Source organism: Epinephelus lanceolatus, chromosome 1 (genome assembly GCF_041903045.1).
Source record: "Epinephelus lanceolatus isolate andai-2023 chromosome 1, ASM4190304v1, whole genome shotgun sequence".
Classification (NCBI taxonomy): domain Eukaryota; kingdom Metazoa; phylum Chordata; class Actinopteri; order Perciformes; family Serranidae; genus Epinephelus; species Epinephelus lanceolatus.
In genome coordinates, this window is record NC_135734.1 from 50,303,389 (window position 1) to 50,375,083 (window position 71,695).

At 42.5% G+C, this 71,695-nt stretch overlaps 1 protein-coding gene across 3 annotated transcripts; it reads right to left on the bottom strand.

Moving 5' to 3' along the window:
* Positions 1–7,876: 7,876 nt before the first annotated feature.
* Positions 7,877–40,113, bottom strand: fam83c (family with sequence similarity 83 member C). Of its 3 annotated transcripts, XM_033627143.2 has the most exons (6): positions 39,836–40,111; positions 39,034–39,612; positions 30,252–30,419; positions 26,517–26,641; positions 15,510–15,746; positions 7,877–14,087 (listed from the first exon to the last, which is right to left on the bottom strand). In XM_033627143.2, exons 2-6 carry the CDS (start codon positions 39,541–39,543, stop codon positions 13,256–13,258), a joined length of 1,872 nt encoding a protein of 623 aa, XP_033483034.1. In that variant the 5' UTR covers positions 39,544–39,612; positions 39,836–40,111; the 3' UTR covers positions 7,877–13,255. The 3 variants fall into 3 exon arrangements, with proteins under 3 accessions (XP_033483034.1, XP_078028028.1, XP_033483033.1); XM_078171902.1 differs by having other exon boundaries at positions 7,877–14,084; positions 39,034–40,113; XM_033627142.2 differs by having other exon boundaries at positions 39,034–40,111.
* Positions 40,114–71,695: the final 31,582 nt, after the last annotated feature.

Here is a 71,695-nt window from a genome sequence, read left to right on the forward strand (position 1 = left end):
TTCATATATGCATCCACACACCTACACACATATACATATATACATACATACATACATACATATATATATATACTCATGAACATTCTTAGCTACATACATATTAATGTTAGGTGGTAATAGTGTTTCACACGTATAGTGTACTCCTACGCTGCCCATATGCATTTTGGATGAACTTAGCTACTAGGAATATCTTTTCTGAAAATAAATACTGGAGTCTGCCTTCATCAGACACTGAAAACAAATCCGGTCCATCTTCAGATAAAATTTTACAGAAAAGCCTTTGCCTATGGTCGTGGTACAAAGGACAGTAAAACAAAAAATCCAATTCATTTTCAATCTCTCCCAGATCACGCAAACAACACTTTCGGTCTTCCTCAGGGATCAAATGGAAGCGTCCAGTTTCTAGAGCCAGAGGCAGAATACCACACCTCAGCTGGGCACAAACTGACCTCTGAGCTCTGGATAGGTTGAGGGTGAGATAGTGCTCTGGGCCATAATTAACTTTGATCGGACAATATGTTCTCAGTTTTGGTTTACACTGAACTTCTTCTGACCATTTTTGTTTATAATTTTCAAATAATACTCTTTTAATTTGACTGACAGAACAAGATGATTCATCTCTGTATACATACTGAAGACCAGCCATACCAAATCATTTTTCCCAAGAATAATTGTTTAAACGTGCAATATGTAATTTTCTGCAGCTAGGGGTCTCAAATCAAAACAATAACAGAAGACGGAGTTGGATGACGTCACGAAGTAGCGTGGGATCATGGGAGTTGTAGTCATATAACAGATACAGATCTGACGTTCCTCACTCTGTGAAACCGTTATAAACAGTTATTTACACTCTGTTCAGAAATGCTACTTACTTTAGCTGAGCGGTTAGCAATCTGCTAGTTATTTGAGCAAACTGCTAGTTACTTAGCTTTACAGTTAGCGATGGCTTCTCCCTCTCTGCTGCTCTCTCTTGCTCAGTGCGTCAGATGTTTAGCTATTCCTCTGCCTCTTTTATAAATGCAGTTCATTTACTGGCGTCAGCTCAGCATTATAGAAACCTATCGTTAGATGTTGTGGTTAGCCAGCCTCCGCTCCACACCGCTCTGCAGCGGAGGCCGCTGGCCGGAGTGCTGGTGCTTGGCGGGCAGCAGTGCTTGCAATACACTGGTGGAAATGATTAATATTTCAATAACATCAGCCAGATGTTTGCTTACCTGTCTAGTAGAACACACGCGAGGTCGGCGTTGAATTGTAGTCCTAGATTTTCACGAAGCTCTCTCCATCTCGGAAAGGCCACACCAATATTTATCCTTGATTTAGCTCTCTTCTTATCCCAAATTCTTCTGGGATCGCTTGGTTGACTCGTACATTTCCGTTTTACCGGCCTGTTTACCGTGACAGCTTCGGTGTCAGAAGGTGCAGCAACCGTCAATGCATAATCATGATCCATGGCGAGTTAGCTTAGCCTAGCAACAGTAACGTTCATTCTCTGACGTCTCATCCGGTCTGCTTCTTCTTCTTCTCCTTCATTTAATGGCTATGGTAACTGAGCTACGTCGCCATTGACATGTGACCTAATGACACGGTCCGTAACTTTTATTAATATTTCATATTTATCTGGGTTTGAAAAATTGTTGGAAACATTTCTGATAATCAAAGTACACAACTAAACAAAATATATAATATTGCTTTAGTCGTTTTTAGACATTTTTATGTGGAAAAACTACATATTATACCTTTAAGAGATCCCATAAAAAAATTTGTTTAGTAAGTCTGTTATCAGGCATATTGATCAACCTGTTCCACAAACGCACCATGTCACCCCCATGCCTCACCTCACATGTCTCCCACCCCATGTCAGCGCATAATGTAAGTATTGGGGCCAATTTATGCACACCCAGAAAACAATGCAAGGCTCTGTTCTGTACTGCTTCACACTTTATACATTTACCATAACCCCAAACTCCTGCGCCATAATTTAAAATAGGACAAACACAAGATTTAAACAGCTGAGAGTAGGTTTTATAGCCAAGATCCCTGCAAAACTTAATCTTATTAAGGACAGCTCCCAGGGCCCTGCCCGCAGAGTCCGACAGAACGTTTATCCCCTCATCAAATGTGAGATGGTCATCTAACGTAAACCCCAGATATTTATACGACTTAGTGTAGGATAAAGGTACTGAACCACAAGAAAAAGTAAAATCAGACTGCACCTGTCCCTTCTTCCTGAAGTGCATGAGCTGTGTGTGTTGTGTATGTTTTTACTAAATTCCCCTGTACAGCACTTTGATGTAAAGTGCTCTATAAATACATTTATTTTTATTATAACTTGACTACATTTCTCAGTAGCATGCTGATAACGTCACTACTTTCTGAGTCAAATAGCTTTTCAGTAGCGAAGCTGATTGATTTACTGAGTAGTGCGGTAGCGTCCACAAAAGCTATGACAAAAGCAGGACACAGTTCCTGCAGGAAAAGCCATTGTGTCTCAGTAAAAACCTCCTGCACTTGGTGCCTGAAAAGCCGCTGGGAACTCAGCAATGACTCGCTAAAAAACAACTGGTTTTGTTGCTTGTAGGTCTGCAACAGTGGTCTGTAACTTGGCAGAGGTTCACCCACGTGTTTATGTTCATTATTGGGAAGAGCAGTGGATCTCAAATGATGTGCTGCGGTACTCTGGTGTGCCGAGGGATTTTGTGATAACCACACATTATGACTTCAAAATTCAACTGGGCCTATACAACAAGTTACGAATGAATTTTTAATTGACTGTATCAGTATGTTGTGTGCACTCATTTCCTAATAAAGAGGCAAACTGTAGCTGAAAAATGTAAGTTAATATAATTTAATTTAAAAAAATCTTCATGGGGAACCTATTTGTTGGTGTTCGCATGTGGGAATTATAAGTCTGACACATCACATTATCTTGCAGTATTTCCTGCTTAAATGGATGTGTTACTGGTGTATTTCCTGAGTTGGAGTTGTTTGTCAATTGTTATTTTATATTAGGTGAATAACAACAAACATTTATGTTGTGATAAGAGTAACAACACACGTCATAGAGGCTACTGTGCACAGATATAAGTACAAGTGTGCCTTGAGAATTTGGCTGTCCCTTTGGTGTGCGCTGGGCACAAAAAATTTTGAGAGTTCTCATTATTATTTAATAATAGTCATACATAATTAGTAGCGGATAACTTGTCTTTAGTGCAGAGGGAACAGGCTGAAAAACCCCCACAGGGATAAGTGTGGTTGAGCGTGTGGAGTTCCTCTCTCTCTCTGGCTGATTGTCACAAAAGCCAACAACAGAAGTGGAGTAGGAAACATGACCAGGGAAGCTTGTGTTACGTCTGCCCTACAAACCACTGACAGACACGGAGAGAGTGGAGCTTTTAATGCTTTGTGTGTCACTATTAACCCAAATGTATCAATAACTCTCACAGACCCTCAGTTAAATGTCTTTTTTAAAATCTACTATGTTTACTTCTGAATTGTCCCAACAATGCCACACTTTGCTTTGAAAGGATCTTATAACATAAACAATTAAGCAACATGCAAGACCTACGACCTACGTTAACTACACACTGAACCACAGATGTTTTCAGAGCTCACCTGCAGGACGCTCGACATACACAAATGGTAGATTACGTGATTTGAAGTTCAAGAAGATCTCAAATGTTTTGAGGGAACTGATGCCACGTCTCACTGTCTTCCACCTGCAGAAAAATCCAGATATATCCACCTTATTTTCAAACACGGAAGTAAATAGTGATCAACTTCCGTTTTTTTGTGCGTGACTTCCGGCCAGCCGCTTTCCCTCATGCTTTCCCTTACCGGAGCTAACGGTGCAAGCTAATTTTTTTTTCAATTTTCAGTTGTTTATGTTAGTCAGTTAGTTAGTTAGTTAGTTAGTCTGTGTATTTTGTATAACGTTAGATAACTGTGCCCACGTTTCCATTATAATGGAAATTTATTCCCTCTAAACGCGAATAAATCGCACGTCAATCATAAACTCTGAACCAAAAAAGCACAATCTATCCCGAGTGAGACAAACTGCTTGATCCCCGTCTCCAGTGTACCAGCAGAGAACCTGCAGAACCGAATCAGCCAAAAAACACACCGGGCTACACAGCCTCTCTACCTGAGCAGCTGAAGCTGTGGCTCGCACCCTCGACACACAGACACACAGACGGTGCTTCTGCATGCCAGCCACACGTGTGCACAACTGTGAGAAATAAATATGTGAGGTGTACGCTGCTTTTCTATCTTTTTTTTCCCTTTTCTTTTCTTTTTTTCTTTCTGTCAGCGACATACACTCCTAACACAGGACGGGTTGTTTTAATTGACTGAGTTGATCATTAAGCCATAGTGATGCGCGGATCGGCTCTGATAGCACCTGAATCAGCATGTACGCATCAACCATCCAGCCGTTACAACATGATTGAGCTAGCAAAGCAGTTTTGTGTTGCTATGTGTTGTATTTATTCAGTTTTGGGAAATCACGATGTCTAGAAAGCATCAGTGGCTGCAGCTGACAGGAACAGCTAACGTTAACACTAGCAGCAAAGCTAACATCACGATCGTCATCCGTTAAAAGCCTCCCGTTGTCGGATACGACATGAAACTACTCCACTTAGCTCAATCATGTTGTAACCAAGACATCCGCTGGAGAAAATATTTTTTTCACAGGCCACTTTGTGACTTTAGTGAGTTATTACAGACACGGCTAACGGCTAACAGCTAACGGTTAGCCCAGCTAATCTACAATAACCATGTTATTAATTACACACAGAGAAAATACTAATGTTTGTTCAGTCATTGTGTTTATAGACTTTACAAACATCAGATTAGTCTAAACGGTGATATAGTGACGTGAAAAATGTGATATATACATATATATAGCTAAACTCAGCAAGGTAAACAACAAGGCGATTCCCATTTACACAGTGGTAAGAGTGCTGGACCGGAAGTGTCGCACAAAAAAACGGAAGCTGGCTGCGTTCTGTTTTGCCTCCGTGTTTCCGTGAAAAATAAGGTGGATAGACTGAACCTGTGTTTAGGTTAATATTTGTTTCTGCACAGCAGTTCTATTTCTTTCCAAAGCCGTCAGTTTAAGTGAGTGGTTTCTGTTATCATAATGCAAAACCATCTGTTCAAATGTGTCAGCCGAGCAATTCCATTTGAATGAATAGGTGCAATCATGTATTTCCATATTTGTGTATGCAGGCCACCACGGACACAAAGAGTATTGAAGCTGATCGAGGGATCCCATATTAACCAAGATTCTGTTACTACAAAGCCAGTTTCAATCTTTAAATGTTTTCAGAAACATGTTTCAGCTTACTGTTAAACTGTAAGGCAGGATTTATACTTCTGCGTTGAATCGATGCCATAGCCTGACGTGCACCTCCCCAGAGAGGTAACTACACGTCCTGTCTGTCTCTGTAAGCTGAAACCATTTCCCTCAGTGGAAACAAAGCTTTGATTTACATTAATTTCACAGATAATAAACAATAAATTGTGAAGACAATAAAGCCTCCACTAAAATAGCATTTTAAGTCTTGTGTGTGATTTATCCTGGCTTCATATGAGCAGAGGAAATCTCTGCTAGCTGCTAGGCTAATTTATACAACGTACAATGCCATAGGCTTGTGCTAATAACGTTAGCATGTTGTATTTGTTTGGAAAACGTGTTTAGTATAAGACAGTTGTTTTGTCAGTGAACCTTGTGAGTTGTAATGAAGCTAAATTTGTAACGTTACGTTTGTTAAATGTTGCTGTTGTCCCTGGCTTCATATGAGTAGAGGAAATGTCTGCTAGCTGCTAGGCTAATTTATACAATGTAAAATGCCATAGGCTTGTGCTAATAACGTTAGCATGTTGTATTTGTGGGGAAAATGTGTCCAGATAAAGACAAGTGTTTGTCTGTGAATGCTGCGAGTTATAGTGAAGCTGATTTGTGTACTTGTGTTTGAAATTGTCTCTATTAAGCCATGTTTAATGTGTGTTTAATGTGTGTTTAATGTGTGTTTTGAATCAACTAAACTTTACAGCACTTCACAGAAACCCCACCGCTGACTTGTGTTTTGCAGGTGTAACTGCAGAGTGACACAGACACACCAGCGCACAAGTATAAATGCTATAAATGTTGATGTGTAGTAATTCATGTCAACATGCAGGAGCTGCTGATGGCCCACTGTGACCAGCTCAAAGAAACTTCCATCTGTCTATGTTTCCTTTCTGTTTCAGGATTGTTGTGGATGAATGATGGATTTACTGTGTGTGATGACATCATGGTCCAGTCCAGTTTTGGGACTTCTGGGGGCACTGTTTTGTGGATGCTCCATTGTTCATGTTGTGTATCTGTCCTTGCTGTTTTTATTCTGTCACATTGTTCCTGCTGTGGCCTGTGACCGAGCCCCTGGGCCGGATTTCCTGACAGGAAAACTTTCTGTAGAGCAGCTCAGAGGGGCAAGGTGATCCTTAAAGTGCCTGACACATGGCTCCAAACACAACGTCCTCGCCTCACTGACCCTCTAGAAACCACAAGATGGTCTCGGCATCACTCATTAATGTTCAGATAACCAATTATCTCAAAAGGCGTTTTATGAATGTTTCTCCAGCTGAAGTCAAGTTACATTTTTTAACATTAAGAACACAATGCTCCCTTTGGCAAGTATCACAGCTTCTAAACACTTCTTGTATCCAGCTCAGAGTCTTTCACTTCTTGTTTGGAGGATTTTTACTTGTTCAGATGTTCCTTTGCAAACTTCTGATGCTGAATGTTGTGGTGAGGACACAGGAAAGGTTTTCTTCTGATGACTCTTCCATGAAGGTCATATTTGTCCAGGTGTGTCTGCACAGTAGAACAGTGCACCACCACTCCAGAGTCTGAGAAATCTTCCTGCAGGTCTTTTGCAGTCAAACAGAGGTTTTGATTTGCCTTTCTAACAATCCTACGAGCAGCTCTCTCTGAAAGTTTTCAGCTCACAGTTCCTGTTAACTGCCATTTCTTAATGACATGACCAACTGAGGAAACAGCTCGCTGAAAACACTTTGCTATCTTCTTCTAGTCTTCATCAGGTCTTTTAGTTTTCAGAGTGCTAGGCAGCTGTTTAGAGGAGCCCATGGCTGCTGATTGTTGGGACAAGGTTTCAGGAGTCAGAGTATTTATAAAGATTTGAAATTTGCATCAGCTGGCCTTTCCTAACAATGACTGTGAACAAGCCAGAGCCCTAACAAGCTCATTAAGGTCTGAGAAAAATTTGTCTGAGAGCTTTAATGTCTTGGGGTGCCCAAACCTTTGACATTCTTTAGTTTTGTTCGAAAACAAAATTAAAACACTGATCCTGCTTAAAATGTTGAAAAGCATGTTTCATCTTTAACTTCGTGCCTTTTGAAGATCAGTTCATCATCTACTTACTGAACTATTCACAGTAAACAAAATTCTGACCACTGGTTGCCAAACCTTTGCACGCCACTGTATTCCTAAACTAAAAACAGTATCACTACGCCCTAAATATACATGGTGGGATCTAATTGCCAAAGAACTTTAAATCATTAATCATATTATGCATTTTTGTAATAAATTATTGTTCACTGGAAAAATAAGTCTCCTGACTGAAGTAGATTACTGGCTCAAAGGAACATATATAAATAGTCTTTCATGAAAAAAAAAAAAAACTTTGTCACTAATGTGTGTTCCTTGTAACACGTTACTACCCATCCCTGCAGGGATCATAACATTTCTTGTAAATACAGGTTTTTTTGTTTACTCTCTTATGACTAAAATCTTCCAAAACTGTTTTCAGTTTGTTTCCTTTTCTGATGAAGACGACAATCTTTGCTGTGATAAAACACATACACACAACAGCTCTTAACTTCAACTTTGTTTTATTAAATCCTCGTGTTTACTTACAAATTACAACCAAGTTTTAAACACAGAAAGTTCACATTCTCCAGTAAATAACATACTGTAAAAATATAATAACAGAAACAAATCTCTTTAAGAAGTGTTCCTTTAACAATAACCCAAATTCCTGACGGTCCGTTCGTGTATTATATACAATGTAATGTACATTAGTCTGACAAACATGAGATGAAACGATGCCTACAAATTGTCCGGCTCGTTGTTGTAAGACAAAAAAGACAAAAAAGACAAAAAAAAAATCAAAACCAACTGAAATGAGCAGTAAACAAAAAAAAGTCACATATTAAAATTATAGATCACTGTCAATCGTTATTGCTTCGGTAACAGCAGTAAAAATCAGTTTTCCATGGCTACTGCTCCACGCTGAGGAGAAACGATTTAGCCCTGTAGTGCTGTGATGAAAAACTACTGTACATCAAAACAACGCATCGTAAAAATAACTAAAACATAAAGCAAATAATACAATTAGTATCAACTGTCTCTAATTTGTTTTAATGAACAGTCTATATACAAATCTACATGTGTGAAAAATGCTGTTTATTGTAAAAAAAAAAAAAGTACAATACAAGGAGCTCATCGTGAGGGCCGGACAGCACTGTAACATTTAAATGCCAGTTCTTTCAACACGCATCACAAACAGCTTGTTGTTAATCTCATCTGTGGTTGTTCCACCTGCTTCGCCTCAAAACGTTTTAGAGCCCTTCAGTTTCTATTTTTTACACCTAATTTCCCCAGAATTGTAAATAAACACAGCACCAGCAATGTTGTCGCGCTGCTTCTGCTTACAACAAGTTTTGTTCCCTGTGGTGACAGTGGAACGAGTGTGTACCTTTATTAACACTTATCTGAAGTCACTGGAGATATTTCTGTCATGTGATTGTAAACCTTAAGGCAGGATGATAAGGCACGACTCATACGCTATAATACAGTCGGTACTTTTGGGAAAGCCCACAAAAAGTCATCCTTTTACGCCGAGGGAAGAAAACAAAGCATTCACTACCATGTCTATCAGCACATCAAATACACTCAAAACTATTCGATCTGGCCATGATTTGCGTCCAAGTGACCGATGGGGACAACTTTTTTTGAATTAAAACAGCGGCCGGGCTGCAGTGTAACCATGTGCATGTTTGCATCGTTAATGTACGTCCACCAATTGTGATTACCGACTGCAGCTACACAGGAGTGTTACAGGAAAAATCGAAACTAAGGAAAAAGTGTTACAATCAAAAGAAAGAATAATACAAAGGGTGAAGAGTTTTGCTTTACAATCACAGCTGCTTTAAATCACTGCGTCTTTACACAAACTACTGTTAAACTTTTAACAATTTAATGCCCATTACCCTGTTACTAGCCTGGTGTGGCTACACATTTTGACAAATAAAGACCTGTCTGAATGAGAGGCCTGGTGTGGCTGCCAAACAGTTCATTTTTACAGAAGTTCTTTGGATGTATAAAACCAGATTGTTGACGACCCACTTGAGTTAATGTTAGTCACCTGCTTAGATCGCACATAGAAATATAAATGTTTCAACTTTTGTCAATAATGAGATGCTACACATTGTTGGCTTGGTTGATTTCATTTTACTAAAACCATGAGCACCAGATGACCGGACAAAACAATCAGTGACTCCTCGCTCCTCTGTAGCTGTCACAAAGTCACAATATGTGTCTGTTTCTTGATTACCTGGTAAGTTATTCATATTTGTTAAGTCTGTAAGGGTCCACCAACCAAAGGAATCAAAAGTGTTTTTCATAAAAATGAATCCAAGTTATGAGTGTTGTTTTAACAGGATAAAGCGGTGTTGTGTCAGTATGCCGGGTGCTGTTATCCTCGGGTGACGTGTATTTCCCATCTTTGCTGAGCAATAATTTTGTGTAAAAGGAATTAAAGGCCTGTCCCAAATATAGGTCTGTTAAGTTCAGTGATTTAGTTTGTATCAAATTATATAAAAACAGTAAAAATCTGACAATCAAAGCTGATCTGGACATTAAAATTTTAAAATTCATTTTTGCTAAGATAAGAGACCCCGGCTGCGTTTACTAGTATTCCACTATTATTCCGAATATAACTCTGAATGTGATACAGGTCATGTAAGAAACATATTCTCTTCAGAAATTCCAAATTAGCCCTTTTTCCAAATAAAGCATGTTCGGATAAAGATGGTGAATATGCCGGTATTTTTCAGGCATTCAGCATATTAAGAAGATGCGTCTCAGCTGAGGTTTGTAACATACACCGTCGTCTGTTGTCATGGATACGTTGTAGAAAAACCAGCTAGCCAACACTTAGCGAGGCTGTTGGGTAGAGATGTGCGCCTGAATGAGAAGCCCACATTTCTGGTGTGAAGTTGAAACACACCGACTTTTAAACTTCATAAAAGACTTGGGTATCAGCAGGTTTTTGGATACGCACAAACATCGCAACACTGACCTTTTCAAGAAGATATTCAAGGAATGAAAGACGGAGGCTGTGTTCGATCCGTTCAACAAGAAACTTGGAAAAAAATCCTACTTTGAAGCAAAGAAGCAAAATAAACTGGAATATTAGTGGAATACTTATTTTCATTGGTCATGTAAACAGTTTTGTGGGAATCCTGGGCCTCAGTCACAAACAGTGTGAACGCACAAATCTGTGCCCAAAATGTGCGCATGAAGTTTTTAGTAGAAATCTGGGATTCATCAAATTTAGTCCTGCCTCAGACCACGCGTACAAATGATAAAGGCCTGGGGTTTCATTTATAAATATTACATATTCACAAAACGAGGCCTGAAAGAGGCGTACGCCACATCACACACAAAAATTGTGAACTATAAAAACAGACCCATAGTGATGAACATTTTAAAGATGGGAAACTGGCGACACAGACGGTGACGCTGAAGCCTGATTGTGGAAATTAAATATTTTTTGGCGCACGCCATTTTTGGCTGTCCATACGTACATTTTTAGTATGGATCCTACACACTGTTTTATAAATGAGACCACAGGTTGAATGTAAACACACACCATTTAACTAAATGCATAACATATTAAAACTGTAATTGACTGACAAGGCTTTAACAGACAATATTTAAAACTGTTAATTTCCAAACACATTGTCCAAATGTCTTAAATAACCATGAAACTGACACCCTTTCATCCTCATCAATTAACAATCAAAAACTTAACCTATGAAAATGGAGTGTCCCAGTTTTTATTTCGTAGAAATTGTACATATGTTCATTTGTAGCCAGCTAATTATTTAGTCGCCTATTAACAGGCATGCAGGGTATAAGATTCTGATGTACCTCTGAGCAGGTGTTACAATGGTATATCTAATTTACTTGGAGGATATTTCAGTCAGAGAGAGCCAATCAGAGATCGACATGTTTGAACATGTTTTGAAAAGAGTGACTGATGGCTGATCAGCTGTTTCTGACTGTCATTACATTCACAGACGCTCACTGACGGCCCTTCACTGGTGTGTCATTGCCTTTAGATGTGCGTAGAGATAACTTCCTCCACGTTAACCTTCTAGACAAGCGTATATCCTTATATAGAGAAATGGGGGCGTGGCAGTGGCTTCAGCGCACAGGTCAGCTGCCATCTTTTTTAAAACTTTTGTCTTTTAGAAAGAACCTTATTTCATAAACACAGTGCCTCAGGTGGTTGAAAATGGGCTGATGGGTGATTTTCACAGAACATTTTCAATATTTGATTTTTTCATGTGTGTAAACTACGACCCCACAAAGAGTCACATCCCCTCTGCAGCTGTAAAGGCTCCTCACAAGATAAAAGAGGCAATATGGTTTCAAGAATCTCAGAGAAGGAGCCTGTGAGCCAACATGGCTGTAACGGCTCCATGTCCACCAGGAATCACTGTACAGAGGAAGAAGACGAAGGACCGGCCACTTTATAAAAACGACCAGAGTCCATGGAGACTTGTCTTCACGGGCTGTAAGTAGGAATGTCAGTTTTGGTTAATTTTGCTTTCTATAGCCTGACACCCATTAACCTGCAAATAACCTGTAATTACCAAGAAAAAAAAACACTAACTGACATGAAATACAAGAGGCTCTTCATTTTACTCCGGTGCTCCATTGACTCAGTGAGCTTTAGCATCACATTTCAAATCGCTATCCATTTAGAGGTGGTAAAATTTTAATGTTTTATGATGTAACTGTTTTGCCTTTTATTACATTTTCTGTTGGCTTTGCTGACAGAAAGGCCACCGGCTGTGGTAACATGCTAAACCATAGTGCCCAGTGCCCACCCTTCACTGGTTAGCTCACATTATTTTGGCTGCTCTGCACTGCAAACCAGCAGGGCTGCATGGATGCTAGCTAGTGGGGATAACCTCTGGTAAAGCCGTCCTGATGGTGGGAAGATGTTGCTGCGGAAATATTGTGCCCACTCTCTGGTCTCCTCTTTGGTCACACCAGTAAGTAAGTGGCTTCATTTTGAGCCCCAAAACTTCTTCGACCTGGGGGGAGACCGGAGAGTGAGCGCAATGTCTCCACAGCAGTGCTGCTGGATTGGGACAGCATACACAAGGTAATCGCCAAATGGCTGGTACTGCTAGCTAGCTCCCAACCAAACCCAATTGGTTCACAGTGCAGAGCAGCCAAGGCTAACTATCTGGAGACAGTCTGCACGATGTTTCTGCATATGAACACAACTGGCAGCCTCACTATCTCCCATTAGATCTGGTTGGTGCGCAGTGCAGCAAACTGAAGAGTAGCAAAATTAACCTACAGACCATCATATAGCGTCGCTTTTCATGTCTACAGATTAAGAATGAGGTATCCTCCTGCATCTGCTGCTGACGTTCAGGCGTTGGTTGCGGCGTCCTGGACTGCCAACAAAAGCAAATGGTTAGGTTCATGTTTTGGCTCTGCATTCATACGGGAAGAGAACACCAAACTCCTGGGGAGTAAAATTAAAGTCTGGGGTATGTTGGACCCATCCAGCACCCCTGCCACCTGCCCTATAGGGCCTCTCCTGCTCCTTACATTATGTCACCGGCAGCGTTTCAAAGTGATGCCGTCCAGCGGCATCATACCACTGCAACAGGTGCCGTCCGGCCGACCGGCAGCATATCATGACACCGCAAAAGGTGGCTTTTGGCGTCGGTGTCTGTCGCTGAAATCACTGACAAAGCAGTGTTATTTGATGACTTCAGAATGAGAACGAGTTGGACATGAATAGCCGGTCACAAATATTGTTGTGGTTAACGAATTAACAGTTAACCGTTGACATCCCTAGCTGTGAGTATGTAATAGGAGACACAGGAGGAATGAAGGTTTTGAAAGAGAGTTAAATAATGACATCAGTCTGAACTCAGTTTAGTTGGTGGTCTTGAGCTCAAAGCGGCTGTACACCTGCTTGGATTTCATCTTGTTGTATTGGTTCACCAGGTCCAGCTTGCTGTGGCCCAGCGTCATTCGTTTCTGGTCCTGCCGACTCATCAACACGCCCGGCGAGGGTGGGGGCGGTGGGCTCTGCTGACTCTCCGGCTCACTTTGAGAGAGGTCCGGTCCCCCCCAGGCCGAGGTGCCGTGAGGGGAGGGCGACCTCCGGAAGTTGTAGGTCTCTTTGTTGGAGGGGGGCAGGAAGAGGTCTGAGAGTTTGTTGAGGAACTGGTTGGAAGAAGTCCTCTGCTTGGGGGTGAGTTTGCTGTCATTGATCGGGGTGGGTGTCTGGGTCTTGGGGTTAAGGTTTGAGTTCGGGGTGCCGGGGACGAGCCCGGCGCCGTGGAACATGCCTGGTTTGTGGTCGTACAGCCCCAAAGCCTGGAACTTGGAGGAGGTGCCGCCAATATTTGACCGCATGACATCTGTCTGACTGGGCTTGTTCCACTCGATGCCTTTTTGGTGACCGTAAGGCGGCGGTGGTCGGTCCATAGCTGAGGTGTGATTGGTTCCTCCGTTAGCAGACACCCGTGCACCCGGTGTGACGTGAGTCTGAGGAGTCGGGGTTTGTCCTCCGCCTCGGTCTGCACTTCCACCTCTCCTCTCAGGGCTGAGGTGAGGGTTGTTGCTGGGCTCCTTCTTGTCGTGACCCTGAGTGACCTTGTAGACCGTGTTAGCGGTCATCCCGGGAGCAGCCTTCACACTGGACACGCTGTTACTTGATTGGCTGCTGGAGTTTTCAGAGCACACCCTTTCCCTCTGCCTGCTGGAGGAGGGGAGAGATGACATCAGGTCAATATGAAAATTTAATCCACAGATTAAACATAAACTAGTCAAACTGTCAGTATTTTATATCATCATACAAGATCCAACAAAAAACAAAAATCTATATTATTCTACTGAGAACTGCTCAACTCCAAAAACCTACAGCAAATAAAACTATTTTAAATATTGCAGTTATTATTGGGACTGATCCTTCAGCAAGTTTCCAGTTCCATTTCAGTTTGTGTTTTTTTTTACTGTATTTATAATATTTTGTACATCTTATACGAAGCTGATTCTGATTCTGATCCAACTCTGGGCAAGAAGGTGAATAAGAGCATTTCACAAAATGTTGAACTTGTCGTTATATTAAACAGGTCTGCAGAGCGCACACACCATGAGCTTACCTTGTTTATATTGTTTACTTCACTCTGTGTTTTATGTGCCAGATTGATGCTGTTAAAAATGTTTATAAAAAATTATTTTCAAATCTTTGTTGACATATTCAATTAAATACAGTCCAAAGACAAGATATTCAGTGTTAAAATTTAAAATCTTTGTTTTTGTAAATATGCACTTTGATGCTGCCACTGGGGACGGCAATTGAATATGGGTCAAAAAGGATCTGTTTGTATTTACGTTTTAAGCCCAGTTCAGACCAAAGATTGGCGACGAGATGAAACCGTTGTAGAACACAGACAAGACAACAGCCAACGAGCCCTCTGTTTCCGTCCTCACGATGTGCCAGTGTCAGATGGTGGTTCGCTGCTGCTGCTGGCTCCATCACTGTAACCAGTATCTCACTATCACTATCCTCATTCAGATTTTAAGAAGCTACAAATTATATTCAGCCACAAAATAAGTCTGAAAAGCTGCAAATCAGATCAGAAGCGCAGAGAGTTGTTGACTAGAGATGATACGCCGTCTCATGGCGGTCACTTCCTGTCAACGTTACAGATCAGAAGCACAGAGAGTTGTTGGCTAGAGATGATACGCCGTCTCATGGTGGTCACTTCCTGTGAACCGGCAGCTTTTTACAACGTTGCAGAACGTCACATTGTGCAGTTGACTGTTTCAGCTCGCCTCGGCTTGGATCTTTGGTCTGAACTGGGCTTTACACAGCATCCCAACTTTTTTTGAATCAGGGTTGTATTAATTTAGTGTTGTAAATTGAGTTGTTTTATTTTAGTTTTTTCTATGTAAAACACCTTGAAATGTTTATTTGAAAGGTTATATAGACACCCCCTTGTTAACCTGCCATCCCTCTTCATCCCCCCAAGTCTGGACCCGTCTTATAAGTGAAACATGGTGCAGGCCTCTCAGACTGGAGACACGTTGTAGATTAAAATGTATTACTAGTCGTATCCCTTGAAAAAGAGAAAAACAAACAAACAAATGTCTTAGCAGCTAGACTCCAGCTTCGTACCTGTCAGAGAGTAAATCCAGCCCCATGACCGGCCCAGGCACCATGCCCATGCCGGGACCCATCATGGCTTGATATGACGGGTAGTAGGGCATCCCCTCCTCCTCTGGGTTGTAGAAGCATTCGATGATCTGTGAGTCGGCGTACAGACAGCGGAACTCCCGGTCGAAGCTGTCGGTGATGCGACCTGAGAAATGCATCACCATGTTGCTGTGCACCTGAGCCGACAGCCAGGTGAAACTAGAGAGGAGACAGAATATGAGAGTGTGAAACCACCGAGCTGCACAGAGAGATTCAGGTAAAACATACGGTCTGTTGTGTTGCTTCAAAATAAAAAAGAAAGATAAAAAAAAGAGTAAAGTACATATAGAAGTAAATATTCAACATGTGTTTCAAGAAAGTGTGCTTATGCTAAGGGTCGTTCAATTCTCACACTGCCCCCATAAAATGTGTTCATCAGGAACAACTGAATAATAAACAGGACGCAAGATAAGAACAGGAAATGACATCACCTAGTAATTCCAAATGTGACCCGCCTACATGACTCTGCATACTGTTTACTATGTTCAGCATGTGTGTGGCATGTTTTTAAAGTGTGCGGCTGGTCACTGTAAACACGATGCCGATCATGACAACTGGGAATTATGAAACAAAACTGTGACTTAAATATCGAACCTGTCCGTCAGCTGTCTCTGTGTAAATGATCTCCGTCCACCACTGGCTGATAAACCGGCAGATCTGCCTTAACAATTTCCTGGACGATGATGAGTCACTGCAGTGACTCAGCTTATCATCTTATCTGCCAGCAGCATTCGACAGGTGCATGAACACCGGCTGAACAGAGGACACCGGCTGAGAGGTGTATATATGATCACTGAAAACATCTGACTTCAAGTGAAAGCAACATATCACCCAGCAGGCCCGAGGCACGCGGATAAAGACATATGACCAAAACCAAATATTTAGAATTAAGACAAGCGAATCGTCAGCAGACAGGATCTGTAGTGACGATGTCCGGAGCACCAGATTATTGACAGAGATTTTTTATGAGAACATTTTGGACATTTAAGGAAACAGTGTGTAAGATTTATGAGGATTTAGTGGCAGCTGGCTGTTAGGATTACAGGCTGCAACCAGCTTACACTTCTCCTGGTTAGAATTCCTTCAGTGTTCATTGTTCAGGAGGTTTTAACCAGGAGCTGAATTATCCTCAGAGGTCTCCTCCTCTCAAAAACAATCAGACCAGCTGATTTAAACCAGTCAAAACACTGAATAAAACAATTTCATGTTACAAATCAGTGTTTTCCCGATGCTGACGTGAAAACACAAATGGCCCTATCTAGAGGCAGTGTTTGGTGTGTCCATTCTGGGCTACTGTAGAAACTGGGGGTGGGAATCACCAGACACCCCATAATTCGAATTGATTACAATTCAGAGGGCGATGATTCGATGATAAAACGATTATTGATGCATCATACATGATTTATTTTTCTCACTGTGTGACTGTAATTAAATTAACAGGTCAATTTTATTCATATAGCACATTTCATACGACAAGTGTAAAGTCAACGTGCTTAAGATACATGACAAACAAGTTACCATACATGATAAACATAAAATATCATAATATAAGATGATAAAGTTTTACATATGTAAAAACGATCAGGACATGATAAAACAAATAAAACATGAGGGTACTATTATTATCGTTTTTCTTAAAAAGAGGGAGATAATAAAAATATAACACTAATTCCTAAAACAGATAAAAATAGATAAGATAAGATCTAAGGGATCTCTCTGGTGTGTACAGATGAATTTACCTGCATACCATCTGGCCCTGGTACAGGTCCCTTTTCCATTCAACCTCAGAGCCAAAATGTCTCCATACCTGAGCTTTTAAACCACTCAGATTTTATCCATCTGCAGTTGCACACACTGATCTTTTGTGGGATATTTATGCCGGTGTAGTGTCCAGTGTTTTCATACTGTACGTACTTTTGAATAGTAAAATTATTATAGTTAACTGCATTAATAATTAATTTAAAAGCATTCTGCAGTCTCCTGCCTGTATGGGAATAGCAAAATAAGGGGGAGGCAGTGTGCTCTTTGGCTCTGCCGTGTTGTGTTAATGTCTCCTCTCCGCTGCAACCTCAGCTCTGGGAAAAACCAAGACACTCATCGGACTGGTAGCAGGGTTTTTGAGGTGAGCAGAGAGGTCTTTTCATCACCACAGAGTTGGTTTAATTTGTTTAATGCTGCAGTGTGTGTTGGTCAGCAGGGCTTGTTTGTTAACGTCACTGCTGATCGCTGCTCCGTTAACATCTCTGGGTGACAGCAGAGGAAAGTATTCACAATATATTTCATGCTCGCCTTGCAAATGTAATTATTTATACACTACATTAAAACATGCTGCAACTGCTGCTTTTTGTGAAGATGAATTACAAGTTAACTCCAACGTGTCTGCGCTGTAGACTGTCCCTTTGCTCCACTGCTCTCACTGTTGATCAACATCACATTATTAACAAACATTTAGATAACTGAATAATGACATTTGTGAGTTAATGCTGAATCGTCCATCTCTGCTTTGCGATGCATCTAAGAATCGAATATTTCCCCCACCCCTAGCAGAAACATGGCGGTGCAACATGGTGATCTCCGTAGACGAGGACCTGCTCCCTATCTAGATGTGAACGGCTCATTTTAAGGTAGCGAAACCACAACTATTCTTATTTTTAGGTGATTATACTTATTATCATATTCCATTTCTTCTGAGGGATCCCCCTAAATCCTACACCTGGACCTTTAAAAGCAAATACAATCTCAGCTCTAATTAAAACATACAGCTTACTTTTTTGCTGCAATTTTTGACCTCAACTAATCTGAATCTAATGTCTACAAACATCACTTAAAGAATCAGAAATGACCAAAAACGTATCAGCTTTAGTTGCTAACTTTTCTTTCAGTATGAAGAGAGCTAAGAATTTTGGAGGGATGATGCCGTGACAGTGACAGATAACTACAGTGTTTCATCTCAGGCTTGTTTACAACACGTGCACTAACTTGTCCCTCAGCAGGTGTTGTTCTATTTCACTGATCCACTTTCATTTGCAGAGTGTTTTAAACAGCCTCATAAAAACTAAATATGAAAAGGCTTTTAATAATCTCTGCAGAGACCAAACCACATGCAGTGCAAAACAAAATCAGTTAAACAATACATCTGTTTCTGAATTTAAATCATGTTGAAGCCATTTAAGGTGTGCTGCGCTGCGGGAGACGCGAGCTGAGACACCGTGTTCTGCAGCAGTCAAGAGGAACCTGCAGGACGGCTTTCCTCCGTGATAAATCACTCACTGCTCAGATATGTTGCACACGATTCACTTAAAGTTAAATTCCTGGTATGTTGGGAGGAGGAGCTGATCATCGAAAGCCTTCACTGCATAAACCATAAATCATAAGGTCATAAAGGACAGAAGAGAGTCGTCTTACAGGCTGCAATATAAGCTCAAATCTATTTTCACTTTAACACAGATGTCATAAAATGACATGTGGGTCAAGATAAAATTTGCCGGCTTCCTGGAACAGTTAATATCTGCTGCTTGACATCACCAATAATCTGATAAATATTTTCAGCATTAAAAAGCACTTTATAAACATTTATTAAATAAAACATCCTTTAACATTTTATAATAAATAACGTTTTATAAATTACAACAGTGATAGAATGCAAGAAATACACAATTGGGGTATTTATTGATCAAAAGAAAGCACTTGAAACTACAAATCGTGCCATCTTAATGTCTAAATGATACACGTGTGGGGTGAGAGGAGTAGTTCTAAAGTGGTGAAGTTATTTAGATAACAGACAACAATATGTGCAGTTTGCTGGTGGTGCATCTGAGTTTCTGAAGATTGAATGTGGAGTCCCACAAGGCTCTGTTTCGGGGCCTAAACTTTTTGTTTTGTATATCAATGACATATGTGAAACGTCAAATATATTGCAATTTGTGTTGTTTGCGGATGACACAATATTTTGTGACAGTGTTAGCAGGAAGTTTCACAAATGAAATGGTCAAACTGAAAAGAAGGTTTCGTGTCAACACGTTATCCTTAAATGTGAATAAAACTTTATGGTTTTTGAAAAAAAGGATGAAATGGTTTCACCGTCTATAGATGGAGTGACACTGAAAGAGTCTCAGGTCAGATTTTTGGGTTTGATAATGGATGACAAACTATCATGGAAATCTCACAGAGAACATGTAAAGACAAAGGAGTCTGAGAATATTTTTGTTTTAAACAAAGCAAGGGTTGTGTTGGATCATAAGGCAAAGAGCATTCTGGACTGATCACTTATTTTGCCATACTTTAATTATTGTGTGGAGGTGTGGAGCAACACACACACACATGAGTAATATGAAGGCACTGGTTACATTACAGAAAAGAGCAGTAACAGTTATTCATAAAATAGATCCAAGAGAGCACAAACCAACACACTGTTTATCAAGTCAGGACTATTAGTTTATTTATGGACACTGTTCATTATGTATAAAGAGTGTCACCAGAACATTTACATGGGCACCCTCAGGAGGAGTTATAGTTACATAAATATGTTACACAATCATACTGCTATTCCAAAACTACATAATAGTGTGTTAAACCATTTATGACGTGTTACTATAGTGCTTGTAAACACTGAGCAAGAGGAGCTGAAGTTAAGCCCAAAGACTACGCCCGCCACGTCTGTTTGTTGGTATTATCTCTATAAAAATATGAAGAATTGTTTCTTTTGCATTAACAGATATCAGTGGGCATTATCTGCTTATTATCAGTGAATCACTTTTATTATTTGCTTGTCAAACACACTAATCAGTCCTGAACATATCACACCGTAACGGCACTCCCCTGGTATCAAAGATCGAACCAACATCTTTATAGGTTTTAATATCAGAGCGATGAGGACGTTTGAAGATAGTGTAGGAGGGAGGCAGAGGTGTGCTCAGGTGATAAGACAACACTGCCTCCACTGAGCCACCTGGCACCTCTCCAGACCTCACCCTTCATTCCACAGCCAGCAGGTTTGATGCCTGACTCGACCCATTCGGTTGCCTAACACCTGAAACCACACTTAGTTTACGAGTGAAATCACTCAGCAGCAGCCATCGGGCCAAATCTGACATAATGTGCCAGGAGAAAATAAACTAATCAGAAAACAACTTGACCGGACAAAATTTGACACAACAAGGAAGAAGAGGAAGAAGATGAGCTGTGGAGGTGAAACAAAGAGTGGATTAAAGGTGCGCGGGTGGTGACGCCTGAATCCGCTGACTGATGGTACAAATATGAAAGAATGTGTTGATATGAACTCTAAATTATTTCTCAGGAATATTACACGTCATTGTTAATGTAAGCTGCTGGTTGGTCTAGTAATTGACTGATTCTAAGTCCCGCCCCCTTAGTTACAGTTCAACTCAGTGTGAGAGAAGAGAAACAGAAGTGAGGAACGTGAACAAACGTCTCAAGTCAAGAGGATGTGAGATTGAAACAAATCTTTGGCTGTAGCCTTTGTGGTGTGTTCAAGTGCAACTTTATGGCCGAGACTCAGGCGACATGAGGCAGTGCAATAGTCGGCCTTCATCGACACTAGTTCTTTGATGTTGGTTTGGAGTGTCTGGGCCTTACCAGCTGCACCTCAGCTAATTGTGACCTCTTACATCTTTCTAACAGACCCTTTAACTGTTAATAAACAGTGTGACAGTTTTTTGGTGGGCGGGGCTTAGCTTGAGGCAAAACAGTTCTCCGCAGACATTAGCTAGCGCTAGCTAGCAAGTTCTGTTGTCTTATTATAGACAGTGGAGGAAGATGATGTGAGTGGTGCGTTCAGAAACACTCATTGTGAGTGTGGGAGCGCACTCTGACACAAACTGGAGCGTTGATAAATTGGGAGCGCTGTCTGAATGTAGCGTTGGGTTATCCAGAGCAGCGCACTCTCAGAGTGGCAGAGCGCACTCTGGACACTCTGTCTGTGGAGACGGAGCAGCAGAGCGCCGAGCGGAGTGAATGTGTGATTAACTTAACCGTTGGTTCATTCATGTAGAAATATAACGCTGCGTTTCTTCCACCAACAGGGCTCTCATTTTAGTGTAGAGCGTCAGACTGAATTTACCAACGCACCATGTCAGGTCACTCACTCTCCGGGACCGCCAGTGTTACTTGAATAAGTAAACACTGACCAACGGGACCAGACTGGCCGACCCGTATGCTCTCACTCAGTGGATGGATGATGTCACAGGAAGCCAATCTTACAAAGGAGGACCACACTTGTTTGTTTTGCTATGGAAGCTAACGTTAGCTAATGTGCTAAAAAGTTAGTGTTCCAAGTGTGCGCTGCACATGTGAGCATTTTTGATGATGGCCTCCGTCCAGTCCTTTGGTCTTATCACATTTAACCATAGTTGTCTTTGTTTTTGTTGACGGGCAGTGGCGGCTGGTTTTGAGCCATGACTCCTTCTATTCTGGCTCCCAATAACACAACAAGACAAACACATTTTAACACTCCTATGGAGCCTACAGCCCTGTGGGGGAGAGGCAGCTGCACCTCCAGGTGATAGCATGACGTCATTATGACATCGGCTCATAAAGGGCCCATGTCAGTCTCAAGCAGCTTAAACGTGCGCTCTCCTAACTGTATAAAATCATAGTGACATCTTGCTCATTGTTTGTTGGTCAGACACAGTTACCAGTTCGCTGCAGCCAGACAGCACAGATGGGCTCCACAAATCTCCACAAGAAGCTCCAGAAGTTCACACTTAACAAAAGAGTCGATCTTCAAATGTCACATAGTAAATGTAATTTATGAAGTTAAACAAAACTAACAGTGTCCCATTAATGACAGAACAACCTCAGGTGTGTTAACTGAGGCAGCAGGTAGAATCACGACATTAAAGTTGTTAAAATCAGCAGTTTCACAGCTCTGTTTGTCCAAACACACACACACAGCCACACACACACTTCTCCCTGTCGGAGTAAAAAGCAATGATAAAACAAAATGATCTGAGATGAAAAAGTCACATCAAACGATCAGTTAATGGAAAAGTTGATCATAGAGATTCAACGATTTCAGTATCAGTAAATATTCGCCTGGTTGGCAGCCATCAGCCAATCAACTGATAGGATGACATTCATCAACAGCAGTGCCTGATGTTTTCCTGTTATGTCACTTTGATTTTGCGCAGGCTTAAAAGCAGAGCTCCAGACTAACATCATCCTGTCGTCCTGGGAACAATAAAAACATGTTTGAGACAAACACATTTTCTTTTCCAGGACATCTTCGGGATGACAGGACGCAATAAAGTCACTATCATCACGTCAGAGGACGCACCTGTTAGTTTCCCTGATAATGCTCCACTGTGAACAACAAATCTGTGTTGACATCAGCAGGAGGAGAGCTGATTAACGTTAGCTGTTAGCTGTTAGCAGCAGGTGGCCGCAACTAACAGCTCACAGAGGTTATACTGAGTTATGTTATGATGCGTTCAAGCTCTACTCAGTAGAGATAAGTATTGGGCGAAGGTAAATTATAACGTTCTAATGATGTGTTCACATGTAATCTTGTAAAATGTAGTTTTTGGTGAAAAACTTATGAACGAATGAATAAATCCAGCTGTTTGAGGGAGATGTTTTCACAGCAATATAAAACAGATATTAGAGAGGGAATTATATATATATTATATATGAACACATCTCTTTGGGCTGAGGGGAATTTTAACAGGCATCTTTTACTGTTTTCTAAAATTTTATTGACAAAGATATTTATCAAAAAATAACCAGCAGCATTATTTGATAATAAAAATAATCATCAGTTGCAGCTTTAGACTGGGCATCTAATAATTTTCCAGCTGAACTGAAATCCTACACACACTGTGAAGAGTTAAAGAAACCTGAGCGACACAAAAGGCCGAGTACGAGCGACAGACACGTAGAAAAAATGAATGAGAGTGACATTAAATCTTAAAGCTGAAAGTCCTGTCTTTTCCTGTGTGATTAAATGTGCGCTCAGTAAACATTCCTCTGCAGTCTCCTGCTGTTCAGGCCCTCCGTCTCATTAACTTGTTGAGCGTGTAGCTGTAATTACAGTCATTACTCAGGTATTCTCATAACAGTTTCAAATACCATCAACAGCTCCTCGCTGTCGGCAGCGCGGCCACTTTGCCGCACAACACGGGCATTGTTACACAGTTTACACACACACACACACACACACACACACACAAAAAAAACTCATGATGGCCTCTGAGCTCAGCTGACCTCCTTCTGTTACCTGCTGACAGTCCTGCTTATCAGGAAACATGCAAAGTAAATGTCAAAATGCTGATCATGAGCAGTTCACAGACTCTGCTGTCGTTAAACACCTTCATCTTTGTTCATATGTGCTGTATCGACTGTCTGAGTGTCTCCGTCTGACGAGTCCACCTACACGTCTTCTTATAGATACAGATCAGCAATCTGTGATCCTTTTTTTCTTCTTCTTAAATTACTGCGGCATTATGCAAATTATAGACATCCTCACAATTACACTGATCGACATCACCTCCCCACCGCCATGTGTGTTTCAAATCAATTTACTATCACACTTCCTGCAAGTTGCAGGACATGAAGGAGACGGAGGAAAACAAAGATGGTCAAAACTGATGCAGCAGAGGCCGGGACGTCCTGGGGCCGGTCACACAAAGCACCTCAAGCTAAGATTTTAAGGTTTCCTTTAAATAAATTCAGTTGCACAAAACTTTAAGGATATATTTTAAACTCTAACTCTAAGTAAAAGTTTGTTAAACTGTTGAGTGTTCCACGACTGGGAGGATCGATTGGTTTTGCTGGAGGTCAGTTTATGATTTGACTCAACGTCTGAAGTTGGATCACTCAACTTTCTGAAGCTGAGCTCTTCCAGCCTTGGCACACTAAGTGACTGCTCTGTGGTTTTATGCACCGCGATCTTTCCAATCAGTTATTGGGGAGGCATTTCATGAACAAGTCGAGGGTGGGCAGCGTCATTTACCTGGTTTCAAACGCCCTCACCCGTCTGCAAACACTGCCGTGAAATTTCAATCCAAACACTGCATTTTCCTCCCACGTTCATTGCTTCATGTTTGCTCTTATCTTCGGATCAAATTTACTTTTCAGTTTGTTCTTTCTTTAGTTGGATCCTCTAGAAGTCTGATTTTTTTTCTTCCTCCCACCAATTTTTTTCGCGTCCTCTTATCTTCTGCCATTTTTTTTACCAGCAGGTGAACTTTGTGAGAGGACAACAGGTAGGCTGGGCTATCACAAGTGCACGCTCAAGCAAAGAAATGGTCTCCATGGAAACAGTCAAACTTCACTATTGTAAAATCTCTTTCAGTGCAGCCAATGCCTTAACAGCTTTTCTTAACTAAGGTACCTTTTAAGTGATTCTGTGCAACACCTCAAAGTAACATCCTCAGCTAAGGTAAAAACTAAACCTTAAGTGTCATACTTAAGGAGGAAAATTAGGGGCAGTACACGTGCTGTGTTTTTTGCGCCCTCAAATTCATTGTTTTCAATGCAGACATGCGGCAGGCACGCTCAAATGCCAGAGCAGTGCTTTAGGTAACCGGCCTCTGACCTCTAATCTCTAGTGTGAGTCAAACTCCAAAAACACTGGAACCTACATTTCCCAGAACGCAACTCAACAGAGAACAGGCAACAGCATAATGGCACGTTGCATTCTTGGTAATAGCATCCTAGTCTCGCCACCAGACAATCAGAGATCTCCGCCTTCTGATAGTCTGGGGACACTCCTTTCTAAAGTGTGTTTAACACACTGGAGAAAACGGCCGGCAACAAAGCAACGCCTCTTGCATTTTTGAAAAGGACACGCCCTCCCGGAAATGTGCGCTCCCCCTTTTCTCGTCCGCAAGGAAACAAACACACAGAGAGCTTGAAAATGGATGCCGAGAGATTTAACTCCGTTTTATCAAACGTGTGCTCAGTCCACAAGATTGTGGAAATGAAGGACTTACAGCGACTTTGTTTAAAACTTTTAACGCAGTCGGATTATGTTTACGAGCACAAAAGTTCAGCGAGCCGCCGAAGGACCGCCCTGCGGATTTACTATTGGTTCTGCAACGTAGGGAGTTTTTTTTAAACTCTGAAATTGTATCCGCCCATCTAAACACAAAATCAGGGAGAAAGACATCAGTCTTTAGTTAAGCAAAGCGTCTTAAGACTGACTTGTGAGTCTAGTAGCATCCGTATTTTAGGACATGCTTCCTCAACAGAGACAAAACACAAGAATGGACCAGTCAAAGATCGAGTGCAACATCACCTACAAGAGAAGCAAATAGTTTGTTTGAGCTGAACAGGGAAGCAAAGGAGCGAAATAATGACCCTGATCTGTACGAGCTAGTGATGCATTCGGGCACTTCAGGTAAGCTTGTTAAAAAGATACTGCAGGTTTCAGACAGGTGGGTCATAAAGTGACAAAGCAGAGTCCAGAGTAAGTTCTTAATAACTTTCAGAGACGTGCCACAATCCAACCTCCACCTTCTCTTCCCCTCTTCTCGTGCTTTTCTCTGCATCTCTCACAAAGCTAGCAGCTTCATCATCATTTCTGTTATTCTGCTTTGGAACAGAATAACGATCAGAAAAATGTATTCCTTGTTTGTGTCTTTGTTTTACAGCCGTTCTTTTTCTAATAATTGTGTATGAGGAAAAGGCTGGTGTGTGTTACATGACGCTGCAGTGTGTGGTCACTACGCCAAAATCGCCTCACAACACAGCCGCTCCTGCTGGACTGGCGACAGTGATTAATGTCTGCACACACGCCCTCTGTTTATGTAGTTAATCCTTTAAAGTCCACGTTAATGTCACAGGAGTGGTGGGTTTAAAGAGACGAGCACAAAAGAAGCGAGTGAAGAGGTTACATAAATGCTTAATGATTGATAGTGTGTGTGTGTGTGTATGTATGTTTATGTGTGTGTCTGTGTGTGTGTTGCTAACCTGTATGACCCGGCGATGACCTCTTCACAGTCAATGATCATAAACTTCTCCAGGACCTGGCCGGTGAATTTCTTGCCGCTCTTGGTGCAGTACGTGTCCCCACACATGCTGCGGACTCGCATGTTCTGTAGACAGACACACATTTTATTGTTAGACACACAAACACAGAAGCTCACAGAACAAACACAGTGTTTCAGTTACATTTAAGGGTCCAGTGTGTCAGATTTAGGAGGATCCCATGGCATCTAGCAGCGAGGACTGCAGATTGCAACCAGCTGAAACGTCTCCTGGTTAGAATTCCTTCAGTGTTCATTGTTCAGGAGCTAAATTATCTACAGAGGTCTCCTCCTCTCCAAAACAAACAGATCAGCTGATTTAAACCAGTTAAAACACAGAATGAAACTGTTTCACATTAAGAAATTATTGTTTAACTGATTCTGCTTGTCACAGAGCGGCTTCTTCCAACAGCACCTGATGCAAAAACGCAAATGGCCCTGTCTGGAGCCAGTGTTTGGTTTGTCCATTCTGGGCCACTGTGGCGGTGACACAAAACACAACATGGCAGTGAACATGGCGACCTCCATGAACAGTGACCTGCTCCCTGTGCAGGTATAAACAGCTCATTCTAAGGTAACCAAATACAACAGCTCTTATTTTCAGGTGATTTTCTCACGTTGTCAAAATGTCACACACATGCTACACACATGGTCCTGTCCTGCCGGCTGTCCCATTCATACAGACATTGTTCGGACACCATTACAACCTGTGATGCCTGCTTCAAGGTGAGACAACTCTGTCCCCCTATTCTGAGACTGTACCTTTTATACAGAGCGGCCAGGTGGCAAACCATGTGGAATTCCCACCTTGAAGAGGCAGTATAAAAGGGGCTGCTGAAAGAACAAAGCACACACGCCTTATTGTACGATCCAGATCAAATCAAATTTTTGTTCATTTTCAGTGTGTAAGAAAAGCCCTGGCTCTGACCACTTTCAAGTCAAAGCTGGTGGTGCACACCCGAGTACGATTGCTGTGTTCACACCTGCCCAAACGAACCGCACTAAGGGGGCAAACAATTTGAGTTTGATTGAACTGAACCAAACAGGGCAGGTGTGAAAGCACCCTGAAAGACAGCGAGGCGGGAAGCAAGCGAAGCGTGTGAAGGTCAGAACAGAGTGTCCTCCACTCAGGTAGATTTAAGTTAAAAAGTTCATTTGCAGCAAAGATTTTTGTGCGACACACCGGTGCTTTGAATTATTTCCTTCCATTCAGTCATCATTTGGTTTCAGGTAATTTCTGCACACTATTAAAATCAACATGCAGAGACTCAGTGTTGCATGGGACGGATGATTCATCACTGTCACCTGTTGAGAACACGACTGTTGTGTGGTGATGCTGTGAGAACAGTGTTATTAAACTCTCCTTTCTGATGAGTTCAAAAACGCTCCAACATCTAAAGCCTGAGAGTCCGTCTCCCTCAGTCACAAGGATAAGAAAATGAACTATGTGAGGTGTGACTTAAATTTTTAAGTCACACCTCACATAGTTAAAAAACACCAAAAGGTTGAAATGTAATGAAGGAGCAGACAGACAGACAGGAGGATACTGTACACGTCCTACTGTAAAATCCTGCTACATGTTACGCTCTTCATTCCTCTTCTCTAACAGTCCACTGTGACTTCTAGAGGTTGAGTGTAGAGACAGATATATACTGCTGAGGGTGCAAAATGTAACAGCAGTTCTACAAAAGTTGGGACGCTGTGTAAAAAATAAATAAAAACAGAATGCAATGATTTGCAAACCCTTCTTCAGTCACAGACAGAATATTTAATGCTCACAAACTTGTTTTTTTTTTTAAAAATAAATACACAGGCAGGTTGGTCTGGTTCCTGCACTCTGTCACTACGAAGCCACGCTGCTGGAACACGTGCACAATGTGTCTGCAATTTACATTGTAGAATCTGCCTCTCGGCATCCATTTTCAATCTGCCTGTGTGAAAGACGACTACAGGAGTTTGAACGATGCTGCGCTTTAGCCAATCACAATGGAGGGGGCGGGGCCGAGACGTGCAGGTGTCCCCAGGAAATGTGTACCTACAGAAACAGCAAGCTCCGCATCCATAGCGACCACTCCACCCAAAACGCTGTCTCGTCAACGTGAAATTTTTTTTTTTTTCCAGCGGATGTCTTAGTTACAACATGATTGAGCTAACTGGAGTAGTTTCACGTCGTATCCGGCAACAGGAGGCTTTTAACAGCTGCAGCCACTGATGCTTTCTAGACATCGTGATTTCCCATAACTGAATAAATACCACACATAGCAACACAAAACTGCTTTGCTAGCTCGATCATGTTGTAACTAAGTTATCCGCTGGAAAAAATATTTTTTCACGTACCGATTATTGAGTTATTACCTTATTTTTATACAGTCTATGGTTATTACAGACACCGCTAACGGCTAACGTTAACAGCTAAAGGTTAGCCCAGCTAATCTACGATAACCATGTTAATTACAAAACGTGCACACAGAAATAGTAACGTTTGTTACTATTGTCATTGTGTTTATAGACTTAACAAACATCAGATTAGTCTACACGGTGATATAGTGACGTGAAAAATGTGATATATACATATATATAGCTAAACTCTGCTGGTTTTCTACCCGAAGTATTTGTAAACAACACGGCGATTCCCTGGGGGCACCGCCAGAAGTGAAGGGCGTGAGCGATCGCCGAGGCCCCTGCACTTCCGTTAGTCGAAAAACTCCGGGCTGTGCCTCCAGAGGTAAAGGAAGAAAAAAAATAATAATTTTTTTATTTTATTTTATTTTATTTTTACCGATGGATTTCCAGATTGGCATTCATGTAGCCTTCACAGATGTGAAGTCATGGGCACTAACACACCTCCATGCCATCACAGATGCTGGCTTTGAACTTTGAGCAGGTAACAATCATATACAACATAATGTTGATTATCATTTTAGTAATTTTAGTAACTCTAGTTCTTATCCCACTCCTGCTGTTACTCTATTAGCCACTGTGTTTTGCTTTTTGCCCCTTAAACACTTTATATCTTGTATGTTTTTTGAATATTCTGATACTTAATTCTCTATTGTTTTAAACACTATGCCCAGTGTGTGACCCTGACCCTGGGAACCCACTGGTTATCCTGGTTGCTCCTAGTTTGTGAAAATTAATTGTTGTTACTGTAATTTGTGTTGCTGTAACTGAAGCATTCTCTCGCACAAGAATTTCCTGTGGAATAAATAAAGTTCTACTAAACTGAATTGAAGTAATTGATTTGTTGAGCCGTCATAGCTGATCAGATCCGAGAGGAGCAGCTGCTGCGAGTGATTGCAAACTTTTTGACCCAGCACGGTTAAGTTCCACTTCCAATGCTATTCTACCTCTCTGTCTCTGCTCTGGGTGTGCTCTGAGCCCCGACAGTGTGGTGCTAAACATGATGACGTTTTAACTGTGATGGGACACCACAAATAAAGTAATGTATGGGAAACTTTCACATAATAGCACGCAAATGTAACTTATCTGTGGTTTACATGAATGTACAGTGCCAACATTCTTCTGGCCATTGGGTTGCATAAAGTTGTTTAGGCAGAAATTTATCAGATCTTTCCTGTCTCTGCACCTGAGGCTTAACTCAGTCAGTGTGAACACTGTGTCCTCGTCTCTAGAAAAGTTCTCTGCATGAGAAGTTACACAAGTGAAACTCAGTACTTACACTCATGTGTGAATTCTGAATGTCGAGTGCAGCACACATGTCCGTGAAGTAGTCGAGGTTTTTCTCGTCCAGCAGGATGTAGACGGGGACTCTGCGCTTGTTGGACGCCTCCATGAGATCACACAGCAGGTCCACGTCTGTAAACACGTCCATCACCAGCGCGATCACCTGGAGGAGCAGGGAGACATGGGAGACGTTAGCAAGAGTGTGGGCCTCTTCATGGCACAGCACGAACACTGTCGGGTTTACAGGTCTGATTCACAGGCACGATTCAGCAAAAACTTCACTGTCAGACTGCGTGTGAATGCCTCAGTGGGCTCCTGTGGAAACAGGAGCAAACCACTGCAGCTGATGAGAAAAATGATCTGACAGACACTTTTACTGCCCCACATCCTCTGGTTCCAGCCTCTTAAATGTGAGAGGATGATACTTTTTGGTTTTACATCACTGCTGATTGAACATGTTGGGGGTTTGGGGCTGTTAGGGTTCATTCATGCTCATTTATTTGTACTTGTGTGTCAGCTCTATGCAGAGCCTTTGCACGTGGCCTACACCGTTGTGAGCATTTATAGGCTACTTGTGCGGTGGTGTGTCTGTGTCACTCTGCAGTTACATCTCCAAAACATTAGTTGGTGGCAGAGTTTCTGTGAAGTGCTGAAGTGTGAAGTTGAGTTGATTCAAAACACACATTAAACATGGCTTAACAGCAACAATTTCAAACACAAATACACAAATCAGCTTCACTATAGCTCGCAGCATTCACAAACACTTGTCAACAAGACAACATGCTAATGTTATTAGCACAAGCCTATGGCATTTTACATTGTATAAATTAGCTTAGTAGCTAGTGGAGATTTCCTCTACTCATAAGAAGCCAGGAGCAACAGCAACATTTAACAAAGGTAACGTTACAAAATTCAGCTCCATTACAACTCACAAGATTCACTGACAAAACAACTGTCTTATACTAAACACGTTTTCCAAACAAATACAACATGCTAACGTTATTAGCACAAGCCTATGGCATTTTACATTGTATAAATTAGCCTAGCATCTAGCGAACTTTTCCTCTACTCATAAGAAGCCAGGGACAACAGCAACATTTAACAAAGGTAACGTTACAAAGTTCGGCTCCATTACAACTCACAAGGTTCACTGACAAAACAACTGTCTTATACTAAACACGTTTTCCAAACAAATACAACATGCTAACGTTATTAGCACAAGCCTATGGCATTTTACATTGTATAAATTAGCCTAGCATCTAGCGAACTTTTCCTCTACTCATAAGAAGCCAGGGACAACAGCAACATTTAACAAAGGTAACGTTACAAAGTTCGGCTCCATTACAACTCACAAGGTTCACTGACAAAACAACTGTCTTATACTAAACACGTTTTCCAAACAAATACAACATGCTAACGTTATTAGCACAAGCCTATGGCATTTTACATTGTATAAATTAGCCTAGCAGCTAGCAGAGATTTCCTCTGCTCATATGAAGCCAGGATAAATCACACACAAGACTTAAAATGCTATTTTAGTGGAGGCTTTATTGTCTTCACAATTTATTGTTTCTTATCTGTGAAATTAAAGTAAATCAAAGCTTTGTTTCCACTGAGGGAAATGGTTTCAGCTCACAGAGACAGACAGGAGGTCTGCGTCGCCCCAACATGTAGTTACGTTTCTGGGGAGGTGCACGTCAGGCTACAGTGTAGGGTATGGCGTATGGTGTCGAATGTTCCAACAGTGCTCTGACTGAACGGTCCAACTCCAAAAATAGAAAATCAATATGTGGCGGTGAACGCTGATATTATTGTGGGCCGCAACAAATAAATCACTGAGTTATAAACCCTGTAATTAAAGCTTCAAAGTAACAACTTGTTAGTGAGGAACAAGTTTAACCTGTTCTGTGGTCCAGGTGCAAAAAGTTCCTGGCTGCAGGACCTGACAGATGTTTTACTTTAATGGTACAAATTTGCAAGTAATCAGACTACCAAATAAAAACTGGCTCGTGTTAAAACCAGGCTCTTTGAGCTCCTGGAGAAAACTAGAGATTTAACATGAACAGCAAACATCTGACTGAACAAGTAAACTCAGTCACATGCATCGGAAAGAAATGAAAGGTACCTTCAGGCAGCATTATGTAAGTCTAATATAACACACACACACCAAGAATGAGTTTGACTGCAAATGTAGAGACATATTCATGCTCACGGCCATATGCACACAGGCGTGCAAACACTGGTGTAAGGAAGTTATGACAGGCCGCAGTGCGCACTACCATGACTGACTCTAGTGCACGCTATTGTGCATGTATTGTCTTCACACAAATCGGACAACATCAACATACATATTACCCAGCAATCATCACTGCATATCTGACAAAACTATCAAAGACAGTAAGAAATTCATCATTTAATCGAACAGTTTTTTAAAGTATATCTATAGATCTCATAGCTTATATTTTGTTAAAAGTATATAATTTTGTTTTGACAGCTACCGACTATTTAAAAAAAATTAAATAAAACCATGACGCAGAAGGGTTTCCTTTAATAAGGACATATATAGCAAATGGCACCATTTTTAAATTCATAATATTTTTTTTTTTAATCATTTATCTTGCAAGGGCTCGCTCTCTCTACGGGCCCCTCCACCCCAGGGGCCCCAGTGCAATCACACTGCCTGCACTGTCTATATTTATGCCCCTGTGTGCACATGAATAACACATAATTAAGAACAATTGCAGGCACTTGAGATTAGGGCTGCACGATATCAGGAAAACATGCGATAGACGATAACGCGGTAAGGGTACATTTTTGACATATTGTTCAGCCCTACTTCAGATGCAGTTAACTCTTTAGTCACAGGTTTTCTGTTTAAAACAAGCAACAGAAGAAAATCTGAATGACAGCACTGATCAGTTTGAGATCAGTTGGTGCACACAGGAAATATTTTCATCTGAGCAAAGACAAATTAATTAAGAGATCTACTTGGGTGCACAAAATACACGTTTGTCCATCAGGTGAGTGCTGCATATTGTCAGAGCTACAGACTGATGGTGTGGAAAGAAAGCTGAAGCCAGTTGACCTCACTGTGCATCTCCTTCACTGCACTGGAAGCACCTTGATGAAACAGAACAGGAGTCAAAGCTCCTTCTTTGTTCTAATCTTGTGAACGAGTGAACTTCAGATGAGCGGAGTGAACAAATGTGCAGCTCTGCTATCAGCTGTTAATCAGCTGTATCCACTGACTGACGAGCTGCAGTCAGACAGAGTGTCATTTGATCTGAAACCTGCTGACTCTGCACAAACGTGAAAAGGAGCTCAGTGTGACTGTTTGTTACTTAAGAGGGGGGAGGGGTGGTGCAAAGGGGGAAGCAAGTCAAATATTCTTTAAAGCACTGAAGAGGGAGTTATGGTTTTTATTTTGGCTTGGGGAGAGGAATACAAATTTAAATGGTTGTTCTTTGTATCATTTTAACACAGATCTTTAAAGAAAACACTGCTGTTTCTTCCATTACCTGTCCGCCCTATCTGGACTTTCCAGCTTCTTGCAATACGTCGTTACCGGCAGTGTTTCAACCTCACGCCATCCAGCGGGTATCATAACACCATGAAAGATGGTGGCATCAGGTATCCGAAATTACCGACAAAGCGGAGTTCATCTTTGAAATGAGAGCAGGCTGCATTTATCATAGCCTGAAACTGTAAAAACGGAAATTATCGTTGGGTTCTGAAATTTCCGATGACATTTGGACACATTTTGTGTGACGAATGCTTCCGTCACAAAAAAGCAAATCTGAACATGAAATAGTAAAACTACATCAAAGTCACTCTATTCAATGTGTCATTTCAAAATTAGCCAGAAATTAACCATCTCCACAAACTAACCAGCGTGCAGGATCTCCAGGGTCTCGTCTTCAACTTTTAACTCTGAACTATCAAACATCAAAGGGTAAGTTTTAAAAATCTAATAACACATTTATGGTGGAGGGAGGGTCAGGCATTTTCACCAGTCACTCAGGAAGGTCCAAGTAGAATAAAATATTTGTAGCAGTAGGGAGGGTAAAACAGAAGTCAAACCCCAGCTAACCCCCCCCCCCCCCACCGATAAGTAAAGATCAGTCCCTTGCTGCCATGTTGAGACAGCAGCTCCTCCAACTTGTTGTATTTCTATATTTTCTAGAGTATGTCTTGGAGGAACTGAACAGGTACAAATGTCTTTTATAGTGGGTACAACTGTTTCATATTTGAGTCGGCAGACTCGGCCATCATGCATATAAAACAAGACACAGAGAAGAGGAAGTGTCTGTGGAAAGGTGACTCATGCAGCGTGTGCTGGACTGTCTGCCAATAAACCGGCTGTGTTGCTTATTTAGCTGTTGTGTGGTCAGTTTAGTGATCATGAGACAATTTGCCAACATTCTCCATGAACTCAGAATCTGAGTTAGAATTTGTGAACAAACTGCTGCAGATCACAGAGCTGATAACTGTGCATATAACTCAAATCCATTAGTTCCATTAATCCAAAGTGGCTGCCAAGCCCAACGATGGAGCGCTGAATGGGTGTACCAGACACAGGACCATTTGGAGTGACTGTTGACATATCGTGTCGGACAGTAAAGCAAACAACTACAGAGAGACACAAACTACCACAAAGACACGACTACACAGACACATCATCACAACCAAGAGATGCAAACTACCACAATAAGACACAGAACAACTACAGAAGGTGTGCAAAACAACTACAAAGCGACACAAAATGTCCACAAAGACACAAAACGAATACAAAGAGACACAAATACCACAAAGAGACAACTACTCCAGATACAAAATAACCAAAGGCTGCAAACTACCACAACTGACACACACAAAACAAGTACAGAAAGACACACAACATCCACAAAGACACAAAAGGACTACAAAGAGTAAGAAACTACCAAAAAGAGACGACTACTGGAGATACAAAATAACAACCAAAGGCTGCAAACTACCTCAACTAACAGACACAGAACAACTACAAAGAGAAACAAAACGTCTACATGGAGAAGCGAATGATCACAGAGATATAAAATGACTACGGAGAAACACAACATGCAGCCCAGTCACAGGTCAGTCTATAAACCACATATACATGACATTTTCACGTTGTGATGTAGCAGATACTTTTCAACAACACGCTGCTCAGTGTGTCGTCAGCTTTAGGCACAAAACCCACTTCTGTTCTGTTTAGGAAAAGATCATGTTGTGGATTTAACTACTCAGTCTGGGGGCACAGAGAAATGTCTGCAACAAACAACCACTTTTTGTGCCTAAAAAGCTGCTGGAAACACAGCGATGACTCACTGTATCATGACTGGTTTGGTTGTTTGTTGGTTTTCAACAGTGGTCTGCAGTCTGACAGTCGTCTCCCCTGGGTGACACCATCAGCTCCACCTCCGGATGACAAAGTCAAATCTCTTGTCTTGTAAATGAAACGTATTCATGCTGTGCAGAAACACACAATGCCAACATTTCCTTCTTGTGACTGGGCTGCAAAATGACTACAAAGAAAAAAGCTCCTCAAAGACACGAAGTGACTCGAGAGACAGGATCCATCCATGTTCACAAAGCCAGCGATTAGAGAGTCAAACTTTTTCGATCCATGACCCGAGGTCAGCTGCTGAATGAGTGACAGAGCGGGCCGCCAGCCTTGGCGCTCAGAGATAAGAGCTGATCAAACACGACAGCAGCAGGCAGACGGACCTGCTCGGGCCTGCTGCATTTGTTTGTAAGCAAACCAAGTGGAAACCACTGGAGGGAGGAATGAAGGCATTCAGGTGGAACGGTGAAAAACAAAATATACCCAACTGACAGTAAGAGACCCTAATGATTTCTTTATCATGTTGTTTGTCAGGAAACCAACACTACCATGACGTGTGAGGACACACACACACACACACACACACACACTGTGACTCTTGTCCCTTATTGACATTAGTATCATGTCAAAGGTTTAACTGCTGGAAACAAGACGTCTCCTGTGTGTCGCTGCAAAGACAGTTAAAAACACTCTTCTTTCAAGTTTTATTATTTCACTTCTATGATTTCTCATGTGCATTTGTCTCAAATGTTCCTGGTTTATATTTATACTCTCTTGTTATCGGATTGTGAGTCACATGTAGCTAAGTCCTGACCTAAACACAGGTGTTATAAGAATAAAGTTTCTTCAACTGATTGATTGATTGATCAACGTGCATACACTGGAGGCTTCACGTTTCCATTTCACAGTTGTCTAAGTTGCACATCAGACATCGACTGGCTCCAAGATTAGTTGAGACGTTGCAAAATCACCTTGCACACACACAGAAACATTCACACACATCCTCCTGAGCAAAAACCATCATAAAGAAATCATATTGTTAATAAGGGAGCGCTGTAATGTTGCTACGTCTGCACAAACTGATAAATAGTGATGGAGGCTCTATGTCACTCTTAAATTTTTTCTTTCATTGTTGACTGCTATAATAAACTGGAGTAACTCATAAAGTGATGACAAAACATTTAACCACTCTACTATTGTTGAGGCCATTCTTATCCAACATCTAGTGAATGATTCTGTCAGCTTAGACTACAGTATAAAGTCTTTTAGCTGAGGAGCGTCTGCAACTGCAAAAATGTGTTCAGTACAGAACTCTGTGTGCTTGACTTTTATTCTGCTGTTGATTAACAGATTGATTAGTGTTTATTTATCACTCATATACATGAATCTGCTCGGCCAATATGGGCTTTTAAGAAGATTAAACAAGAAAGGCTCCACAAAGTGTATTCATGAAGGGACTGTTCTTTACTTGTTGGGAGGGTGGCTGGGGTGAAGACAAAATCCTGGTATTGAAAAGGCTTCGGTTTTACACTGTCGTCATGCATGCTGGTTAATTTCCTGCAACTTGTTTAGTTTTGGCCAAATTTAAATGAAACGTAGAATAAATTGATTTTGACAAAATATTATAATTTTAAACTCTGCTTTGGTAATGTTTTTCTTTTCTGATCGAAGCGTTCTCGCACATGATGAGTCCAAGGGCCGTGGGAAATCTGAAAATCCAATGATAATTTCTACTTTTACAGTGTCTGGCTGAGAGAACTGGTATAATTTATGTGATTTTTAAAGAAAACATGCCTTACAAACCTGCAGAATCTATGGAAACATCTTACTCGTTATCTCTTCTAGCTCTACGCCTTATACTGCTTCAACGAAAGGAAAACTTTCAACCTTTAAGCGACGGATTAAAGACCTCCTACACCATCTGACTCTGGAGAAAATTCACTATTCTCCAAGACAGTGTGCTCAGAAATGTTATGCGATATGATAACCTTTTTTATACTGTGTTCATACCAGGCGCAAATAAAACAATTTGAATTACACGTAAAGTCAATGTGAAGATACGATCAGACATGAATTCCTGTCGGATGGCAAGATGGATACGTGAGTTAAGCGGCGCTAAATAAGTGAGTAGCACGTTTTTGCGTCATACGCTTATTCGCGAGACTTGAAAACTTTGTACTTCAGCGCAATCTTCCAGGGACGTATGACGCTGAGGATGCACCGGCTGAGGTTCATTCATCAATTCAGCGATTTCACACGTGTATGACGGAGTTATTGACATGAATGAAGCGAGTCAACACAAAATATCCTAATGTTCAAACTGGCAAGAGAAATGCAATGTGAGTTTGGTGTGAACACATTAAAGAAAGAGACACCACTGATACTGCAGTCCTGTAATTCTGTTAACTTTTGTTTTTTGTAATCCTTTAATTCAATTTGTAAATCATAACTTACATACTGTTTTTATGAGTATTATTTTCATTTTTTTTCTAACTGTCTATTGCACCGTTCTAATTTATTTTATTTTGTGTCTCGCCCACCACCACATTAAATTCTCAAATAGGCCTATAGAATTAAATGTGACATCGATCGTAGGTTAGACGCAAAATAAAATAAATTTAATAGTTGTAAAAATTACAAAAAAACTAAACTATATATAATATAGGGTCAGTATTACAAGACTGTAGTATCAGTGATGTCCATTATTTCCAAATACTTTTTAAAAAAAGCTGAAATAAAAACACAGGTCCCTCCCCAGCGCTTTAAAAATTATTTGACATGCCTCCCCCTTTTTGCACCACCCCTCCCCCCATCATAAATAACAAACAGTCCCTAATCATTTGGTAACTATTTATTATCTCTCATTAACCTTTACACTTAAAATCAGCAGACACTAAATTAAATTATGTATTGTTTTTATTAGGGTTTTTTTTAAAATTGTCTTTTGCACCTTTCTGAATTAATTTATTTAGTGTCTCGCTCCCACGATTGTTGTCACATTAAATTCTATATGTAGAATTAAACATGACAACTTTATAGGGTCAGTATTACCAGACTGCAATGTCAGTGGTTTTTAGGTAGGTTAAAAAGCTGAAATAAAAACACAGGTCCCTCCCCAGCGCTTAAAATTATTTGACATGCCTCCCCCTTTTTGCACCACCCCTCCCCCCTCAGAGGTAACGAACAGTCCCTCATCATTTGCATATATTAGTGTCTGAGTGTAAGGTTATACAGATGTCTGATATCAGGTGTACTGTCCTCCTTCAACTCTTTCTCCTTATCCTTAATATCAGCCTCCTGTTTCTTTTTGTTAAATCAACGCACACTGTAATAAGTTACTCTCACGTCCTGACCCCCTGAGGTCACAGATACACACTGTAACTACACATCATAAATACACACTGGGTCCTCTCACCTTTTTGGCTTTGTTGATGAGGGACCTGATGAGGTCTTTGACATTATGAGACTTGTCCCTCTGGAAGTAGATCTGCGTCTCCGACGGTCCGTACCTGGACGGGGTGTCCGGCCAGCCGAGCTCCAGCATCGGCGGCTCCTCGTCGGACATCATGGGGAAGTAAGTCCCGGAGGTGAGCTCGGACACGGCGTCTCCGTCCCCGAAGTCCCGGTCGTTGGGGCCGATGCCGTTGCTCTCGGAGCCGCATGTTTTGGCCGCATGCTGGGTGATGTAGCGGATCTCCAGCGGGGACAGAAAGTTGAGCTCCCGCTCCTCGTTCAGGACCCTGCGGTACTCCTTCTCCCCGTGCTCCAGCAGCGCGTCCGTCGCCAGCCGGGCCGCCTCGTTGTGGCTCAGCTCCAGCGTGGAGACCTGTCGCCACGGGTTCTTCACCTCCTCCAGCCGGGAGGCGAGCTTGCCCAGGGGCTTCCTGCCGGACGTGGCCGGCCGCAGGCCCTCCGAGTTGATCATGGTGCCTGTGCAGTCAGCAGCAGCTCAGGGATTAACCTGCGTATTACAGCGGAACAATCCTCCTGTGGGCTGTGGTGTGGAATGACACTAATCAGACAAAACTATCTCAGAAACATTACTGCACAGAAGGAGGAAGATGAGGAGGAGGAAGACTCCACAGGGCAGCAGATCAATAATCTAGCACCAGGTCAAAACTCCATGTAAATACAGCACAAACAGGAACCTGCAGGGCTGCTGCGACTCTTCACACCTCCAGTAAATGTATTAAAGCTGTAAAGTCACACGAACTCACCACACACACTCTCTGAGTCCTTATCAGAGGGATATTTAATCTGTTTTCTGTAATTATGTCGGTAATAATCCAAACAAAGCGGCTGTGCTGTAGTTTGTCCTCCGAGGCGGTGAAATGGTCCTCGCTTCTCTAGTTGCCCGTCATGTCAGACAGGATCTGCAGGCAGTCAGTCCCAGGAGCCTCTCAGCTCCGCAGCCGCCTCTTCCTACACGCTGTGTTTCCGTATGTGTGTGTGTGTGTGTGTGTGTGTGAGGTGTGTGTGTGAGGTGTGTGTTCTCTGCTCACCTGTTGCTACCTGTGCTGTCATTGGTCTCCCAAGTGGACAAGCTCCTCCCTCCTCCTCCGTTGTCAGGCCAACCAGCTCACAACAGACAGTCCACTGAGGGGACGTTTCAAAATAAAGTCCCATGAGACACCGCGCACCTGCTCGGATTTCATCTCCACAGCTGATGATGATGTTTTATTTCACAGGTCCACAGTTTCCCCAAGAATCATTTCCTTCCTGTAAATTTGTACTAATAATAAGTAAAGTAAAACGCAATGAATTTAAACCCAAGTAAATTTATTTTTGGAAACTTCATCATGTTGATTTGTTTACTTGATTGTAGCAGATTTCACATGTTTTGCATGTGTAGTCGCTCATGCAAAGCGCCGATGTGATAATGAATGAAATCTAACCAATAAACAGGTTCAAAGTTCACTTAACTGTTTTGCATGTTTAGCTGATCTGCTGTGGAACCAGATAGAAAACTTTGTTCTTTGTTTTGGACCGCTAAGGGACTGTTCTTTACTAGTCTGAGTGGGCGGAAGTTCGCTGCAGAGATCAGCCTCTCATTGGGCGGAACAAGCCACCCGCTGAAGTCCCGCCTTACCACCTCCGGTTGTGTAGCAGTTTTCAGCCGTTTTCAACACGTCCTTTACTAACTTTTGCGGTGTTTGATCTTGCGGGGATGTAGCCATTTTTCTGCCATGGTTCGCGTCCTGTAGGCGATATTTTTGTGGGCGTGTTACACCAAAACCTGTTTCCCGCCGGCAATATTTTTGCAAGCGCACCGTTGCTGTGGCACCGCCCAGAACGATTGTGAGTGGATGAAAGAAATACAAGCAGCCGGAGCATTTTTTTTTCTCCAATCTCAAAGTGAGAGTCGGCCCAGCCAGACCGTTCTTTTCTTGAGAAAGGTCTGGTGAGCGAGACTAGTTCTTTACAAATCAGAAGAGGAGGGGAGGCTGGGGTGTGACGTTTATTATAATAATCATCATTATTACTATTATTGCTATTATTATTATTTGTTTTATTTTTTTATCTTGTCCCTGAAGCTACAAATATTTTTCCTGGAGCCTCTCTGAATGATTGGTGGAATATCCATGACCCTCCCTCCACCATAAATGATTATTTGTTACTGGTTATTTTAAAGGCGCTGTATCTAAGAATGTGGCCAAAACGGTTACTGCACTCAAATTCAAAATACTGCCGTGAGTCGTGTCCGCCCCCCCTACAGATTCGAGGTTGCTGGACAGCGGCACGCTGGAGACTGATTTGTTTGCCCACGGGCGGCTGCCGTGGCAGGGCCGTGTCGCCGTGTCCTTGATCTTCGGTTTTTCAGCGGACCATTCGAGCAAGTCCGGCTTCTCTGCTGCTAATGCTGCTGCTGGGATACAGCTGAGGAGAAGCCGGCTGCTAATGCTATGTACCGGGACACTGCTAACGCTGCTTGCCGTGCTGCTAACGTTTGTTTCTCAAAACATCAGTCAGGTCGATGACCCACCTGCACATGGGCTACAATGTATGATCGAAAATGAATAACAGTTGGGGCGTCAGTGGCTTAGTAGTAGAGCAGGCGCCCCATGTACAAGGCTGTTGCCGCAGCGGCCCGGGTTCAACTCCAGCCTGTGGCCCTTTGCTGCATGTCACTCCCTCTCTCTCTCAGCTTCACACTCATCTGTCCTATCAATTAAAGGTTTAAAAATGCCCAAAAAATATCTTTAAAAAAAGAAAAGAAAATGAATAACAGTTGAAAGTATTTGAAATGTCCATCCCTGTCTAGCTATGATGCTAGTTAGCCAACTTTGGCTAAAGCTTACCTGTCGAGGAGAAGAGTAGCCACTTTGACATCCGATTTCAAATTCTTCCGCTTTCAACTGTCTCCACTGTTCAAAAGCATCTCCTATATAGACCCTCGCTTTGCCTCGAGTTTTGTCTTGGCGTTTTTGGGAATCATAACAAGATCGATTGGGTTTAGTCGCACCGTCAGCCATTGTAGCTCAGTCGTAACTGTAACTGCTGCTGAGACTCTACTGACTGCGTGACTGGTAGACGGTGGTGGGTGGCGCAACAGGCCAAAACACAAATTCAAAACATAAACATGATTTGCGGACCGTAAAAAATTTTTTTAAATACGAATATTCTGGCTGTACTATTGTTAATGAATCAGTCATGACCTTTAAGCAGAAAGTGTCCATCCATGTTTTAATAACAATAATTTCATTTAGCAGGGGAGTGACTGCAGTGTGATTTCTTTTTTCTTTTTTTCTAGTATCATGACTGGAGCTACAAATATTGAGCCTCCCTGAGTGACTGGGGGAAAACGCTTGACCCTCTATCCATCATAAATAACCACATGTCACACTTTCTGGCGATGATAAACACTGAGATTCAAGAGATCTTTAAAGAAAACATGCCTTTAAACACACTTGCAGGTTTTGGGGTTCTGGGGGTTCATTCATTCACTCTCCATAATCACTTACCCTGTTACTGGTCACGGGGACAGCCACTCACACTCACATTCACACCTACTGACAATTTAAGCCTAGTTCACATTCCTCAATTTGGACGTCGCAGAGGATCTTGAGAGCCACCTTGGGTCGGAGGTGAGTCAGCAGATAGTCTGCCATGACGAGTCCTCATGTGTGAACAAGCCTACGAGCAAGTCACCCCCTCGTCTGTGACTGGGACTGGATATCTGGCATGCTAGAAAACTGGAGAAGTGTGACACGACTGACAAAGAGCATCAGCCAATGAGAGGCAGGATACGTCCCACGTTGCCACTTGCCAGGTCCGCTTATTAGCCGCGACTTTGGGCTTGTTTCCATAGCCCTGGTTGCTTGTTTCTCTCCCAAGATCTGGCAACACTGACAAGCCGGCAAGCAACAACAACAATGGCGGCGTCCACAGGATCACGGGGAGCGCGTTGTGTTTGGACCCAGGCCCTGGAGGCAGATCTGATTCAACACTGGGAAGAATATCCATGCCTTTGCCATGTGTCGTCTCCAAGTTTGGTGACGTCACCGCGTTATCTGGGGCTCAGCGAGGGCTCGGTGGAGAAATCTTGTGGTGTGCACACACAGGTCGTAACGCAGTTGGCGAGACTCCCGCTGACAGAAACACACGTCGCCAGGTATGAACACTCAAAAGATTACGATAGTCTCCACGATGCAAAATCAGGGTGAAAATCGTGTAATGTGAACACGGGTTCAAACCCCCCACCCTGGGTTAGAACTGGGTACCCTCTTGCACCTACATGCTGCTGCTCTTTAAGCATGAGGTGTGTGTCACCAAAGATCACAGATATCAATATCAAGAATAAAACGAAAGAATAAGATTTATACATCAGTGAAAGTTTAAACTCTCCTTAACTGATCGCAGAAAGGTTTCCCAGCAGTTTTCTCTGTGACTGAACAGATCATTCATTTAAACCTTTAATGACTCAAAAACACATTTTCAGTTTTAATATTTTAGGAAACAAATACCTCTAATAAAGAAATGTTTATATCTTTGAGTGTGTCGCTCTCTCTGCTTACACGATGTGTGAAATGGAAAACCTTCCCTCTCCTCCCTCGAGACTCCGTGTCTCTGTGGTAGCACGTTACATGCAGGCTGCAGCCCCAATTCACCTAAAAGCTTTGTCTTGTTCTGGACCGTCTCCTCCTCCTCAGTAAAGATCCCATAAAATAATATCAAGGATGCTCTGAGGTCGGCTACAGAACAGCTGCTGCACTTCCATCAAAGGCACTTTAGGGTCAGGCATGTGCTTGTTTGAGTGTTGGGAATTACACTTAACACACACACACACACACACACACACACACACCCGCCTCCATCTGCCACATAGGGATCAAGTAATTATCAGGCACCAACAGAGATTACTGCCCTCACACTTGTATTATGGTTGTTTTGTTGCTCAATAACAGCACAAGCAGTTGGCAGACTGAAGCTCCCCTAATGTGCACATTCATTTTAAATTGTGGGGAACCTGATCTCAATTAGCATATCTAATATGTGAGGTGTATATTATAACTGCGTGCCTTTAATTTATGCATTGCAATAACTAAAACTTCTCTGACAGATATCTTCAACACTGCTGCAGTGCAGTGAAACTCACAGTATTTATCAGTATCAGTAAGTGCTCTTCCATTCATGCCCTTTCACACACTTTAATTTTGTAAATCATTAACACTCGGGCACTTTAAGTAGTTTAAGAGTTTAACAGTGGTGGCTGAGGTGCAGCCATGAGGAGTTTACAAAAGCTTTACTAATGACGTCCAATAAAACGTTCAGAAAGTTTTTGTTATAATCAGTTTTAAAAAAAACACTGAATGATTTATGTCATCACAGGCAAATATTCCATGTTATCATGGTTCTGTAGGTCATATGACATTCAGAGCATTAATTTAGCATCAAACAGTGTGAAGATAAAGCGGAGCGATGGTGTCCTGAGAGGAGAATGAAGCCACGCTCCCTCTGTGTGCGTAGTAATCGGAGCTTCTCTGTGGTTTGTTGTGGCATGTTTAGTGCTGTTTATTAAGGATAATACTAATTCGCACAGATGACAGCCACCGCCATGTTGAGAGCCGTGTGCAGACAACTCATACAGTCTGAATTTCACATACAGCCTTCAATCAACAAATGGCTAAATATACTTAGATCGTTACCTGGAGCTGTTTTCCAGAACAGCTCACAGTGAGAACAGGTGGACACATTTTAATGTTGATTACTTTTGTCTTAATACTCATTTCTTTCTTTTAGCCCATTACAGGGTCCTGAGGAGAGAACTGAAGGATTATACGGAGTATCACAGTCGCTGCTACGAGCCATCTCGTCCTTGTATAACCAAACTAGGAGCTGGGTCAGCATACTCAGCACAAAGTCAAATATGTTTCAGTGGGTGCTGGCCTCCGTCAGGGTTGTTCCTTGTCACTGATTCTCTCTGTGGTTTTCATGGACAGGATCTCAAGGCACAGCCGGGGGAAGGAGAGTGTCCAGTTTGGGGACCTCAGAAATGCATCTCTGTTTTTTGCGGATGATGTGATTCTGTTGGCTTCATCACACTGGATAAGAATTTCCAGATGATGCTTGGACATATAGATGAATATATTGTAGATGAAAATAGGCTGCTTTGGTTATTAACTTAATGTGTGCATTAAAGCTTAGGTCTGAGTCCAAAATGACGGTAGGTCAGGTTTCTGACCTGGTCTTTACAATTTAGTGAGTGCGCTTTGAGCTGGACACTAACACCAGTCCTTTTTTCCTTAGCTCCAAAAATAATAGTCTCAGTTTTTTCTTTGTTTAGTTGCAATATGTTTTGACACATCCAGTTATTGATTTGTTCCATGCAATCCAGTAGGGACAGAGATATGTAGATCTGCGTGGCGTCTGCATAGGTATGATAGGCGATGTTGTTCTTTTGAAGAATTTTGCCTAATGGAAGCATGTGTAAATTAAATTAGAGTGGGCCCAAAACTGACCCTTGAGGGACACCACACTTCATGCTTGTTCGATCAGATGTAAAGCTGCCGAGGGAAACAAAATAGTCCCCATCTTGTAAATAGGATCTGAACCACTGTAGTACTGTGTCAGATAGGCCTACCCAGTTTTCAAGTCTATCCAGGAGTACGTCATGGTGGTCGATGGTGTCAAATGCTGCGTTAAGGTCCAGCAGGACAAGGACTGAGACTTTGCCTGCATCTGTGTTGAGGTGAAGGTCATTTAGGACTTTGATAAGAGCAGGTGAAGCTGCTGTTTTTACCCAACACCTGTTAGCTGTAGCCACAGTCAGCATGATGTCATGTATGCAGTCATCAGTGCATATTTAAAACCCCTATACTTTATGGTTTCTTGTTTTTAAAGTCAGCCAGAGAGCATTTTCAACCAACTCATGAAGCTAATGTTTGATTAATGAGCTAGCCAGTGACAGTTGTTATTTCAGGTGACAAAAAAGTTTTTGTGAATTTCGGTGGTAAATCTGCCACCATTTTCACTGTAGCCTAATGCTGCATTCACAAGGAAACAAGCAGATGGAGAACAGCTCCTGAATGGCAGGAAAAAAAAACTGAGTCTGATGCAATGGCACGACGGTAAAACTAACAAATGATAGCATCATTAATAGGTATGAAAGGGGCATCCTGAAAAGGCTCAGTGGTTTAGGTTGTAGTAATGTCCAGTGTTTTCATCTTGTGTGAGGAAGCTACATAACATCTGGTTGTAAATTCCGTCACAGAGGACGGCAAAAACTTAAACTATTTAACACTGAAGGGCAATGCGGTCTACTGTTACCATCGCCGATAATCTCTGCTGGCTTTATCTAATTTTACCATCCTGCTCTCGTCTACTAACATTATATCTGTGTGTGCTGTGTGAGAATGAAAAGCTCGACAGGCGTAGCGACAGTATAGGATTGAGTATTAAACCCTGTCGCTAGTTTTACTGCTGGTACCAAAGTTACGTGGTTCTTTCTAGGAATCTTTGTTAAAATTTATGGTTTCACATCAAATTTTCTTTCTACAGAATCCTAAAGTTTGGGACCTGTGAAATAAAGCGTTATGGTATAATGTGCACTGTGAGTTTTCCTGTGCAGATGTCAGAGAAACAGAGAGCGTTTGAAGGAGACAGAGAAGGATTCATCAGCTCTGCTCTGCTCCCCCGGGCTGCATGAGAAAATTAATAGATGAACGCAGAACGTCTCTGATCGTGTCTGTCCTAAATGATTTTCTGTGTTAATCTGGAGTTCCAGGGTCAAACAGTCAGTTTCCTCACAATATGCTGTACATACACTACTAGTATATATATATGACACAACTTGCCAATAGTAGAAACGACTCTGGAAGAGAAAACACAGAAGAGAAACAACAGGTTCTCTGACTTTTTCACTGGAAAAAAAGGCTTATTATGTCCGTAAAAACATCCGCGAGGAGTTCATGTTAACATGTGACTTAGTATTTACCTAACAGGGTGAGGTGTAGCTGCTCAGACCAAACACCTCTGCAGTGCAAGAGCTCCTGATTGACATCATCACTCTGCAGTATTTGAATAGGTAAATAGGCTGTGATGTGCAGAGCAAAGGCTGACACTTACTGTAAAAGCAATTCTTTTACATACAGTCTGTGCACGTCATGAGGCAAGTGGAAAACTAAAGTAGTCTTACTCGACTGGCAGGTTAACCTGCGCTTAATACGGCATTATCTACACTATGATAAGGCAATGCTTTTAAGCTGCTGCCAAACCTTTTGTTGGCATGCTGCCTGCATGACGGAGGCCGCAGGTAAATTTAGCCAACACAGAATGAGGTTATATGAACAAAAGATAAACGCTCATCTCAAACTATCTGAGTGGATTTCCAAAGGTAGTATTCATTTGATCTTTCTAAATGTTCAGTCATGGAGTACAAACACCCGACATGCTCACTGAGATGTTTCAGTGTTTGTAAGTTTGTAACTGAGTCAAACTGGTGTTTCGAGTTTTTTCTATTTCCTTGAAATCCTCAGAGCAAACAGCAGTCGTCTGTTATGTCTACCTGTCTGTCTGCACTGTACACTAAACTAAAGATCACACGTCAGTCAAACACTTCTGCATCTGTATGTTGACGTCTTTGTCTTTAGTACATCTGTCACTCATGTTCTTTTTTATGGATCTGTCTCTGCTGGTTGTAACCAAGCTGTAACCTCCAGGGCTGAAAAGTGAAGCCAACGCTCAAGTGCAAAAAACTGCAGTTCCTCTTACGTCCACTTGAGGCTGGCTCCAGAGGCCATTTAATCCTCCCATGTTAATATGTCCAACTACACCTGTTTACAGCCTGGTACAAGAAACAGTTTTGGTCTCTGTAGCTAGCTAGCGATTTTTATTACACTTTTAAGTGATCCATAATCGCAGTGGCTGCTTTAAAAGGGAAATTTCGGTTTATTTCAACCTGTCTCCTATCGTCCTAAATTTGTTTCAAGTGACTAGTGACATAAAAATAATAGTTAGCATGTTAGCCGTTAGCCTAGATACAGCCGGGGCGCATAGTAGCGTCAGACCTGTTAAAACGTAAGTGAACGGGCAACCTTCAAGTGCAAAGTTAGTCCACTAAACAAGCTTTTTTTCCACAAAGACCGCCTCATATCGTTAGGATAAATGTCAGAGAACATATAGAAAACGACATGTAAACGTGTTGTCTTACCTTACCGGTGTGCTGCCATGTTTGTTTACCATCTAGCTCTGCTTTCCAAAGCGCGGCCGAAATATCGCGAGAACAAGCAGCGATCTCATACCGTGCCTGAACAAGCAGCAACAGCTGGAAGGATACACTGACGAAGAGCTTTGTGAAATTGAAGAACGGAGGAGGAGAGAGAGAGAGGCGCAACAGGTAGAGGACGAGAGACGACGAATGGCTGCTGCAAGGCTGCGTAGCTCTGGAGATTGGTGGTGTACCTGTGAATGCTGTGCCCCAGTGCCCACAGAAGAGGAATGCCTCTGTTGCAAGGAATGGGACCGGTTGCAGCCTTATTTTCAAGGTCTGGATGTGACCGAGGACGAGACACCTCCACCTGGAGTAGTATCCAGCTGGGCTTTATCTAGAGCTCGCCAGATATATTTCAGCCGCGCTTTGGAAAGCAGAGCTAAATGGTAAACAAACATGGCAGCACACCGGTAAGGTAAGACAACACATTTACATGTCGTTTTCTATATGTTCTCTGACATTTATCCTAACGATATGAAGCTTGTTTAGTGGACTAACTTTGCACTTGAAGGTTGCCCGTTCACTTATGTTTTAACAGGTCTGACGCTACTATGTGCCCTGGCTGTATCTAGGCTAACGGCTAACATGCTAACTATTATTTTTATGTCACTAGTCACTTGAAACAAATTTAGGACGATAGGAGACAGTTTGAAATAAACTGAAATTTCCCTTTCAGGAACAGGTCGGCACCTTCCATTTACAAGTTGCTACCATGGCGACAATGTTGGTTAGGTAACCCCATTTTCAGAGTGTAGGTGTCGCCATGGGCGGATTATAAGACAATGGGCCCTTGGGCACAGATATGCAAAGGGCCCCACCTCCTCTACTAAACAGGAGCAAGATAAAGATGGCTGTAGTGGTTTTGCATCTCTTTGTTGTCATTTTGTGTCACTGAGTGGTTGTTTTGTGTTTTATATTGTGGTCATTTGGGTCTCATTGAGGTAGTCTTGTGTTGTATTGAGGTTGGATATCTACGTGCGTTATTTTTCATAAGAAACAGTGCATAAGGATACTCTGCACAGTTTATCATAGCCATGCTAATCAAGCTAGCAGCTAGCATTAGGGTGATTTAAATATGGTCACTTCTGGCTCCAAAATCCAAGAAAGGGACTTCTCTCCCAGTCCTGCTCCACAGACAGACAGAGGGAGTCTTTTGTTCCCAGGCCATAGGACTGTTCAACTCCTCCCAGTGACGGCAGGTTGGAATGGACTGAGCTGACTGAACACTCACCTGCTCACCTGCCTCCAGGCTGTGGGGCAGTCAGTCACTGAATACGTCAGCCTTGTTGCACAATTTGCATTTGCATTGTCTTTAAATATTTTCTCCATATTTGCATTTGTATTTATTTATTTCAGATTTAACCTTCTGTGAGTTTTATATTCTATATTTTCCAGCAGTCCTTATTCCTAATTTAACTCGGTTTTACTTTTAAGCACCTTCTTTTCTTTCACTATCCTGGGAAACACAAATTCGCCTTCCTGGCCTTCATTTGCAAAACATCACATGTCAAATTAACATGTAACGACCAGGAAGAAACTCAAAGTGACTGCAAAGTGACACAACACCATCTATCTATCTATCTATTTAGTTAATTTTTTGACATTTAAGTTGTCATTTAACATTTTTGTGGGCCTAAAGAAATTATGCTGCTATGCACTAAATTAAAAAAAAAAATGTTTGAAAAAAAATTTGATCAGTCATCCATCGGTCTCGCACCTTTTCCTCCAAATTTTGTCAAACCTCAAGAGCAGTGGCTCGTTTTAAATCTCCCTAGCTGGGCTACCCCTGGGTTACAAATCCAAAAAAGTAGATGTCTCAGATGCGAAGAGAGAATTTAGTCGTATTATGTGGACAGTTTCATTTGCCTTCACCACTGACTCTGCAGAGATAAAGTTCAAAATAATCATAACTAGCATATTAGCATACTATATACTAGCATATTAATGAATGCTCATTGAGACCTGTTAGTAATGTTGAGTGGCTAATGTAGACCTAATACGCTGTGTTCAAACATGCTCTGTGGCTCCAGACAGATTTTTTAATTATTATTTTTGATCAAAAATGGCTCTTTTGATAAAAAATGTGACGACCTCAGGGACAGAGGAACCAGCAACACTCATTTACAACTGAAATGTCCAATCAAAAAAAAAAAATAAATAAATAAATGAGCAAGCTTTGTCCAGTGGATACTTCATGAAAACATAATTTCATTTTGTTTTGGTCTTGAAAGTTCAAATCTTTTCAGCATTTAAGGCAGATCATCACTTTTTAACTTAAACAAAAAAAATCATGTTTTATGTTGAAATAAACATTTGAAAAAAAAAGTCCCTTAACTCGAAGTATCTGATGTTGGTTCATGTTTGTTTCTTCTCTTCAGTTTGGGTTAGTGTGAAATCTAAATTTCATTCAGAGTGGTATTAAGAAAGTCTAACTTTACTTTAACTGTAGGAACCCTGAATAATCTGCTTTGGCCTTCACTGTATCATTAATATCAGCTGCTTACACAGGAGCAACACAGAAACTCAATTATTCGTCTGAGGTTAATAAGATAAATAAATAAGTGTGAGTGTCCCTGTAAGGGAACGACTTCCTGTTTGCAGGTGTAAAAGTTACATCGTCACATGTTTGAGGTGAGTCAGCTGTCACGCTGCTGCAGGGAAACCACCTCACCTGAGTCACAGTGAGCGTCTGTCATAATGGAAACAACTTGAGGCTCGTGTACATAAATGTGTGGTTTACAGAAACCAGTGAGTCACCACTGTGAAGTACAACTGGGAGGATGACTGATGGAAGATGTTTTCAGATAAGCACAGGTACCAATACATTAATGTAAGTGTCACCCATCCATTCTGAAGGAAAGGATCAGGCTATCATCAGTAAAGTGTCTCCTGTGACTGATACCTGATTGTGACCTGATCAGATCAGTAATAATGATGCGTCTGGAGCTGCTCCAGGTGGAGCCGGTCTGAACTACTTTATATACAGTTAGTTTGGTCCAGTGGTTCTAAACCTCAGGGTCAGACAGGGGTGGTAATATAGACAGTGCAGGCAGTGGGGCCCGTGAGGTGGGGGGCCCATAGAGACAGTTGGCCCTCCAGCAATCTGCATATAAGGTAAGATAGCGTAAGGTGATGATGTGATGATGTGATGACGGGGATGATATGTATATATATATATCTCTTACTATATAACAAAGACTCTGTCTGTGTGTGTGTGTGTGTGTGTGTCTGTTCCACATTTTTCTCCTCACTGACTTGGTCAATCCATGTGAAATTTGGCACAGTGGTAGAGGGTCATGGGAGGATGCCAATGAAGCAATATTACATCAATTGGCCAAAGGGGGGTGCTATAGCAACCCATTGAAATGTCAAACTTTGAATGGGCATATCTCATGCCCCGTATGTCGTAGAGACATGAAACTTTGCACAGAGATGCCTCTCCTCATGAGGAACACATTTGCCCCAAGAACCCATAACTTCCGCTTATATAGATTTTCTGCTATTTTGAATTTTTTGAAAAACACTTCAAATGGATCTCTTCCTAGGAAGTTTGAGCGATCTGCATGAAACTGGGTGAACATAATCTAGGGACCAATATCTAAAGTTCCCTCTTGGCAAAAGTTGGAAAACTTACTAAAACTGAGCTTCTATAAGGCAATGAATATTGCGGAGGGCGTGGCTCATCACATAAAGGTGTATAACATCTCAAGGGTTTCACCCATCACCACGCAACTTTGTATATATATTATATATATATATATATGTATATGTATAACAATGAGCTGGTGATAGAGAAGACAGAACCCTGAGCTTTCAGCTGCATTTCATGTTTTAGATTTTATGGTTCTTATTTCAGATCAATTTAAACAGACTCAAGCTGCAGCTGTCTGCATGAGGTCAGTTTATAAAGGGTCAATAAGACTTTTAATTTAGAGTGATGTCATAACCTTCGTCTTAGTTTTAATCATCAGTTTTTATATATTTTAATCCCTAGTGTTTATTTTATTCTTACTGATTTTTATTTATTGACTTCTAACATTTTATTGCGGAAATGTTTGATTTGGTTTAATTTTTATTTTAAGTTGTTTCAGTTTAACCACGTGAAGCACTTTGGGTGCTATATGAATGAAGTTAAGTTGGAGTGTATTATTGTAAGAGGTCATTTGACAAAGTTTTGTATTTTATAAGCTTATCATTATTGTAAATTCATAATTTGAAAAGTAACTACAGTCAAGTTAATGTAGTGAAGTAAAAAGTACAATATTTGCCTCTGCATCTTTGAGGAGTTCAAGTGTATAGTGATGTAATATGGAAATACTCAAATGGAAAGTACTTAAAATTGTACTTGAGTGCAGCACTTAATTTACATAGTAACACTGGAGAATGAGCTCATGGGAAAACAAGTCAAACAGCATGAAGGATAATGACAGAGAGAGATTATGAAACAGGAAACTCCTCCTGCAGAAAAATTCACAAATACTGTGTTCAGATGATAAACAAGTAACAAGAAAGCAAGTGAGAGCAAGTTTACACTGAAGGCAGTGGGAGAAGAGGACGGACTGGTTTCAAACTCTGCGTACACAAACACCGACCACACATGTCTTCAGCAGGTCTCAGTAAAAACCTGGTCCTTGTTCAGGGTCACAGTGCAGGTCGCAGGACTTACAGACACACTGAAGCTGTTCAAACTTTAAATTTTAGTTGCCCATGGAAGAAACAGGGATAAAAGGGAGGAGAGATAAAGGAGAATTATCAGAATTATCAGAAGTTCAGATCCCAAAGGTGCTGGATGAGGTCAGGGCTTTGTGCAGACCAGTAAAGTTCCTCCACACCAAACTGGGAAAAGCTTTTCTTTATAAACCTGACTTCATGGTAGATCGTTATGGAACAGGAAAGGGACAAACACAAACTGTTGGACGCACACTAATGTCCATGGGTCCAACAACCACCGACTTTAACCCGGGAGGCCTGTAAGACTGTAAAGCCAAATCCTGTGTGTGTGTTGGCTAAACGTAATCTCGTACATGTGTTGTTGAAGGATAAAAACATCAACTCACAGTGTTGTGCTGACGTAGTGCTTTTATTTTGAAAGCAAACTGTACATTTCCTGTGAAAACAGAAGTGTATTTTGAAAACAGATGCATGTAACAGCATCAACAACACACCCAGGGTACCTTGGACGTCATATGTGGACGTGGAAAGTCCATGACCAAACGTGGACATGTGACGAGGTCACAGTGAGGATGAGTTGCAGAAGAATGTGGACAGTTAGTCTGTTCATTCTAAAGTCATCAAATGCCGCTGCTCTGTCAGTGACTTCAGGATCAGACACTAATGTCAAAAGCAACCTTTTGTGGCGATATGATACACTACCGCGTGGCGTCAGTTTGTAATGCAGAAGGATGGAACCTTCCACAGTGTTATGGAACGCTGCTGGAAACGATGTAATATGAGGAGCTGGAGAGTCAGAAGTGAATGGGTCAAACAAGCTCCGAAAGTTCACTTCTGAATTTTAAGCCAAACTATGATGCATTTTTTTCTAAACCTGACCATGTGCACGCTGTCAACAACGACCGCAGGAGGGTACCTGGCGCTCAGGGAGCCCCTCTGTGTGGAGTCTGCATGTTCTCCCTGTGTCAGCGTGGGTTTCCTCCAGGTGCTCCGACATGTTCTCCCTGTGTCAGCGTGGGTTTCCTCCAGGTGCTCTGACATGTTCTCCCTGTGTCAGCGTGGGTTTCCTCCAGGTGCTCTGACATGTTCTCCCTGTGTCAGCGTGGGTTTCCTCCAGGTGCTCTGACATGTTCTCCCTGTGTCAGCGTGGGTTTCCTCCAGGTGCTCTGACATGTTCTCCCCGTGTCAGCGTGGGTTTCCTCCAGGTGCTCTGACATGTTCTCCCTGTGTCAGCGTGGGTTTCCTCCAGGTGCTCTGACATGTTCTCCCCGTGTTAGCGTGGGTTTCCTCCAGGTGCTCTGACATGTTCTCCCTGTGTCAGCGTGGGTTTCCTCCAGGTGCTCCGACATGTTCTCCCTGTGTCAGCGTGGGTTTCCTCCAGGTGCTCCTACATGTTCTCCCTGTGTCAGCGTGGGTTTCCTCCAAGTGCTCTGACATGTTCTCCCCGTGTCAGCGTGGGTTTCCTCCAGGTGCTCCGACATGTTCTCCCCGTGTCAGCGTGGGTTTCCTCCAGGTGCTCCGACATGTTCTCCCCGTGTCAGCGTGGGTTTCCTCCAGGTGCTCCGACATGTTCTCCCCGTGTCAGCGTGGGTTTCCTCCAGGTGCTCCGACATGTTCTCCCCGTGTCAGCGTGGGTTTCCTCCAGGTGCTCTGACATGTTCTCCCTGTGTCAGCATGGGTTTCCTCCAGGTGCTCCAGCTTCCTCCCACAGTCCAAAGACATGCAGGTTAATTAGTGACTCTAAATTGTCCGTAGGTGTGAATGTGAGTGTGAATGGTTGTCTGTCTCTATGTGTCAGTCCTGTGATAGTCTGGTGACCTGTCCAGGGTGAACCCTGCCTCTCACCCAGTCTCAGCTGGGATAGGCTCCAGTCCCCAACGACCCCCAACAGGATAAGCAGTTGAGAAAGTGAATGAATATTTTAAAAAATTAACCACTGTGATAACGTGTTGGACAAAGAAATGGAGCACCCAGTTTAGTTTGAGGAAGCAGTAAATGCATTTGAAAGGCTCAGCAGTTTCGATCAAGATCAAAGGAAACAGGAAATAATGACTTGTGTGTTATCAGATGAGGACACAAGGAAACAAAACCTGATACTTTTAAACGCTTGACAAACTCCTGCTGAAGTGTGATGTCATGATTTTTTTCTATCTGCACGATCTGCTTTTCACAGTAAATGTAATCTGATATTAGTCGCCACTTTAAATGAACACAGGTGTAAGTTTGTAACAGTGGCAGCTGCGGATGAAGAAGATCAGATCCAGGTCCTTGAATCACTTCATTACAGCACAGTTTGGCACAGGACCAGTATTACTGCATTGTTCTCTAGATTATGTTACCGGCACTGACTGGAGGATCTCCAGTTCTACAGGAATCTCGTTCCAGTCTCTTACCTGAGAATACAAATGATGCATAATCACTCTACGGTATTATGCAAGCGCAGATTGTTCAGATAAGACGATGATGGATGTCTTCTGCAAGCCATGTCACCTTTGTCAGATTCTGATGGTTCATCTTTGCTGTGGAGCAGCTTCCTGCAGCCGTCACACCTGCTCTCAATAACACGTGAACTTGTCTGCACCAGGTGTGTGCAGTGAGCGACCTGGAAGGAAATGAGCTGCTTTGTGAATGATATCCTCCAAATTACACATGCGCACCACCCAATTACATGTTTAATGTGCTGTGTATGAGGATACAACTATAAGCTGTGTGTCTGCTCTCAGTCATGTTATCTCTCCACAGCAACACCCACTTTTGGAAATCAATCAAATATTTAAATGCCACCCGTCGGTCTGAATGCCAAACTTTAAAAACACAGTTCATGTGTTGTCATCACAGAGGTCTCTCCCTCTCTTCACTCACATACAGACACAAACCTGCAGGCATTCCACGTTATTTATATGCTCCTCATCATCATCAGAAAGATACTGTGTTTAAATCAGGTTTACACAGAAAACTTTGTCAGGCCTGTGCAGACGTGCATCATCACATATTTAGACGCCTACAGAGCTGCAGAACACTCTTCAAAACAAACAATAAAAGCAGTTGTTTATTAGCAACATGTTGCTGCTTTTCCGCCCAGGATAGTGCAATGAAAAGCAATTGCTTTTTCCCAAGGCATCACCGTGTTTCCAGCTGGAACAGTGCCACAGGAAGTTGTTGCTTTTGAGCAAACCATTGTTGTGTTTCCAGCCAGGATAGTGCTGCAAAAAATAGTTATGTTTAACCCAGGCATTGTTGCGTTTTATGCTGGAATAATGTCATAAAAAGTGATTGTTTTTTTTGTTTGTTTTTTTACCAAGGCATTGCTGTGTTTTCTGGGGTTGCTTTTAGTGACCTGTAGGGTTGGGATCCGGATCCGTTTTTCGTTTTTCATTTTGTTCCGGTTCCAGAACCGGTTCCATCACATTTGGAGTAACGGTTCCTAGATTGTAAAAAAAAAAAAAAAAAACGCCACGTGCATTTCCATTAGAGTGCGGCACGGGTCGCATATTTCTGTCCGAACCCGACTGAGCCCGACATTATTTAATTACTAAAGCACTGAGTTTGTGTCACACAGTTGTCATGGTTACAGGCTATTTAACAGGCCGGGCGTGCGCCGTGGGTGCTCAGCAGAAAGGGAGACCTCCGTGTTTGAGACGGGAGCGGCGACAGGAGGTCCGACGCTTCCAGCGAGAGGAGAGGGAGAAATATAACAAAATAAGATAAAATAGGAAAAACCTGTCTCCCTCTTTTATTTTATTTTCAGCGTTTAATCAAGGCGGAGGCTGGCGGCTGGAGGTCCGAGACTTCCAGCGAGGGGAGAGGTAGAAATAAACAGCCAATGTGTGTGTGTGTGTGTGTGTGTTCTGTTCAGGTGTTGTCACGTAAATAACAGTGCCCAAGCATGAATGCATATAAGTATTTTTTATTACACTGCTGTGGTTAATTTGAGGTAATAGTGTTACTGTAGAAATCAGAGAATCACTTTTTGTAGTTATATATTCTCAGGGAGATGATACAAGCTCTAAATCTGAAACACACACCACACACAAATGTGTATTTTCATCTAATTGTACTGTGCAACAGTTAGAATAAAGTTTTTGTATTTGTATGATTGCATTTGTGTTTATTATATACTTGTTTAAGTATAGCAAGTATAATGAATATAATGTAGGAATCGGTAAGAGGAATCGGAATCGTTAAAATCCTAACGAGTCCCAACCCTAGTGACCTGTCACTATGATTCCAGCCGGGATATTGCCAAGAAAAGCTGTTGGGTTTTTTTTTTGTTACCAACAACATGTTGCTGTGTTTCCAGCCGGCAGAGTGCCACGAAAAGCGTTTGATTTTTTACCAAGGCATTGCAGTGTTTCCTGACAGTATAGTGCACAAGAAAACTGTTGTTTTCTGGCAACCTGTTGCTGCGTTGTCTCCCAGTATAGTGCCATGAAAAGCTGTTGCTTTTAACCAAGACATTGCTGCAAGACGTTGTATTTCCCGTTAGGATAGAGCCATGAATAACATTTTTTTTTACTGTGACAATGATGTGAATAAATAATTTGTTTTTGGCACGTCTGGTGATTTACATGACCATTCATCATGGGATTATACAGACACACAATATTATCCAGCTGGGATAGAGCCATGAATAGCAATTGTTATTTTTGTTGAACCAGAATAGTGACACTAAACACGTGCATTAATCTTTTCTCTCTAATTATAATCTTTTCCTAACTGCAGCCAAATGTTTCTTTTTTTGTGGCTAAACATAACCACATGTTGTCGACAGTGTTGTTGAAATGTAAAGAAACATTAAGTTGAAATGTTCGATGCTAACATTTATTCTGGGTTGTAATAAAATCTAAATTCCGCATTGCTGTAATACAACTCCTCCGTGTTGCACATGGGTGGATACACACACACACACACACACACACACACACACTATGGAGGTTCTCACATATCTCCTGTTCAGCTTGACTTGTTTCTTTCATCGAGTGCTCGTGTCACTTTGTGTTAACATCAGTTCACAAGCTGCTGAATCGGCACATTTTCTATCTGTGCAGCACAAGCAGCTGCAGGCAAACCATTCCCAGATAACTGGTATCCTCTCTGCGTGAGTGTGTGTGTGTGTGTGTGTGTGTGTGTGTGTGTGTGTGTGTGTGTGTGTGTGTTGTTGTAACACATTTCAGAGGGAGACATTGAACCTTCCACAGCTCTGAGTTACTTTATAAATTAAGCTAAATAAATGTCACATTCAGAATTTATGCTTAGAAGCTTTTATTGCTGCCAAATCGATGTCCAAATCAGTATTTGATTGCTCTGTTTTTCTTTACCATCACTCCTTAAATCCCATAGAGCACATTAATTTAAGAAATAATCATCCAACATTATTTATTATGGAAAGTCCCCAGAGGATGGGCAAGAGGGGAGGTGGACGGGTCAAACAAATCACGGACTTTCACTCAGGAGCCCACTCTGTGCTCCCTGTCTGAGTCTTAAGCCAACCATGTGCTTTTGCTGCACAAGGAAATAAATGTAAATACGAGGTGTTTAACTACAGTTGTACTTTTATTTTGAAAAAGGCAGAATGCATCAAATGAACATAAAGCTGTTAATTTCCTGTAAAAACAGAAGTGTATTTTGGAAAGACACAATGCACATAACAAGCGTAAATTGACACGCTGTCGTGGAGTGTCAACAACAGATGCAGGAGGATACCTAGCATGACGTATGTAGACATGAAAGGCCAACACTGCTTTGTTAGTGCACTTTCATGTCTACATATTACACACTATGTATCATCCAACATCAGCTGTTGGCGTTAGGGACACAGCAACCAACACTGGGACATCAACAAAAACACATGGTCATGTTTAGAAAAAACACCATGGTTTGGTTCTATATTCATACAGGAAGCAAACACCAGGCTCCTGGGTGGAAGTCCACAGTTTGTTGGACTCATCCATCTCTTGCCCATCCTCAAGGAACTTTCCAACTTCTTATATAAAGTTGTTACTGGCAGCGTTTCAAACTGATGCTGTCCAACAGCACGTCATACGGCTGCAGCAGGTGTCATCCAGCCACATTCTGAACTGACGCCACCCATCTGTGTCTCATACTGTTGCGACAGGTGCTGTTTGGCCTCCTGGTGGCATATCATAAGATTACATCTGGCCCTGTTACAATCTGATGCCATCCAGTGCTGCATACCGCCATGAAAGGTGGCTTTTGCCGTCAGGTGTCTGACACCAAAAACAATGACAAGTTGGGACGAGAGCCTGCGGTTGTCACCATGTTTCTTTGTCTAACCTTAACCTACGTAGCTTGCCTGCACCTAATTTACATAACTTTACATTAAGTTACTTTACTAATGTTATGTCATTTGGGCCGGCAGTACCTCAGTCTGTATAGACTTGGGTTGGGAACCAGAGGATCGTTAGCTCAAGTCCCTATCCGGATGAAATATAGAGCGTGTACTGGTAGCTGGAGAGGTGCCAGTTCACCTCCTGGGCACTGCCGAGGTGCCCCTGAGCGAGGCACCGAACCCCCAACCGCTCGGGGTGCCTGTCCAAGGGCAGCCCCCTCGCTCTGACATCTCTCCATTAAATGCATGCATAGGTCCTGTTTGTGCATGTGTAAGTATTTCAGGCCTGTGTGTGTATGACAACAGAGTAAAAAAAAATGAATTCCCCCTCAGGGATGAACTTCTTCTTCTTCTTCGTTTCTGCTTTATATCATACAGACTGTTGTCTGGTGTGTGCTACTGTGTGTCTTTGTGTGACATACTGACAGTATGTAAAGTATGATTCTCCATTTCTACGTGACAGATTAGGTTTAACCTGCCCCCCGACACACACACACACACACACACACAGACACACACACACAATGCCTCTCACTCTCTGCCTCCTGTTCAGTCTCTGAGTGTAACTCTATTCTGCTGCTAAATGGGTACATTGTGTCTGTGTTCATAAAAAAGAAACAGGCATTCTGGATAAGTGTGTGTGTGTGTGTGTGTGTGTGTGTGTGTGTGTGTTGTTGGTGGAGTGAAGGTATGTACCTTAGCACAACAACGAACACAAAGACGTCACCGTGAAGTCAGTAGAGTGTGTTACATAACGAACATCAAGGCAGTCGTACTGTACTGGAATCAGTGTGAACATGAGACGGCCGGCTGCGCTGCGAACGGCTCATTTCACAAAGGAAACACTGATCTCTGTTCTTTGTCGGCCGGAAACAATTGTGGACTGTGAACGCAGCGAAAAGATTTATAAAATCTCTTTGTTAGAAACAAACAGCCGAGGATTATAGATTTATAAAAGCCAGGTCTTAGAGCCCGAAACATTTGGTGGATGCAGGAGGTGATGATGATGTCAGTGATGACATGACACACAAACAGCCAGAAAGAGTCAATCTGCAGGATCAACCTCATTTTCTTAAACAACAAACAAAATGAAAGCAAAAGTGTGATAATCTGTGTGTGATTAAAGGTCACGGTCTCAGTGGACAAACACCAGATAAACATCTATGACCCAATAACCAACGACAGGTGCAACTCTGCGCTCCTGAGCACCGCAGCTTTACAGCAGGCAGTAATGAACTCTATGTATCTCATCTTTATTCAGGGAAGTTATATGAGGAAATATTCTCATTGACAGTAATTGCCTTGCAGTGTTGCAGAAGGGGGAGGATTGCACAAACACACTCACACTTTGGAACAGCTATTAACACCCACAGTGTTCATTCACACTCTGAGCAGTGAGCTGCATGTGTTGTTTTATTCCCCAACGAGGATCCAATTCCATCGACAGCCATGAAGCAGGCAAACGATGCAGATTCTGCAGCTTTGGGTCTGCGTGCAAAATGTTATATTGTTAATGATAATTTGACGCAACCAGCTGTTTGGCCAAGACGAAGGCACAACTTATAAAAACTGGAACTTCCCAAGATATCCATCCATCCATCCATCCATCCATCCATCCATCCATCCATTTTCAACCGCTTATCCGAGGCCGGGTCGCGGTGGCAGAGGCTGAGCAAAGTATTCCTCTCCGCAGCAATGCTTTCCAGCTCCTCCTGGAGGACTCCAAGGTGTTCCCAGATGAGATAAGTAATCCCTCCAGTGTGTTCTGTGTCTGCTGTGGGGCCTCCTACCAGTTGGACATGCACGGACCACCTCTAACAGGAGGCGCCAGGGAGGATTCTGATCAGATGCCCGAACCACCTCAACTGACGCCTTTTGACGCGAAGGAGCAGCGGCTCTCCAGATGTCCGAGCTCCTCACCCTATCTCTAAGGGTGCGGACACACCAAACCGACATCAAAGAACTAGCGGCGATGAAAGCCAACTGTTGCGTTGTCCACGTCGCCTCACGTCGCCCTGTGTCAGTTGCATTTGAACACACTACACGGACTACATCCGACGGCCAAGTAGCACGTATGTTCTGCGCCCATGAGAGAGAGCGGAGTGACAGAGTGGTACATCCTGTCAGCCGAGGGGTTTCCTATCTGTGCAGCCGAGCACCGCAGCACCTCCACGGACTATTACATCCAGACGGTCCCGGTGTTTCCTCCGCAGGCTCCACTTCACTCAGCTGCCCGATAAACCCGCTGCTTCTTCCCACTTTAACCTGAATAACAAACCAGGGCTCGGTGCTCCGGTTGGATCCAAACGGAGAGCCGGGGCTAGCTCAGAGACTAGCGGAGGCTAACTGGCTGTGCTTCCCTCCGGTCATGCTGCGGCTAACACTCCGCTAGCCGCTCCCAGCTAGCTCCGGTTTGTTATTCAGGTTAAAGTGTGAAGAAGCAGCGGGTCTGTGGGGCAGCTGAGTGAAGTGGAGCCTGAGGAGGAAGCACCGGTTAGCCCCGGTTTCACTACAGGCAGATTCACTCGCTACAGGGGCGAGGAAATAAAACCTGAACAGCCAATCAGAGTGATCTCTCTCACCGACAAGCTCCGCCGCTGATTCAACATGCTCAATCGACCGAAAAGCCGCCGATGCCTAAGTGCTGACAGCGCGGGACACACCGCAAAAACTAGGTCGACAGACGCTCACTGACGGCCTGACTTTGGTTGACAGCCGACCGTCGGCTTGGTGTGTCAGGGCCTTAAGACTGAGCCCAGCCCTATGGGGGAAACTTATTTCAGCTACTTGTATCATGATCTCAGTCTTTTGGTCACTAACCAGAGCTCATGACCATAGGTGAGGGTTGGGACAGTAAATCCAAAGCTTTGCCTTCTGGCTCAGCTCCTTCTTCACCATGATGCTCTTGGAGCCGGCCTCAAGTGGACATTAGAGGAACTGCTGTTTTTGGCTTCATTTCATGACACATACCTGAGTATGGGACTTTTTTACCTGACGTTACCTGAGGCTGGATGACAACTTGGATTATCAAAATTGCATTTTCTCCCAGATCAGCTAGTTAGAAGTTGTTAGCTTAGCTTAGCACAACTAGCCAAAGGTAACAAAACCCACGTACCAACACTTCAAAAGGACTTCCTCTTTTCTCTCATCTTCTCATCACTGTGAGGTCACCTGGGCTCCAGGAAGTAGTCTTGCACTTTATGCCCCCAGTAACAATAGAAATGTTTGTTTTTACATTTTGTTTTTTTTGTATGGAGTAAAGAAATAAGATGAAATGCATTATCAGTGCGCCTTAGGGTGCTGAGAGGTGGATTTTGTTACTTTTGGACAGGGCCAAGCTAGATGTTAAACCCTGTTTCCAGTCTTTATGCTAAGCTAAGCTAACAGACAGGAGAGTAACATCAATCTTTTCATAGAGACAGTGAGTGTTTCCCAGAACGTCAAAGTGTTCCTGTGACTGTTGGACAGAACATGATCTGTAAACTGAAATGCTCCCAGCAGAGTCCACTCTAAGTTCTTCAGTTTGGATTTAATATTTTGTGCTCGAGCACAAACAGACTTTCACAGTCTCTCTCCACCCACAGCTCCAACACTCTGACAGAATGGCATTGATGAAGTGGCGCTGGTTGGTTAGCAGCTAAAGGTTACAGCTCATGCCTCAGAGTGTGAGACTCAAGTTTTTTCAAAAGACAATTTGTTCTCTCTGACAAAAGAAAGGGCCAAAATGAAAGGTTGAAATTCAAATAAACCACACAAAAGATCTCTTGTCGGGACATCCAGACTCAGAAGTGGAGTTATAAAAGCTACAGTGTGACTGTGTGGCCACAGAGACTCAAGAGACACAGTGAAAACTGTCAGAGCTCATTATCGAATTCAAGAGCGTCTCATATTCAGTTTCAGGAGGCGTAGTTGAAATTCATGATTTTGTGGGTGGGGACATGAAGACACACAGACAGAAACAATGACTGCAGAAGTGAAGCTTCTTTAGAGAATCTGAGCTGCAGCTCATGTGACAGACAAACTAAATGGGTTACTGTCTTTAAATAGCGAGACCCACAAATCAAATAAAGCACGAGTCAAGTGATTTCTGAGCACTGAGGAGGGTTCATCTATGTGTGGTGGCAGCTGACGAGGGGTGACCTTGTGTATCAGTCTGTGTCCCCCTCTACATTTGTGGGTCCCTGAACGCAGCGCAGGCAGAACTCTTCATCAGTCCTCAGCTGCAGTTTGTGGAGTCGCGGGGTGGATCTCTGATCAGTCAGTCCAGAGAGATCGATGGAGGAGAGGAGCAGCTTTTTGTGAGTGTTAGCAACCGTCTAGACCCAGCACAACAGTTGAGTGTCACTTTCACTGCGCCTGGCGTTCTGCCGCTCCATCTGTGACCAGAGTACACTCTGCGCTGCATAAGTGCGGATGAATGAGTAACCAAATGGTACCAACAGTGCTACTAACTAACTGTCCAGGTCCAAAAATAGAAAATCAAAAGGTGGCGATAGATATGTCAGCCATGGTGGGCCGCCACAGATAAATGAATGTGTGGAAAATCCTGCTCTAAACTCCAAAACCTGACGGCAGGTTTGAAAGGAATATTTTTTTAAGAACTGCCAAAATTACAGCATTTATCATCACGAGAAACTATAGAAACAGAAATTATTGTCAGATTTTCACATTTCTGGCTTTCCTTGAACAAATCATGAACAACAAACGTTTTCTTGAGGAGACATCACCAAACTTAAAATAGTGACATTTCATTTAAAACACTGTTCTACATGTCTCATTTAAAATGCCAAAAATAAATAACCAGTTTGCACCAAATCCTGTGAAAGACATTAGATCCTTCACCCCTGCTCTCGTGATAATAGTCAAAAAACAAAGGCCTTTTTTTAACTCCAGGAATGCTGCCATTACAGGCAGCAATTCAAACTGACGCTGTCCAGCACTGTATCATACCGCTGCAACAGGTGCCATCCGGCCATGTTATGAATTGACGCCACCCATTGGCATATCAAGCTGTCATGACCGGTGCTGTCCAGCATACTGGTGTCATATCATAACACCGCCAAAGGTTACGTTCAGCCATGTTTCAAACCGCCATGAAAGGTGGCTTGTGGTGCCAGGTGTTTGATGCCAAAGCAGTGGTACAGTATGTGACGAGTTGGGAGGAGGTGGTCGAAAGTCAGCAATGGAAGTACGGACAAAATTAATGCAGAGTACGGACAGGCTCCTCCCGCCTCTGTCTCTGTATCTAAGCATGACATTCAGACACAGTTCACTCCCGTCCTCACCCTGACTCGCTGCCTTACTTCATAAAAAGCTATCTAAGGGTGCTTTCACACCTGCCCTGTTTGGTTTGGTTTAGTCAAACTCAAGTTGGTTTGCCCCCTCAGTGCGGTTCGTTTGTGCAGGTGTGAACACACCAAAACAACCGTATCGAGACCTTCTTGAAGAGGTGGTCTCAGTCCGGTTCCAAAGGAACTCTGGTGCGGTTGGTTTGTGGTGAGAAGGTGTTCTGACCTGGATGTGAAGCAACTGCAGTCACATGACACATTGTTTGGGTTAAACATGAGCATGTTACAGTCCTGGAGGATTATTAATGTGCACCTCCTCCTGTACTGCCTTAATATGCACATTCAGCACATCCAATGCATCAAAACATTGTTTTCTAGTTGGAGCCGCGCCTCGTTTTCAAACTGTATGCTTTGACTAAAATGAACAATGACAGCAATATAGTCCACGATGAGCAGCGCTAAAATCAACCTGCGTAGTTGTCCCTCCATTGTGACATTAGAAAGTGTCACATTTATCTTGCAAGTGTACTCTTCTTCAACGTTTGCTTTACTTCCTGGATTTTTCCCACATGGAAATTCTGACCAATCAAGAGCAGCTTTCTCACACAAGGCATTTGATCTGGTCCTCTTGTAAATGCTGCCGTGAGAACACCAACCAACTCTAGGCAATTATACAACTTTAGACCAAAGCAAGACAACTCTGTATCTGAGAGCAGCCTAACTGCTTCGGCTCTGAACACTGACACTGAATGTGCAGCAGAGTCGTCAAACATGAACGCGATCCGTTTGGATGAACTAGATCACAAACACAGGGACTGATGGAGGCCGATAACATCTGTGACGAAACAAAGAGATGAACTGTGACAGGAAACTGAAGAGAGAACTCCCAGTTTTACTGAGGACAAATAAAGTGAGGCAGACTCAGGCTGAGCAGAAAGCATGCGACCTGTGGAAAAAATGATGATGACGCCTTGACTGAGTCATGAGTTGCTTTATGAAAACACGGTGTGCTAAAAAATGTCCCAGCGGTGTGAACATGATTAGAATATTAAACCAGTTATTACACTGTAAGCAAACACTGCCAGCCCGACAGCTGTCACGTCAAACAGAACCTGTATTTTAGACAGAGTCATATAATATTTTATAATGTCATTTGGCAGATGGCTGATTCAGCTCAGGTCACTTAATTGTTTCTTACATGCAAACCTCACAGCTGGAACATATCCAGGTGGGGATCCTGGTCCCTGTCCAGCCTGCAGAGTGACCACAGCTGAGAGGAAAACACTTTTTAACTGCTACATTCACCGATGTTACAAAACAACATAATCTCTCACTCACCTCCTGTCATGTGTAGTATATATGTTTAATTTCATTTGTCTAGGTTTTAAAAGCAAGTGGAAGTTATTGGTGCTCAAAGCATCAAAAAATTAAAGTCCCTGATCACACAGAAAGCATTTTAGCAGCTGGAGGCAGCTTTTTGTAATTGTTTTTAAAAAGGACGAAGCTTTTTGCTCGTTGTTTTTGCGTCGCAACACGCCTTGTGTTTCTGCGATCTAGGCGCCAGGTGTTTTTGCCGGAGCGCTCTGAACTCCTGGAGTTGAAAAAACTTCAACTCAGAGCGGAAAAGCGCCCCACGTCATCTCTTTTTCATCCATTGTCCAATGGGATGATTTGAGAGGCGGGCCTTCTGTGGTGGTCAGTTTACAGCTGGTAAACAATGGAGGGGAAACTGGTGGTAGCGGTTGCTGGATACCCAGAGCTATATGACTTTACAAACCACAATTAGCACCATCTCAATAGAAAACAGCAGATAAGTGCAGTACGTCAAACGTCCATGATGGAGGAGAAGCTCCTGGACCAACTGGTGGTACTCCCCATGATCCAGCCTCTTTTTTAGGGTCTCATGTACCCACACAGATCTCTGTTTATCTTTTATTCTGCAGAAAAGCGGTGGCAGGGAGCTGGGGAGCGCTTCACCCCAGCACATTTAAAACAGCGCTGGCAAAGCTTTTTGTAATGACACGCTGCACGTGGGTCTTGTTTCTATGACAATATCCATGCACTAACATTAGCCAGGTAGCTAACATAACTTTACATTAACAGACTGTTGTCATAACTTCAAGCTTACAAAGCTAACAGTGATAAAAGCACAACACTCACCAGCAACATTAAGGGCCCGTCCCAATACCCCCCCTTAGCCCTACCCCTACATTTGTGTGTTCCCGCGAGGGGTAGTGGTGTCCCAATTCCTTTTTGCGTGTAGGGGTAGGGGGCATAACGAGGGGTGGTGGGTATGAAACTAGCCCTTCGAGCGAGGGATTTTTGGGTAGATTGGGTAGACATCGCCATGGCTACCACCGAGCAAGAGACGGGGAAAAAAGTTCATACATAGCTAACGTTACTGTTGTCAGGTTGCTTGTTAGCTAGCTAGCTAGCTCGCACTATCTGGCGTCTGTCATCTGTCCTGTTCTGCAAAATTGTCGGACTTTTCACATTACGATAACACGCCAGCTAGCATAACTATGCTGCCTCTTAACGCTAGCTGGTTAGCTAGCTAGCAGAAGTCCCCTGTCGTCTGTCGGTCATCGAACGAAGCATGATGAATGCGGCAAACACAATCGGTAGAATGAATGAGACTCCATTGTAGATGCCAGCTGGAAATGTAGATGGCTCGCAGCTTCCTGTTTAAAATAGTTAGGTATGCGTGAACGTAACCGACACAGTGACGTAGTGAGTGGTGTCCCAATTCCGTGGGAAAGATTTCTACTCCTACCCCTCGTTGCTTCATTTTAAGGGCGAAGGGGTAGTGGACAAGGGGGGGTATTGGGATTGGGTCTAAGAGTCAACAGTCACAACTTTGTTGCGAGGTCGAGAGCCGCCTCGCTAAAGAAGCAACAGTGACGTCACTGGCGCCTCTCTGAAATGTTTAGAGATTTTCACCTTAAAGTGCTCGGTGCAGCCGCACAAAAAAGGCGGAGCGATCTGAAATAGACGCTGAGTGTGATGCTTTTTCTCTGGGCAGCTACATGCAGCTGCATACACCCGCTCTGACTGAGAACAACTGAAAAAGGACGCCGGGGCTGAGGAAAAAGAATGTCATGTGGACACAGGCTCTTAGCTTAGCTGTGAGCTAAATGCTAACATCAGCAAACTACAAGTCACCAGATTAAATGTTGAAATTGCTCTGCAAACCAGCAGCAGTGGATATCTTGAAACTGTAACGTCACTGTGGTAACGTGTGGTTCAGTTATTGAGAGTTTTGGCCCAACTAAGTAAAGAATAGTGAAAGACTGGGAAATGAAGGAGCACATGGAGAAATGTTTAATACGATAAAACAGGCTGACATGTGCATAAAGAGACAAACTTGTTCTGTCACCTGCAGAATTCTTGTTCCAGCAAGTTCAGTGCAACTCACAGTCTTTTCTTATTATCCACCGAAGAGGACCAACGGTTTTCATTTTTCCAGTGTGTGTGTGTGTGTGTGTGTGTGTGTGTGTGAGGGTGTCACCTGGAGCGACAAAATCTTCTGATTAATTAACGACTCAACGACGATTTTATTATTTGGGTTGTTCAAACATGTTGCAGCAGCACACACCTGAGTTAATTCTCTCCTAATCCTGCATGTTCATATCACATTTACTTGTTTCCATAGAATTAAAAAGTGGAACAAAGTCAGACTGAATGCAAAGTCTGCAGTTAAATTTGATCACAGGTAGATGACATCTCAGGGCAGATGACTCATTCCTTTCAAAGTGACCTATATTTTGGATTTCTTTTTTAAATTCTTTATTTTTCAGTGAAATATGCAGCAACCTGCACTTAAAGATTTAAACTTGGAGATGAAAATCTGATTGTTTCTCCCCTTGTATTTTTTAAATTATTCAGTCAGAAAAGTTGCAGGTTGCTTGTCCTTCATGCAGACAAACATGACGGCTGCACCCATGCTGCATGCTAGAGGAGGGACCAAGTCATTTTCAGGGCACGATGGCTGCACCCTGAGATAGTTCAGCTTCTGGAACGCAGGACACTGCATGTCATGTGATGAGGAAGAGCCACAGTCCGCAGATATCTTTCACTTCCTCAGTAAATATCAGTGTGTGATGAATATGGAGAAGAAGTTGATAATTTTGGTGCAGAGCTGCCAGAGCTTTACACCTGTCTTTATAAACAGCTTCTGGAAGACGATCAGCTTTGCACTCAGGATATCAGGTAAACAGGCTGTGATACGGTGCTTGTTAAGGTTGCCAGGCAACCTCACCCACAACCTGCCGCCCCAATCTTGAGAACTGGAACAAAAAAGGCACAAGAGTAGTAACTTGTGTCTGACCTCGTGTTTGCCTGGTGGTTAAAGATACGGCGTGTGTATCAAAGTCATTTTTTGATTTCATCAAGTCGGGTCGAAAGTTATCAAATCTGTGAGTCGAGTCACCACCTCTGCTACATGCTAACTTTTCCCAGCTGATTAAAGTTAAAGTACATCATAGCTCTCATTTGACCTGAAGCTACTTCACATAATTGTGTATTATCAATATGTATAATCAGTACCAGTGTGAAGACAGGATGATGTCACCGACTGACTTATTCAAACCACAGAGAAACAGAAACGACACTGAAAGAGTGAAACAGAGTTTCAGGACCTGCCTGCACATGGTGCTCTCTGACCTGCAGCAGTGCCACAGGTTACAGGTCCTGTGTGACCCAGATGTCTCCGTCACTGTGGGATCCTCCGTAATGAACCCTGGTTAGTGACCCACTTTGAGTCCTGACACATAAAAGGAGCAAAAGTCTCCCCCTGGATACACACACTTTAGTTCTGAAGCAAAACTCAGTGATTTTAAACCTTCTCCTCCCGAACAAAACAAAGCAGAGTCTTTGGTCACGCTGGCAGTGACTGTGTATTTTATGAGATTACATAAACTAAGTGACATATTCTCACTACTTTGCTTTACTTTTAGAATACTACAAAGTCGTCTTGCTGAGCTCATTTGTCTGGGTCTTATGTTTCCACGCCAAAAACACACAACAGAGTCCTGACTGTTTTATATTCTGTGTATGGAACGTGCACGCTTCATATGAATTTTAGAGCAAATGAAAGTAAAGCAAATGAAGTAATTCCTTTCAAGTAATCCATGTTAAAAGAGAGCAACTGTCGTCAGAGTAACATCAGTTTAAACTGTAATCTAACTGCATGTAATGTTTTACCAACGTTAGTTTATTTTGAAAAACACAAACAGTTTCTACAATCAGGTTTCCACCTCACCATCTGCGTCGCCAATTTCCCGTCTCTGAAAAGTTTGTAAGCATGGGATAAAAATTTCTCCCGTCAAATCTTTTTGCGTGGGAAATGGCGTGCGCCTCTTACAGGACGTGTTTGGTGGGTACGCAGTGTTTATAAATGAGACCTCAGGCCTCTCATTGAGACAGCCTTTATCTGTCAAAATGTGTAACTACACCGGACTAGAAGTTTTATGATAGATAGATAGATAGATAGATAGATAGATAGATAGATAGATAGATAGATAGGGTTTAGTTCAAGTGAGACAGGCAGCTTGTTCCACTGATGTGTGGTTGTATATATAAAAAACAGTTTTAAATCTCAGGAATAATATTTGTCAGGTTGGCTCCTTGGTGTTGTGGGAGTGGCCGGTTTTAGTTTCAAATATTCGGATAAATAGGGAGGTGCAGATCTGTACACATGCCATGCATAGTTACTGAGCAGGTGTGTTACTGTAATATTATATAAAATACTTCAGGCTGTGTGATTGTTCATATTAAAGGCGCTGTATGTAAGAATGTGGCCAAAATGGTTACTGCACTCAAATTCAAAATACTGCTGCGAGTCGTGTCCGCCCCCCCCCCCCCCCCACAGATTAGAGGTTGCTGGACAGCGGCACGCTGGAGACTGATTTGTTTGCCCATGGGCTGCTAATGCTATGTACCGGGACACTGCTAATGCTGCTTGCCGTGCTGCTGTAGCTCAGGCGTAACTGTAACTGATGCTGAGACTCTACTGACTGCGTGACTGGTAGACGGTGGTGGGTGGTGCAACAGGCCAAAACACATATTCAAAACATAAACATGATTTGTGGACCGTAAAATGTTTTTTAAATACGAATATTCTGGCTGTGCTATTGTTGTCGGTGAGATCAGTATGTTATATGAACATTATTCCTTAGTCTCTGTGACATATTAGGATGATTTTATGATTATTTGCTTTATATTTCTTGCATATAGCTCCTTTAACATACTGTGACCTCAGTTCAGTTGGACCATCACTGGGCTTTAATGTTTAATATCATCCATTCATCAGTGATTTTCATCGACCTGTTGTCTGCTGCAAACACTCTGGTTGTGTATTAATAAAGAGATGAATGTCAGTGTGTGTGTGTGTGTGTGTGTGTGTGTACGTGCTGATTAAATGAATGGGCTTGTGCTTGCATGTTTGTGTGCACACCCCACATCTCAGGTAATTGTATACACAGTGGGGGAACCATTTTGACTTCATGCACCACTGAGCAACTTTTAATAGGAATGAACAAGGCCTTGAGTTGAACGCTGTATCCAGGTCTCTTAATGCATCCATGACGAGGGGTGCTCCATATTTAGATATAAACGATTCATTCTAGGGTAATGAAAATACAGTAATAAGTAGTTTCAGGATTCTAAGCTAAAGAAAACACAGTTATGAGTATTATATTCCATTTCTGCCAATAACTCCCCCAAAATCCCACATACTGGACCATTAACAGCAGGACCGCATGTAAACACAGGGATAAACTGACCCACAGCTGCACCGATTTAAGTCCAGAGACTGTCCGGAGGAATTGTCTGATCAGCCTGTTAGCATGCTGGTGTTAGCATTTAGCTCAAAGCACCACAGGTGCAGCCTCACAGAGCTGCTCATGTAACTGCAGACTGAGTGTTCATGTCTGTGAAACGTGCTCGACTCGCTTTGTGTTTTACGAGGAACATTTGTAACGCTCACACGTCTGTGGAGGGGAAGTGAGGTGAAACCTTTCTGACACATATTCAGTAATAAAATAAGCTGCTAAACGCCAAG

Excerpts from the sequence above, each read along its gene's own strand:
- fam83c (XM_033627143.2), bottom strand. The coding sequence starts at position 39,543 with ATGATCAACTCGGAGGGCCTGCGGCCGGCCACGTCCGGCAGGAAGCCC. Across the intron at positions 30,420-39,033 it reads TCATCAACAAAGCCAAAAAG|GTGATCGCGCTGGTGATGGA; the intron begins GTGAGAGGACCC and ends CTGCTCCTCCAG. Across the intron at positions 26,642-30,251 it reads TTCAGAATTCACACATGAGT|AACATGCGAGTCCGCAGCAT; the intron begins GTAAGTACTGAG and ends GTCTGTCTACAG.